The sequence below is a fragment of the Homo sapiens genome, chromosome 12, assembly GCF_000001405.40.
Source record: "Homo sapiens chromosome 12, GRCh38.p14 Primary Assembly".
NCBI lineage: Eukaryota > Metazoa > Chordata > Mammalia > Primates > Hominidae > Homo > Homo sapiens.
This window is the reverse complement of record NC_000012.12, coordinates 34650895-34719407: the sequence shown is the minus strand read 5'-3', so window position 1 is coordinate 34719407 and position 68513 is coordinate 34650895. Positions and strand designations below refer to the sequence as shown.

The 68513-nt window shown below is 36.3% G+C and overlaps 8 annotated features.

The window, feature by feature from the left end:
• Nucleotides 16014-16638: an enhancer, noted in NCBI's record as "OCT4-NANOG hESC enhancer chr12:34855705-34856329 (GRCh37/hg19 assembly coordinates)". NCBI's record gives its function as "activates a minimal SCP1, AML or CMV promoter by ChIP-STARR-seq in primed H9 embryonic stem cells {active_cell/tissue: H9 hESC(primed)}" and the evidence as "EXISTENCE:reporter gene assay evidence [ECO:0000049][PMID:30033119]".
• Nucleotides 16859-17400: an enhancer, noted in NCBI's record as "OCT4-NANOG hESC enhancer chr12:34854943-34855484 (GRCh37/hg19 assembly coordinates)". NCBI's record gives its function as "activates a minimal SCP1, AML or CMV promoter by ChIP-STARR-seq in primed H9 embryonic stem cells {active_cell/tissue: H9 hESC(primed)}" and the evidence as "EXISTENCE:reporter gene assay evidence [ECO:0000049][PMID:30033119]".
• Nucleotides 19301-19855: an enhancer, noted in NCBI's record as "OCT4-NANOG hESC enhancer chr12:34852488-34853042 (GRCh37/hg19 assembly coordinates)". NCBI's record gives its function as "activates a minimal SCP1, AML or CMV promoter by ChIP-STARR-seq in primed H9 embryonic stem cells {active_cell/tissue: H9 hESC(primed)}" and the evidence as "EXISTENCE:reporter gene assay evidence [ECO:0000049][PMID:30033119]".
• Nucleotides 19856-20411: an enhancer, noted in NCBI's record as "OCT4-NANOG hESC enhancer chr12:34851932-34852487 (GRCh37/hg19 assembly coordinates)". NCBI's record gives its function as "activates a minimal SCP1, AML or CMV promoter by ChIP-STARR-seq in primed H9 embryonic stem cells {active_cell/tissue: H9 hESC(primed)}" and the evidence as "EXISTENCE:reporter gene assay evidence [ECO:0000049][PMID:30033119]".
• Nucleotides 20428-21071: an enhancer, noted in NCBI's record as "OCT4-NANOG hESC enhancer chr12:34851272-34851915 (GRCh37/hg19 assembly coordinates)". NCBI's record gives its function as "activates a minimal SCP1, AML or CMV promoter by ChIP-STARR-seq in primed H9 embryonic stem cells {active_cell/tissue: H9 hESC(primed)}" and the evidence as "EXISTENCE:reporter gene assay evidence [ECO:0000049][PMID:30033119]".
• Nucleotides 22863-23582: an enhancer, noted in NCBI's record as "OCT4-NANOG hESC enhancer chr12:34848761-34849480 (GRCh37/hg19 assembly coordinates)". NCBI's record gives its function as "activates a minimal SCP1, AML or CMV promoter by ChIP-STARR-seq in primed H9 embryonic stem cells {active_cell/tissue: H9 hESC(primed)}" and the evidence as "EXISTENCE:reporter gene assay evidence [ECO:0000049][PMID:30033119]".
• Nucleotides 23583-24302: an enhancer, noted in NCBI's record as "OCT4-NANOG hESC enhancer chr12:34848041-34848760 (GRCh37/hg19 assembly coordinates)". NCBI's record gives its function as "activates a minimal SCP1, AML or CMV promoter by ChIP-STARR-seq in primed H9 embryonic stem cells {active_cell/tissue: H9 hESC(primed)}" and the evidence as "EXISTENCE:reporter gene assay evidence [ECO:0000049][PMID:30033119]".
• Nucleotides 30579-31277: an enhancer, noted in NCBI's record as "OCT4-NANOG-H3K27ac-H3K4me1 hESC enhancer chr12:34841066-34841764 (GRCh37/hg19 assembly coordinates)". NCBI's record gives its function as "activates a minimal SCP1, AML or CMV promoter by ChIP-STARR-seq in primed H9 embryonic stem cells {active_cell/tissue: H9 hESC(primed)}" and the evidence as "EXISTENCE:reporter gene assay evidence [ECO:0000049][PMID:30033119]".

Here is a 68513-nt window from a genome sequence, read left to right as displayed (position 1 = left end):
CTTCGTTGGAAACGGGATTTCTTCATATAATGCTAGACAGAAGAATTCTCAGTAACTTTTTGGTGTTGTGTGTATTCAGCTCACAGAGTTGAACCTTCCTTTAGACAGAGCAGATTTCACACACTCTTTTCGTGGAATGTGAAGGTGGAGATTTCAAGCGCTTTAAGGGCAATGGTAGAAAAGGAAATATCTTCGTCTAAACAGTAGAGAGAATCATTTTCAGAAACTACTTTGTGATGTGTGCGTTCAACTCACAGAGTGTAACCTTTCTTTTCATAGACCAGTTTGGAAACACTCTGTTTCTAAATGTGCAAGTGGATATTTGGACCTCTTGGAGGTCTTCTTTTAAATGGGATTTCTTCATATAACGCTATACAGAAGAATTCTCAGTAACTTCTTTGTGTTGTGTATATTCCACTCAGAGAGTTGAACCTTCGTTTATACAGAGGAGATTTGTTATACACTTTTTGTAGAATTTGCAGTTGGAGTTTTCAAGCGCTCTGAGGCCAAAGTAGAAAAGGAAATATCTTCGTATGAATACTAGACAGAATCATTCACAGAAACTACATTGTGATGTCAGCGTTCAACTCACAGAGTTTAAACTTTCTTTTCATACAGCAGTTTGGAAACACTCTGTTTGTAAACTCTGCAACTGGATACTTGGACTTCTTTGTGTCCTTCGTTGGAAACGGGATTTCTTCATATAATGCTAGACAGAGGAATTCTGATTAACTTCTTTGTGTTGCATTTATTCAACTCACAGAGGTGAACGTTCCTGTAGACAGAGCAGATTTGAAACACTCTTTTTTTTGGAATTTGAATGTGGAGATTTCAAGCGCTTTGAGGCCAATATTAGAAAAGGAAATATCTTCGTATAACAATTAGACAGAATCATTCTCAGAAACTAATTTGTGATGTGTGCATTCAACTCACAGAGTTTAACCTTTCTTTTCATAGAGCAGTTTGGAAACACTCTCTTTGTAAAGTCTGCAAGTGGATATTTGGTCCTCTTTGAGGCCTTCATTGGAATCGGGATTTCTTCATATAACGTTAGACAGAAGAATTCTCAGTAACTTCTTTGTGTTGTGTGTATTCAACTCAGAGAGTTGAATCTTCCTTTAGATAGAGCAGATTTGATACACTCTTTTTGTGGAATTTGCAGGTGGAGATTTCAAACGCTTTGGGGCCAATGGTAGAAGAGGAAATATCTTCATATTAAAACTAGACAGAATCACTCTCAGAAATTACTCTGTGATGTGTGCATTCAACTCAGAGAGTTTAACCTTTCTTTTGATTGAGAAGTTTGGAAACACTCTGTTTGTAAAGTCTGCAAGTGGATATTTGGACCTCTTGGAGGCCTTCTTTGGAAATGGGATTTCTTCATACAACACTATACTGAAGAATTCTCAGTAATTTCTTTGTGTTGTGTGTATTCCACTCACTGAGTTGAGCCTCCCTTAAGACAGAGGAGATTTGATACACTTTTTTGTGGAATTTGCAGGTGGAGATTTCAAGCGCTTTGAGGCCAAAGGTAGAAAAGTAAATATCTTCATATAAAAAGTAGACAGAATCATTCTCAGAAACTACTTTGAGATGTGTTCGTGCAACTCACAGAGTTTAACCTTTCTTTTCATAGAGCAATTTGGAAACAATCTGTAAAGTCTGCAAGTGGATATTTGGACTTCTTTGAGGTCTTCGTTGGAAACGGGATTTCTTCATATAATGCAAGACAGAAGAATTCTCAGTAACTTCTTTGTGTTGTGTGTATTCAACTCACAGAGTTGAACCTTCCTTTAGACAGAGCAGATTTTAAACACTCTTTTTGTTGAATTTGCTGGTGGAGATTTCAAGCGCTTTGAGGCCAAGGATAGAAAAGGAAATATCTTCGTATAAAAACTAAACAGAATCATTCTCAGATACTACTTTTTGATGTGTGCGTTCAACTCACAGAGTTTAACCTTCCTTTTCATAGAGCACTTTGGAAACACTCTGTTTGTAAAGTCTACAAGTGGATATTAGGACCACTTGGAGGCCTTCGTTGGAAACGGGATTTCTTAATATAATGTTAGACAGAAGATACCTCAGTAACTTCTTTGTGTTGTGTGTATTCCTCTCACAGAGTGCAACCTTCTTTTAGACATAGCAGATTTGATACACTCTTTTTGTGGAATTTGCAGTTGGAGATTTGAAGGGCTTTGAGGCCAAGGAAAAGGAAATATCTTCGTATAAAAACTAGACAGAATCGTTCTCAGAAACTACTTTGAGGTGTGTTCGTTCAACTCACAGATTTTAACCTTTCTTTTCATAGAGCAATTTGGAAACACTCTGTACAGTCTGCAAGTGGATATTTGGAACTCTTTGAGGCCTTCATTGGAAATGGTATTTCTTCATATAATGCTAGACAGCAGAATTCTCAGTAACTTCTTTGTGTTGTGTGTATTCAACTCACAGAGTTGAAACTTCCTTTAGACAGAGCAGATTTGAAACACTCTTTTTGTTGAATTTGCTGGTGGAGATTTCAAGCGCTTTGAGGCCAAGGATAGAAAAGGAAATATCTTCATATAAAAACTAGACAGAATCATTCTCAGATACTGCTTTGTGATGTGTGCTTTCAACTCACAGTGTTTAACCTTTCTTTTCATAGAGCAGTTTGGAAACACTCTGTTTGTAAAGTCTGCAAGTGGATATTAGGACCACTTTGAGGCCTTCGTTGGTAACGGGATTTCTTCATATAATGCTAGACGGAGAATTTCTCAGTAACTTCTTTGTGTTGTGTGTATTCAAGTCACAGAGTTGAACCTTCCTTTAGACATAGCAGATTTGATACACTCTTTTTGTGGAATGTGAAGGTGGAGATTTCAAGCGCTTTGAAGCCGATGGTAGAATAGGAAATATCTTCTTTTAAAAGCTAGACAGAATCATTTTACAGAAACTACTTTGTGATGTGTGCATTCAACTCACAGAGTTTAGCCTTTCTTTTCATACAGCAATTTGGAAACACTCTGTTTGTATAGTCTACAAGTGGATATTTGGACCACTTTCAGGCCTTCGTTGGAAACGGGTTTTCTTCATATAATGCCAGACAGAAGTATTCTCAGTAACTTTTTTGTGTTGCATGTATTCAACTCACAGATTTGAACCTTCCTTTCGACAAAGCAGATTTGTTACACTCCTTTTGTGGCATTTGCAGGTGGAGATTTCAAGTGATTTGAGGCCAAGGATTGAAAAGGAAATATCTTTGTATAAAAACTAGACAGAATCATTCTCAGAAACTACTTTGTGAAGTGGGCGTTCAACTCACAGAGTTTAACCTTTCTTTTCATAGAGCACTTTGGAAACACTCTGTTTGTAAGGTCTGCAAGTGAATATTTTGAGCTCTTTGAAGCCTTCGTTGGAAACGGGATTTCTTCATATAATGCTAGACAGAAGAATTCTCAGTAACTTCTTTGTGTTGTGTGTATTCAACTCACAGAGTTGAACCTTCCTTTAGACAGAGCAGATTTGAAACTCTCTTTGTGGAATTTGCAGGTGGAGATTTCAAGCGCTTTGAGGCCAATGGTAGAAAAAGAAATATCTTCGTATAAAAAGTAGACAGAATCATTCTCAGAAACTACTTTGTGATGTGTGCGTTCAACTCACAGAGTTTAACCTTTCCTTTCATACAGCAGTTTGGAAACACTCTGTAAAGTCTGCAAGTGGATATTTGGACCTCTTTGAGGCCTTCGTTGGAAACCGGATTACTTCATATAATCTAGACAGAGGAATTCTCTGTAACTTCTTTGTGTTGTGTGTATTCCACTCACAGAGTTGAACCTTCCGTTAGACAGAGCAGATTTGATACAGTCTTTTTGTGGAATTTGCAGGTTGAGATTTCAAGCGCTTTGAGGCCATTGGTAGAAAAGGAAATATCTTCGTATAACAACTAGACAGAATCATTGTCAGAAACTGCTTTGTGATGAGTGAGTTCAACTCATAGAATTCAAGCTTTGTTTTCATAGAGCAGTTTGGAAACACTCTGTTTGTAAAGTCTGCAAGTGGATATTTGGACCTCTCTGAGGCCTTCTTTGGAAACTGTATTTCTTCATAGAAAACTGGACAGAAGAATTCTCAGTAACTTCTTTGTGATTTGTGTCTTCAACTCTCAGAGTTGAATATTCCTTTCAATAGAGTAGTTTTGAAAACCTCTTTTTTCAGAATTTCCAAGTGTATATTGGAAGTGCTTTGAGGCCTGAGGTAGAAAAAGAAAATATCTTCACATAAAACTTAGACAGATTCATTCTCAGAAACTAGTTTGTGATGTGTGCGTTCAACTCACGGAATTTAACCTTTCTTTAGATAGATAGAGTAGACTTGAAACACTCCTTTTGTAAAGTCTGCAAGGGGATATTTGGACCTCTTTGAGGCATTCATTGGAAACGGGATTTCTCATAAGAAACGAGACAGAAGAATTCTGAGAAACTTCTTTGTGATGTGTGCATTCAACTCACAGTGTTAAAACCTCCTTTTGATAGAGCTGTTTTGAAACACTCTTTTTGTTGAATTTCCAAGTGCATACTCGGAGTGCTTTGAAGCCAACGGTAGAAAAGCAAATATGTTCATATAAGAACTAGACAGACTCATTCTCAGAAACAACTTTGTGATGTGTGCCTTCAACTCAAAGAGTTTAACGTTTCTTTTGATAGAGCAGATTTGAAACACTCTGTTGTTAAATTCTGCAAGTGGATATTTGGACCTATTTGAGGAATTCGTTGGAAATGGGATTTTTCATAATAAATTAGACAGAGGAATTCTGAGAAACTTCTTTGGGATGTGTGCATTCAACTCACAGAGTTAAACCTTCCTTTTTATAGAGCAGTTTTGAAACACTCTTTTTTTTGAATTTCCAAGTGCATATTTGGAGTGCTTTGAAGCCGACGGTAGAAAACCAAATATCTTCATATAAGAACTAGACAGACTCATTCTCATAAACAAGTTTGTGATGTGTGCCTTGAACTCACAGATTTTAATCATTCTTTTCATAGAGCAGATTTGAATCACTCTGTTTTTAAAGTCTGCAAGTGGATATTTGGACCTCTTTGAGGAATTCTTTGGAAATGGGTTTTTTAATAAAAAACTGGACTGAGGAATTCTGAGAAACTTCTTTGGGATGTGTGCATTCAACTCAGAGAGTTAAACCTTCCTTTTGATAGAGCAGTTTTGAAGCACTCTTTTTGTACAATTTCCAAGTGCATATTTGGAGTGCTTTGAAGCTGACGGTAGAAAACCCAATATCTTCATATAAGAACTAGACAGACTCATTCTCAGAAACCGCTTTGTGGTGTGTGCCTTCAACTCACAGAGTTTAACCTTTCTTTTGATAGAGCAGATTTGAAACACTCTGTAAAGTCTGCAAGTGGATATTTTGAAGTATTTGGGGAATTCGTTGGAAAAGGGATTTTTCATAAAAAACTAGACTGAGGAATTCTGAGAAACTTCTTTGGGATATGTGCATTCAACTCACAGCGTTAAACCCTCCTTTTGATAGAGCAGTCTTGAAACACTCTTTTTGTAGAATTTCCAAGTTCATATTTGGAGTGCTTTGAAGCCGATGGTAGAAAATGAAATATCTTCATGTAAGTACTAGGCAGACTCATTCTCAGAAGCCACTTTGTGATGTGTGCGTTCAGCTCACGGAGTTTAACCTTTCTTTTGATAGAGCAGATTTGAAACTCTCTGTTTGGTAAGTCTGCAAGCAGATATTTGGAACTCTTAGGGGCATTCTTTGGAAACGGGATTTTTCATAAAGAACTTGATGGAAGAATTCGACAGAAGAATTCTGAGTAGCTTCTTTGGGATCTGTGCATTTCACTCAGAGAGTTAAAACCTCCTTTTGATAGAGCAGTTTTGAAACACTCTTTTTGTTGAATTTCTAAGTGCATATTAGGAGTGTTTTGAAACTGACTGTAGAAAACAAAATATCTTCATATAAGAACTAGACAGACTCATTCTGAGAAACAACTTTGTGATGTGTGCCTTCAACTCACAGAGTTTAACCTTTCTTTTGATAGAGCAGATTTGTAACACTCTGTTTGTAAAGTCTGCAAGGCGATATTTGGACCTCTAGGAGGAAATCGTTGTAAACGGGATATTTCATAAAAACTAGACAGAGGAATTCTGAGAAACTTCTTTGGGATGTGTGCATTCAACTCACGGAGTTAAACCCTCTTTTTGATAGAGCAGTTTTGAAACACTCTTTTTGTTCAATTTCCAAGTGCATATTTGGATGCTTTGGAACCGACTGTAGAAAACCAAATATCTTCATATAAGAGCTAGACAGACTCATTCTCAGAAACCACTTTGTGATGTGTGCGTTCAACTCACAGAGTTTAACCTTTCTTTTGAGAGAGCAGGTTTGAAACAGTCTTTTTGTGAAATTTGCAAGTGGATATTTAAAGGGTTTTGGTGCCTATGGCAGAAAAGGAAATATCTTCATATAACAACTAGACAGAAGCACTCTCAGAAACTAGTTTGTGATGGGCGCGTTCAACTCACACAGTTGAACCTTTCTTTTGATGGAGCAGTTTTGAAACACTCTGTTTGTAAAGTCTGCAGGTGTATATTTGGACGTCTTTGAGGCATTCTTTGGAAATGGGATTTCTACATATACAACTAGAGAGAAGAATTTTGAGAAACTTCTTTGTGATGTGTGTATTCAACTCACAGAGTTGAACCTTCCTTTCGATAGAGCAGTTTTGAAACACTCTTTTTGTAGAAATTCCCAGTGCATATTTAGAGTGCTTTGAAGCCTACGGTAGAAAATGAAATATCTTCATATAAAAACTAGACAGAATCCTTCTCAGAAACAACTTTGTGTTGTGTGCATTCAACTCACAGAGTTTAACGTTTCTTTTGATAGAGCAGTTTTGTAACACCCTTTTTGTAGAATTTGCAAGCGGGTATTTAGAGGGCTTTGGAACCTATTGTAGAAAAGGAAATACCTTCACACAAAATCTAGACAGTAGCATTCTCAGAAACTACATTGTGATGTTTGCATTCAACTCAGAGAGTTCAACATTCTTTTGATAGAGCAGTTTGGAAACAATATTTTTGTAGAATCTTCAAGTGGATAATTTGACCTCCTTGAGGCCTTCATTGGAAATGGGATTTCTTCATAGAAAACTAGACAGAAGAATTCTCAGAAGCTTCTTTGTGATGTGTGTCTTCAACTCACAGAGTTGAATATTCCTTTCAATAGAGTAGTTTTGAAAACCTCTTTTTTTAGAATTTCCAAGTGGATATTGGAAGCGCTTTGGGGCGTGAGGTAGAAAAAGGAAATATCTTCACATAAAACCTAGACAGATTCATTCTCAGAAACTACATTGTGATGTGTGCATTCAACTCACAGAGTTTAACGTTTCTTTTGATAGAGCAGATTTGAAACACTCTGTAAAGTCTGCAAGGGGATAATTGGACCTCTTTGAGGCATTCGTTGGAAACGGGATTTTTCTTAAAAAACTAGACGGAGGAATTCTGAGAAACTTCTTTGTGATGTGTGCATTCAGCTGACAGAGTTAAACCCTCCTTTTGATAGAGCAGTTTTGAAACACTCTTTTTGTTGAATTTCCAAGTGCATATTTGGAGTGATTTGAAGCCGATGGTGGAAAACCAAATATCTTCATATAAGAACTAGACAGACTCATTCTCAGAAACCGCTTTGTGATGTGTGCCTACAACTCACAGAGTTTAACCTTTCTTTTGATAGAGCAGATTTGAAACACTCTGTTTGTAAAGTCTGCAAGTGGATATTTGGACGTCTTTGAGGAAATCGTTCGAAACGGTATTTTTCATAAAAAACTAGACTGAGGAATTCTGAGAAACTTCTTTGGGATGTGTGCATTCAACTGACAGAGTTAAACCCTCCTTTTGATAGAACAGTTTTGAAACACTCTTTTTGTTGAATTTCCAAGTGCATATTTGCAGTGCTTTGAAGCCGATGGTAGAAAACCAAATATCTTCATATAAAAACGAGACAGAGTTATTCTCAGAAACCACTTTATGATGTGTGCATTCAACTCACAGAGTTTAACCTTTCTTTTGAGAGAGCAGGTTTGAAAGAATCTTTTTGTGAAATTTCCAAGTGGATATTTAAAGGGCTTTTGTGCCTATGGCAGAAAAGGAAATATCTTCATATAACAACTAGACAGAAGCACTCCCAGAAACTAGTTTGTGATGGGCGCGTTCAACTCACACAGTTGAACCTTTCTTTTGATGGAGCAGTTTTGAAACTCTCTGTTTGTAATGTCTGCAGGTGGATATTTGGACGTCTTTGAGGAATTCGTTGGAAACGGGATTTCCACATATACAACAAGAGAGAAGAATTTTGAGAAACTTCTTTGTGATGTGTGTATTCAACTCACAGAGTTGAACCTTCCTTTCAATAGAGGAGTTTTGAAACACTCTTTTTGTAGAAATTCCCAGTGCATATTTAGAGTGCTTCGAAGCCTATGGTAGAAAACGAAATATCTTCATATAAAAAGTAGACAGAATCCTTCTCAGAAAAAACTTTGTGATGTGTGCGCTCAACTCACAGAGTTTAACGTTTCTTTTGATAGAGCAGTTTTGTCACCCCCTTTTTGTAGAATTTGCAAGCGGGTATTTAGAGGGCTTTGGAGCCTATTGTAGAAAAGGAAATACCTTCACACAAAAACTAGACAGTAGCATTCTCAGAAACTACATTGTGATGTTTGCATTCAACTCACAGAGTTCAACATTGCTTTTGATAGAACACTTTGGAAACAATATTTTTGTAGAATCCTCAAGTGGATAATTGGACCTCCTTGAGGCCTTTGTTGGAAACGGGATTTCTTCATAGAAAACTAGACAGAAGAATTCTCAGAAGCTTCTTTGTGATGTGTGTCTTCAACTCACAGAATTGAATATTCCTTTCGATAGAGTAGTTTTGGAAACCTCTTTTCTTAGAATTTCCAAGTGGATATTGGAAGCGCTTTGGGGCCTGAGGTGGAAAAAGAGAAATATCTTCACATAAAACCTAGACAGATTCATTCTCAGAAACTACTTTGTGATGTCTGCGTTCAACTCACAGAGTTTAACCTTTCTTTAGATAGAGCAGATTTGAAACACTCCGTTTGTAAAGTCTGCAAGGGGATATTTTGACCTCTTTGTGGAAATCGTTGGAAACGGGATTTCTCATATAAAAGGAGACAGAAGAGTTATGTGAAACTTCTTTGTGATGAGTTCATTCAACTCACTGAGTTAAACCCTCCTTTTGATAGAGCAGTTTCGAAACACTCTTTTTGTTGAGTTTCCAGGTGCATATTTGGAGTGCTTTTAAGCCGACGGTAGAAAACCGAATATCTTCATGTAAGAACTAGACAGACTCATTCTCAGAAACCACTTTGTGATGTGTGCGTTCAACTCACGGAGTTTAACCTTTCTTTTGATAGAGCTGATTTGAAACACTCTGTTTGTAAAGTCTGCAAGGGTATATTTGGACCTCTTTGAGGCGTTCATTGGAAACGGGATTTTTCATAAAAACTAGACAGAGGAATTCTGAGAAACTTCTTTGTGATGTGTGCATTCAACTCACAGAGTTAAACCCTCCTTTTGATAGAGCAGTTTTGAAACACTCTTTTTGTAGAATTTCCAAGTGCATATTTGGAGTGCTTTGAAGCCGACGGTAGAAAACCAAATATCTTCATAGAAGAACTAGACAGACTCATTCTCAGAAACCGCTTTGTGATGTGTGCCATCAACTCACAGAATTTAACCTTTTTTTTGATAGAGTAGATTTGAAACAGTCTGTTTGTAAAGTCTGCAAGTGGATATTTGGACGTCTTTGAGGAATTCGTTGGAAACAGGATTTTTCATAAAAAACTATAAAGAGGAATTCTGAGAAACTTCTTTGGGATGTGTGCATTCAAATCACAGAGTTACACCCTCCTTTTGATAGAACAGTTTTGAAACACTCTTTTTGTAGAATTTCCAAGTGCATATTTGGAGTGCTTTGAAGCTGACGGTAGAAAACTTCTCTATCAAAAGGAGGGTATAACTCTGTGGGTTGAATGGACACATCCTAAAGAAGTTTCTGAGAATTCTTCTCTCTAGTTTTATATGAAAATCCCGTTTCCAACGAATGCCTCAAAGAGGTCCAAATATCCACTTGCAGACTTTTCAAACAGAGTGTTTCAAATCTGCTCTCACAAAAGAAAGGTTAAACTGTGAGTTGAATGCTCACATCAGAAAGTGGTTTCTGAGAATGAGTCTGTGTAGTTCCTATATGAAGATATTTGGTTTTCTCCCGTCGGCTTCCAAGCAATCCAAATATGCACTTGCAAATACTCCAAAAAGAATATTTCAAAACTGCTGTGTCAAAAGGAGGGTTTAACTCTGTGAGTTGAATGCACACCTCACAAAGAAGTTTCTCAGAATCTTCTGTCTAGTTTTATATGAAAAATCCCTTTCCATACGAATACCTCAAAGAGGTCCAAATATCCACTTGCAGACTTTATAGCCAGATGGCTTCAAATCTGCTCTATCAAAAGAAAAGTTAAAGTCTATGAGTTGAACGCACACATCACAGAGTAGTTTCTGAGAATGAATCTGTCTAGTTTTTATGTGAAGGTATTTCCTTTTCCACCATAGGCCTCCAATTGCTTTAAATATACACTTGGAAATTCTACAAATAGTATGTTTCAAAACTGGTCTATCAAAAGATAATTTGAGCTCTGTGATTTGAAGCACACATCAGAAAGTAGTTTCTGAGAATCATTCTGTCGGTTTTTTATACGAAGATATTTTCTTTTCTACCCCAGGTCTCAAAGCGCTTCAATTATCCACTTGGAAATTCTAAAAAAGAGGATTTCAAAACTCCTCTATCGAAAGGAATGTTCATCTCTGTGAGTTGAATACACACATCACAAAGAAGCTTCTGAGAATTCTTCTGTCTAGTTTTCTATGAAGAAATCCCGTTTCCAACGTAGGCCTCAAGGAGGTCCAAATATCCACTTGAAGGTTCTACAAAAATCTTGTTTCAAAACTGCCCTATCAAAAGGAATTTTGAACTCTGTGAGTTGAATGCAAACATCACAATGTACTTTCTGAGAATGCTACTGTCTAGTTTTGGGTGAAGATATTTCCTTTTTTAAAAAATATGCCCTAAAGCCCTCTAAATAGACGCTTGCAAATTTTACAACAATAGTGCTTCAAAACTGCTCTATTAAAAGAAACTTTAAAGTCTGTGAGTTGAACGCATACATCACAAAGTTGTTTTTGAGAATGATTCTGTCTAGTTTTTACATGAAGATATTTCGTTTTCTACCTTAGGCTTCAAAGCACTCTATATATGCACTTGGCAATTGTGCAAAAGTGTGTTTCAAAACTGCTCTATCGAAAGGAAGGTTCAACTCAGAGTTGAATACACACATCACAAAGAAGTTTCTCAGAATTCTTCTGTGTAGTGTTATATGAACAAATCCCGTTTCCAACGAATGCCTCAAAGAGGTCCAAATATCCACTTGCAGACTTTACAAACAGAGTGTTTCAAAACTGCTCTATCAAAAGAAAAGTTAAACTCTGTGAGTTGAACGCACCCATCACAAAGTAGTTTCTCAGAATGATTCTGTCCTGTGTTTATATGAAAATATTTCGTTTTCTACCATATGCTTCAAAGCACTCTAAATATGCACTTGGAAATTCTAAAAAAAGAGTATTTCAAAACTGTTCTAAAATAAGGAAAGTTCAACTCTGTGAGTTGAATGCACACATCACAAAGAAGTTACTCAGAATTCTTCTGTCTAGTTTTATATGAAGAAATCCCCTTTCCATTGAATGACTCAAAGAGGTCCAAATATCCACTTGCAGACCTTGGAAAGAAAGTGTTTCAAAACTGCTCTATCAAAAGAAAGGTTAAAGTCTGTGAGTTGAACGCCCCCATCACAAAGAAGTTTCAGAGAATGCTTCTGTCTAGTTGTTATATGAAGATATTTCCTTTTCTACCATGGGTCCCAAAGACTTTTAAATATCCACTTGCAAATATTACAAAAACAGTGTTTCAAATCTGCTCTATCAAAAGAAACGTTAAACTCTGTGAATTGATTGCAAACATTACAAAGTTGTGTCTGGGAATGATTCTCTCTAGTTTTTATATGAAGATACTTCGTTTTCTACCATCGGCTTCAAAGCACTCCTAATATGCACTTGGAAATTCTACAAAAAGGGTGTTTCAAAACTGCTCTAGCAAAAGAAGGGTTTAACTCTGTGAGTTGAATGCACACATCACAAAGAAGTTTCTCAGAATTATTCTGTCTAGTTTTATATGAGAAATCCCCTTTCCAAAGAATGCCTCAAAGAGGTCCAAATATCCACTTGCAGACTTTACAAACAGAGTGTTTCAAATCTGCTCTATCAAAAGAAAGGTTAAACTCTGTGAGTTGAACACACACATCACAAAGTAGTTTCTGAGAATGAATCTGTCTAGTTTTTATGTGAAGATATTTCCTTTTCTACCTCAGGCCTCAAAGCACTTCGAATATCCACTTGGAAATTCTAAAAAAAGAGGTTCTCAAAACTTCTCTCTCTAAAGGAATATTCAACCCTGTGAGTTGAAGACACACATCACAAAGAAGCTTCTGAGAATTATTCTGTCTAATTTTCTATGAAGAAATCCATTTCCAAAGAAGGTCTCAAGGAGGGCCAAATATCCACTTGAGGATTCTACAAAAATATTGTTTCCAAACTGCTCTATCAAAAGGAATGTTGAACTCTGTGAGTTGGATGCAAACATCACAATGTAGTTTCTGAAAATGTTACTGTCTAGTTTTTATGTGAAGGTATTTCCTTTTCTACAATAGGCCCCACAGCTATCTAAATACTCGCTTGGAAATTCTACAAAAAGGGTGTTACAAAACTGCTCTATCAAAGGAAATTTAAACTCTGTGAGTTGAATGCACACATCACAAAGTTGTTTCTGAGAAGGATTTTGTCTAGTTTTTATATGAAGATATTTCGTTTTCTACAACAGGCTTCCAAGCACTCTAAATATGCACTTGGAAATTCTACAAAAAGAGTGTTTTGAAACTGCTCTATCAAAAGGAAGGTTCAACTCTGTGAGTTGAATACACACATCACAAAGAAGTTTCTCAAAATTCTTTTCTCTAGTTGTATACGTAGAAATCCCTTTTCCAACGAATGCCTCAAAGACGTCCAAATATCCACCTGCAGACTTTACAAACAGAGTGTTTCAAAACTGCCCTATCAAAAGAAAGGTTCAACTGTGTGAGTTGAACTCACCCACCACAAAGTAGTTTCTGAGAGTGCTTCTGTGTAGTTGTTATATGAAGATATTTCGTTTTCTGCCTTAGGCACCAAAGCCCTTTAAATATCCACTTGCAAATTTCACAAAAAGACTATTTCAAACCTGCTCTCTCAAAAGAAATGTTACACACTGTGAGTTGAATGCACACATCAGAAAGTGGTTCCTAAGAATGAGTCTGTCTAGTTCTTATATGAATATGTTTGGTTTTCTACCGTCGGCTTCAAAGCACTCCAAATATGCACCTGGAAATTCTACAAAAAGAGTGTTTCAAAACTGCTCTATCAAAAGGAGGGTTTAACTCAGTGAGTTGATTGCACTCATCCCAAAGAAGTTTCTCAGAATTCTTCTGTATAGTTTTATATGAGAAATCACTTTTCCAACGAATGTCTCAAACAGGTCCAAATATCCACTTGCAGACTTTACAAACAGAGTGTTTCAAATCTGCTCTATCAAAAGAAAGGTTATACTCTGAGTTGAACGCACACATCGCAAAGTGGTTTCTGAGAATGAGTCTGTCTAGTTTTTATATGAAGATATTTCGTTTTCTACCATTGGCTTCAAATCATTCTAAATATGCAATTGGAAATTCTTCAAAAAGACTGTTTCAAAACTGCTCTATCAAAAGTAAGGTTCAACTCTGAGAGTTGAGTGCACACATCACAAAGAATTCTCTCATAATTCTTCTGTCTAGTTCAATATGAAAAAAAATTCCTTTTCCAACAAATGCCTAAAAGAAGTGAAATATCCACTTGCAGACTTACATACAGAGTGTTTCAAAACTGCTCTATCAAAAGAAATATTAAACTGTGTGAACTGAACGCACACTTCACAACGTTGTTTCTGAGGAAGATTCTGTCTTGTTTTTATATGAAGATATTTCGCTTTCTACCATAGGCTTCAAAGCACTCTACATATGCACTTGGAAATTTTTAAAAAAGAGTGTTTCAAAACTGCTCTATCGAAAGGAAGTTTGAAATCTGTGTGTTGAACACACACGTCACAAAGAAGTTTCTGAGAATTCTTCTGTCTAGTTTTATAGGAAGAAATCCTGTTTCCAATGAATGTCTCAAAGTGGTCCAAATATCCACTTACAGACTTTGCAAACAGAGTGTTTCAAAACTGCTCTATCAAAAGAAAGGTTAAACTCTGTGAGTTGAACGCACACATCACAAACTGGTTTCTGAGAATGAATGTTTCCAGTTATAATATGATATTATTATCATATTATATCTATGATATTATTATCATAGAAGAGGATATAATAAGATATTTCCTCTTCTACCATTGGCTTCAAAGTGCTTTAAATATCCACTTGCCAATCCTACCAAAAGAGTGTTTGAAATCTACTGGATAAAAAGAAAGTTTAAAGTCTGTGAGTTGAACGCACACATTACAATGTAGTTGCTGAGAATCATTCAATCTGTTTTTTATACGAAGATATTTCCTTTTCTACGATAGGCCTCAAAGTGCTTTAATTATCCAATTGGAAATTCTAAAAATTAGTGTTTCAAAACTTCTCTATCGAAAGGAAGGTTCAAATCTGTAAGTTGAATACACACATCAAAAAGTAGTTTCTGAGAATTTTTCTGTCAAGTTTTATATGTAAAATTCCCGTTTCCAACGAATGTCTCAAAGAGGTCCAAATATCCACTTGCAGACTTTACAAACAGAGGGTTTCAAAACTTCTCTATCAAAAGAAAGGGTTAACTCCTTGAGTTGAACGCACACAACACAAACTGGTTTATGAGAATGAATCTGTCTAGTTTTTATATGAAGATTTTCTTTTCCATAATAGACCTCAAAGCGCTTTAATTACCCACTTGGAAATTCAAAAAAAAAGAGGGTTTCAAAACTGCTCTATCGAAAGGAAGTTTCAACACTGTGAGTTGAATGCAAACATCATAAAGAAGTTTCTTAGAATACTTCTGTCAAGTTTTATATGAAGAAATCCCGCTTTGAACGAATGCCTCAAAGAGGTCCAAATATCCACTTGCAGACTTTACAAACAGAGTGTTTCAAAACTGCTCTATCAAAAGAAAGGTTAAACTCTGTGGGTTGAACGCACACATCACAAACTGGTTTCTGAGAATGAATATGTCTGGTTTTTATATGAAGATTTTCCTTTTCTACATTTGGCCTCAAAGCGCTTTAAATAACCACTTGCAAACCCTTCAGAAAGAGTCTTTCAAAACTGCCCTATGAAAAACAAGGTTAAACTCTGTTAGTTGAATGCACACATCACAAACTGGTTTCTGAGAATGAATCTGTCTAGTTTTGATATGAAGATATATCCTCTTCTACCATAGGCCTCAATGTGCTTTAAATATCCACTTCTGAATTCTACATAAAGAGTGTTTCAAATCAGCTGGATAAAAAGAAATGTTAAACACTGTGATTTGAACGCACACATCACAAAGTAATTTCTGAGAAGGATTCTATCTGTTTTTTATACGAAGATATTTTCTTTTCTACTATAGGTCTAAAAGTGCTTTAATTATCCACTTGGAAATTCTAAAAAAATGATTGTTTCAAAACTGCTCTATTGAAAGGAAGTTTCAACTCTGTGAGTTGAATGCCCACATCATAAAGAAGTTTCTTTGAATTCTTCTGTTTAGTTTTATATGAAGAAATCCCGTTTCCAACGAATGTCTCAAAGAGGTCCAAATATCCACTTGCAGACTTTAGAAGCGGAGGTTTTCAAATCTGCTCTATCAAAGGAAAGGTTAAACTCTGTGAGTTGAATTCACCCATCACAAACTGGTTTCTGAGAATGAATCTGTCTAGTTTTTATAAGAAGATTTTCCTTTTCCACAATAGGACTCAAAGCGCTTTAAATATCCACTTGCAAATTATACAAAAAGAGTGTTTCAAAACTGCTCTATCAAAAAAAAAAGGTTAAACTCTGTGAGTTGAACCCACACATCACAAACTGGTTTCTGAGAATGATTTTGTCTAGTTTTTATATGAAGATATTTCCTCTTCTACCATAGGCCTCAAAGTGCTTTAAATATCCACTTGCAAATTCTAGAAAACGAGTGTTTCAAATCTGCTGGATGTAAAGAAAGTTAAACTCTGTGAGTTGAATGCACACATCACAAAGCTGTTTCTGAGAATGATTCTGTCAGGTTTTTATGTGAAGATATTTCATTTTCTACCGTAAGCCTCAAAGCACTTTAAATATCCATTTGGAAATTCTAAAAAAAGAGTGTTTCAAAACTGTTCTATAGAAAGAAAGGTTCAACCCTTTGAGTTGAATACACACATCACAAAGAAGTTTCTGAGAATTCTTCTGTCTAGTTTTATATGAAGAAATCCCATTTCCAACAAAGGCCTCAAGGAGATCAAAATATCCACTTGCAGATTCTACAAGAAGAGTGTTTCAAAACTGCTCTATCAAACGGAATGTTGAGATCTGTGAGTTGAATACAAACATCACAAAGTGGTTTCTGAGAATGCGTCTGTCTAGTTTATATGTGAAGATATTTCCTTTCCTACCATAGGCCCCAAAGCCCTCTAAATACACAGTTGCAAATTCTACAAAAAGAGTGTTTGAAAAGTGCTCTATCAAAAGAAACGTTAAACTCTGTGAGTTGAACGTACACATCACAAAGTAGTTTCTGAGAATGTTTCTCTCTGGTTTTTATAAGAAGATATTTCCTTTTCTACCATAGGCCTCAAAGTGCTTTAAATATCCACTTGGAAATTCTAAAAAAAGAGTGTTTCAAAACTGCTCTATTGAAAGGAAGATCCAAATCTGTGAGTTGAATACACACATCACAAATAAGTTTCTGAGAATTTTTCTGTCTAGTTTTATATGAAGAAATCCCGTTTCCAATGAATGTCTCAAAGAGGTCCATATATCCACTTGCAGACTTTGCAAACAGAGTGTTTCAAAACTGCTTTATCAAAAGAAAGGGTAAACTCTGTAAGTTGAATGCACACATCAGAAACTGGTTTCTGAGAATGAATCTGTCTAGTTTTTATATGAAGATTTTCCTTTTCCATAATAGGCCTCAAAGCGCTTTAAATATCCACTTGTAAATTATACAAAAAGAGTCTTTCAAAACTGCTCTATGAAAAAAAAGCTTAAACTCTGTGAGTTGAATGCCTACATCACAAACTGGTTTCTGAGAATGAATCTGTCTAGTTTTTATATGAAGATATTTCCTCTTCTACCTTAAGCCTCAATGCGCTTTAAATATCCACTTACAAATTCTACAAAAAGAGTGTTTCAAATCTGCTGGATAAAAATAAAGGTTAAACTCTGTGAGTTGAACACACATGTCACAAAGTAGTTTCTGAGAATGATTCTGTCCGGTTTTTATGTGAAGATATTTCCTTTTCTACCATAATCCTCAAAGCACTTTAAAGTTCCACTTGGAAATTCTAAAAAAAGAGTGTTTCAAAACTGCTCTAATGAAAAGGAATTTCAACTCTGTGAGTTGAGTACACACATCACAAAGAAGTTTCTCAGAATTCTTCTGTCTAGTTTTATGTGAAGAAATTCTGTTTCCAACGAAGGCTTCAAGGAGGTCCTAATATCCACTTGCAGATTCTACAAAAACAGTGGTTGAAAACTGCTCTATCAAAAGGAATGTTGAACTCTGAGTTGAATGCAAACATCACAAAGTAGTTTCTGAGAATGCTTCTGTCTAGTTTACATGTGATGATATTTCCTTTTTAACCGAGGCCCCAAAGCCCTCTAAATACATGCTTCCAAATTCTACGAAAAGAGTGTTGCAAAACTGCTCTGTCAAAAGAAATATTAAACTCTGTGAGTTGAACGCAGATATCACAACGTGGTTTCTGAGAATGATTCTCTCTAGTTTTTATATGAAGATATTTCATTTACTACCATAGGCTTCAAAGCACTCTAAATATGCAATTGAAAATTCTAGAAAAAGAGTGTTTCAAAACTGCTCCATCAAAACGAAGGCTCATCTCTGTGAGTTGAATGCACACATCACAAGGAAGTTTCTCAGAATTTTTCTGTCTTGTTTTATAAGAAGAAATCCCATTTCCAACGAATGACTCAAAGAGGTACAATTATCCACTTGCAGACTTTACAAACCGAGTGTTTCAAAACTGTCCTATCAAAAGAAAGGTTAAACTCTGTGAGTTGAACGCACACATCACAAAGTAGTTTCTGAGAATGATTCTGTCTGATTTTTATGTGAAGATATTTCATTTTCTACCATAAGCCTCAAAGCGCTTTAAATATCCACTTGGAAATTCTAAAAAAAGAGTGTTTCAAAACTGTTCTATTGAAAGAAAAGTTCAACTACGTGAGTTGAATACACATATCACAAAGAAGTTTCTGAGAATTCTTCTGTCTAGTTTTATATGAAGAATTCCCATTTCCAACGAAGGCCTCAAGGAGGTCCAAATATCCACTTGCAGAGTCTACAAAAAGAGTGTTTCAAAACTGCTCTATCAAACGGAATGTTGCACTCTGCGAGTTGAATGCAAACATCACAAAGTAGTTTCTGAGAATGCTTCTGTTTAGTTTTTATGTGAAGATATTTCCTTTTCTACCATAGGTCCCAAAGCCCTCTAAATACACGGTTGCAAATTCTACAAAAAGAGTGTTTCAAAACTGCTCTATCAAAAGAAATTTAAACTCTGTGTGTTGAATGCAGACATCACAAAGTAGTTTCTGAGACTGATTCTCTCCAGTTTTTATACGAAGATATTTTCTTTTATACCATAAACCTCACAGCACTTTAATTATCCACTTGGAAATTCTAAAAAAAGATTGTTTCAAAACTGCTCTATTGAAAGGAAGGCTCAACTCTGTGAGATGAATGCACACAACACAAAAAAGTTTCTCAGAATTCTGTCCAGTTTTATATGAAGAAAACCCTTTTCCAACAAATGCCTCAAAGAGGCCAAATATCCACTTGCAGACTTTACAAACAGAGAGTTTCAAAACTGCTCTATCAAAAGAAAAGTTAAGCTTCGTGAGTTGAACGCACACATCACAAACTGGTTTCTGAGAATGAATCTGTCTAGTTTTTATATTAAGATATATCCTCTTCTACCATAGGCCTCAAAGCGCTTTAAATATCCACTTGCAAATTCAACAAAAACAGTGTTTCAAATATGCTGGATCAAAAGAAATGTTAAAATCGGTGAGTTGAACGCACACATCACAAAAAAGTTTCTGAGAATGATTCTGTCTGGTTTTTATATGAAGATATTTCCTTTTCTACCATAAGCCTCAAATCGCTTTAAAGATCCACTTGGAAATTCTAAAAAAAGAGTGTTCCAAAACTACTCTATCGAAAGGAAGCTTCAACTCTGTGAGTTGAAAACACACATCACAAAGAAGTTTCTAAGAATTCTTCTGTCTAGTATTATATGAAGAAACACCGTTTCCAACGAATGCCTCAAGGAGGTCCAAATATCCACTTGCAGATTCTACAAAAAGAGAGTTTTAAAACTGCTCTATCAAAAGGAATGTTGAACTCTGTGAGTTGAATGCAAACATCAAAAAGTAGTTTCTGAGAATGTTTCTGTCAGTTTCTATGTGATGATATTTCCTTTTCTAACATAGGCCCGAAAGCCCTCTAAATACACGCTTCCAAATTCCATAAAAAGCATGTTTCTAAACTGCTCTATCAAAAGAAAGGTTAAACTCTGTGAGTTGAATGCACACATCACAACGTGGTTTCTGAGAATGATTCTGTCTTGTTTTCATATGAAGGCATTTCGTTTTCCACCTTAGGCTTCAAAGCACTCTAAATATACACATTGACATTCTACAAAAAGAGTGTTTCAAAACTGCTCTATCAAAAGGAGGGTTTAACTCTGTGAGTTGAATGCACATATCACAAAGAAGTTTCTGAGAATTCTTCTGTCTAGTTTTATATGAAGAAATCCCGTTTCCAACGAATGCCTCACAGTGGTCCAAATATCCACTTGCAGACTTTACAAACAGAGTGTTCCAAAACTGCTCTATCAAAAGAAGGGTTAAAACTGTGAGCTGAACGCACACTTCACAAACTGATTTCTGAGAATGAATCTGTCTAGTTTTTATATGAAGATACTTCCTCTTCTACCATTGGCCTCAAAGCGCTTTAAATATACAATTGCAAACTCTACAAAAAGAGTGTTTCAAATCTGCTGGATAAAAAGAAAGGTTAAACTCTGTGAGTTGAGCACACACATTACAAAGTAGTTTCTGAGAACGATTCTATCTGTTTTTTATACGAAGATATTTCCTTTTCTACCATAGGCCTCAAAGCGCTTTAGTTATCCACTTGGAAATTCTACAAAAAGAGTGTTTCAAAACTGCCCTTTCAAAATGATGGTTTAACTCTGTGAGTTCAATGCACACATCACAAAGAAGTTTCTTAGAATTCTTCTGTCTAGTTTTATATGAAGAAATCCCGTTTCCAACGAATGTCTCAAAGAGATCCATATATCCACTTGCAGACTTTACAAACAGAGTGCTTCAAAACTGCTCTACCAAAAGAAAGATTAAACTCTGTGAGTTGAACGCACACATTGCAAACTGTTTTCTGAGAATGAATCTGTCTGGTTTTTATATGAAGATTTTCGTTTTCTATAACTGGCCTCAAAGTGCTTTAAATATCCACTTGCCAATTCTTCAAAAAGAGTCTTTCAAAGCTGCTCTATGAAAAAAAGGTTAAACTCTGTGAGTTGAATGCACAGATCACAAAGTGGTTTCTGAGAATGAATCTGTCTAGTTTTTATATGAAGATATTTCCTCCTCTACTGTAGGGCTCAAAGCGCTTTAAATATCCTCTAGCAAATTTTACAAAAAGAGTGTTTCAAATCTGCTGGATTAAAAGAAAGGTTAAACACTGTGAGTTGAATGCACACATCACAAAGTAGTTTCTGAGAATGATTCTATCTGTTTTTCATATGAAGATATTTCCTTTGCTACCGTTGGCCTCAAAGTGCTTTTATTATCCACTTGGAAATTCTAAAAAAAGAGTGTTTCAAAACAGGTCTATCGAAAGGAAGGTTCATCTCTGTGAGTTGAATGCACACATCACAAAGAAGTTTCTCAGAACTCTTCTGTCTAGTTTTATATGTAGAAATCCCGTTTCCAACGAATTCCTCAAAGAGGTCCAAATATCCAGTTGCAGATTTTACAAACAGAGTGTTTCAAAACTGCTGTATCAAAAGGAAAGCTCAACTCTGTGAGTTGAATACACACATCACAAAGAAGTTTCTGGGAATTCTGTCTAGTTTTATATGAAGAAATCCCGTTTCCATCGAAGACCTCAAAGAGGTCCAAATATCCACTTGCATATTCTAAAGAAGAGTGTTTCAAAACTGCTCTATCAAGAGGAATGTTTAATTCTGTGAGTTGAAAACAACCATCACATATTAGTTTCTGAGAATGCTTCTGTCTAGCTTTCATATGAAGATAGTTTTTTTCCTACCATAGGCCTCAAAGCCCTCCAAATACACACTTGGAAATTCTACAAAAAGATAGTTTCAAAATTGCTCTATCAAAAGAAAGGTTAAACTCGGTGAGTTGAATGAACACATCACAAAGAAGTTTCTGAGAATGATTCTGTCTAGTTTTTATATGAAGATATTTCCTTTTCTACCATAGGCCACAAAGCACTTTAGATATCCACTTGCGAATTCTACAAACAGAGTGTTTCAAAACTGCTCTATCAAAAGCAAGTTTCAACTCTGTGAGTGGAGTGCAGATATCACAAAGAAGTTTCTGAGAATACTTCTCTCTACTTTTTAGTGAGGATATTCCCATTTACAAAGAAGGCCTCAAAGTGCTCCAAATATCCACTTGTAGACTTTACAAACAGAGTGCTTCAAAACTGCTCTACCAAAAGAAAGGTTAAACTCTGTGAGTTGAACGCACACATCATGAATTAGTTTCTGAGAATGATTCTGTCTACTTTTTATATTAAGATATTTCCTTTTCTAATATAGGCCTCCAAGCGCTCTCAATAATAACTTGGAAATTCTACAAAAAGAGGGTTTCAAAACTGCTCTATCAAAAGGAAGTTTCAACTCTGTGAGTTTAATACACTCAACACAAAAAGTTTCTGAGAATTCTTCTGTCTAGTTTTATATGAAGAAATCCCGTTTCCAAAGAAGGTCTCAAAGAGGTCCAAATATCCACATGCATATCCTACAAAAAGAGTGTTTAAAAACTGCTCTATCAAAAGGAATGTTCAACTCTGTGAGTTGAATGCAAACATCACAGATCACTTTCTGAGAATGCTTCTGTCTAGCTTTTATGTGAAGATATTTCCTTTTATACCATAGGCCTCAAAGCCCTCCAAATACTCACTTGCAAATTCTACAAAACTAGTGTTTGAAAACTGCTCTATCAAAAGAAAGGTTAAACCCCATGTGTTGAACACACACGTCACAAAGTATTTTCTGAGAATGATTCTGTATGCTTTTTATATGAAGATATTTCCTTTTCTACCTGAGGCCTCAAAGTGCTTCAAATATCCACCTGGAAAATCTAAAAAAAGAGTGTTTCAAAACTTCTCTGTCGACAGGAAGGTTCAACTCAGTGAGTTGAATGCACACATCACAAAGAAGTTTCTGAGAATTCTTCTGTCTAGTTTTATATGAAGAAATCCCGTTTCCAACGAAGGCCTGAAGGAGGTCAAAATATCCACTTGCAGATATAACAAATAGAGTGTTTCAAATCTGTTCTATCACAAGAATGTTGATCTCTGTGAGTTGAATGCAAACATCACAAAGCAGTTTCTGAGAATGCTTCTGTCTAGTTTCTATGTGAAGATATTTCCTTTTCTACCATAAGCTAAAAAGCCCTCAAAATACACACTTGTAAATTCTACAAAATAGTGTTTCAAATCTGCACTATCAAAAGAAAGGTTAAACTCTGTGAGTTGAATGCACACATCACAAAGTGGTTTCTGAGAATAATTCTGTCCAGTTTTATATGAAGATATTTCATTTTCTACCATAGGCTTTAAAGCACTCTAAATATGCACTTGGAAATTCTACAAAAATTGTTTCAAAACTGCTCTATCGAAAGGAATGTTCAACTCTGTGAGTTGAATGTACACATCACAAAGCAGTTTCCAGAATTCTTCTGTCTAGTTTTATATGAAGAAATCCCTTTTCCAAAGAATGGCCCAAAGAGGTCCAAATATCCACTTGCAGAATTTACAAACAGAGTGTTTCAAAACCGCTCTATCAAAAGAAAGGTTAAACTGTGTGAGTTGAACACACACATCACAAAGTAGTTTCTGAGAATGAATCTGTCTAGTTTTTATATGAAGATATTTCCCTTTCTACCATAGGCCTCAAAGCGCTTTAAATATACGCTTGCAAATTCTACAAAAAGAGAGTTTCAAAACAGCTCTATCAAAAGAAATGTTAAAATCTGTGAGTTGAACTCACACATCACAAAGTAGTTTCTGAGAATGATTCTGTCTGGTTTTATTTGAAGATATTTCCTTTTCTACCATAGGCCCCAAAGCGCTTTAAATTTCCACTTGGAAAGTCTAAAAACAGTGTTTCAAAACTTCTCTATCAAAAGGAAGGTTCAACACTGTGAGATGAATACACACATCACAAAGAAGTTTCTGAGAATTCTTCTGTCTAGTTGTATATGAAGAAATCCAGTTTCCAACGAGGGCTTCAAAAAGGTCCAAATATCCACTTACAGGTTCAACAAAGAGTGCTTCAAAACTGCTCTATCAAGAGAAATGTTCAACTCTGTGAGTTGAAGGCAAACATCACAAGGTAGTTTCTGAGAACGCTTCTGTCTAGCTTTTATGTGAAGATACTTCCTTTTCTACCATAGGCCTCAAAGCCCGCCAAATACACACTTGCAAATTCTACAAAAAGACTGTTTCAAAACTGCTCTATCAAAAGAAAGGTAAAACTCTGTGAGTTGAATGCACACATCAAAAAGAAGTTTCTGAGAATGATTCTGTCTAGTTTCTATATGAAGATATTTCCTTTTCTACTATAGGCTTCAAAATGCTCTAAATATGCACTTGGAAATTCTACAGAGAGAGTGTTTCAAAACTGCTCTATCAAAAGAAAGGTTAAACTCTGTGAGTTTAATACACACATCACAAAGTGGTTTCTGAGAATGATTCTGTCTAGTTTTTATACGAAATTATTTCGTTTTCTACTGTAGGCTTCAAAGCACTCTAAATATGCACTTTGAAATTCTACAAAAGGAGTGTTTCAAAACAGCTCTATCAAAAGGAAAGTTCAACTCTGTGAGTTGAGTGCAGACATCACAAAGAACTTTCTGAGAATACTTCTGTCTTCTTTTTATGTGAAGATATTCCCATTTACAAAGAAGGCCTCTAAGCGCTCGAAATATCCACTTGCAGACTTTACAAACAGAGTGTTTCAAAAGTGCTCTATGAAAAGAAAGGTTAAACTCCGTGAGTTGAACCCACACATCACAAAGTAGTTTCTGAGATTGATTTTTGCCTTGTTTTTATATTAAGATATTTCTTTTGTACCATAGGCTTCAAAGTGCTCTAAATATCCACTTGGAAATTCTTCAGAAAGAGTGTTTCAAAACTGCTCTGTCAAAAGGATGGTTCAACTCGGTGAGTTGAATGCACACATCACAAAAAGAATCTGAGAATTCTTCTGTCTAGTTTTTACGTGAAGAAATTCCCGTTTCCAATGAAGGCCTCAAAGAGGTCAAATTATCCACTTGCAGATTCTACAAAAAGACTGTTTCAAAATGCTCTATCAAAAGTAATGTTGAATTCTGCGAGTGGAATGCAAACATCACAAAGGAGTTTCTGAGAATGCTTCTGTCTAGTTTTTATGAAGATATTTCCTTTTCTACATTTGACCTCAAAGCCCTCTAAATACACACTTGCAAATTCTACAGAAAGTGTGTTTCAAAACGGCTCTACCAAAAGGAAAGTTCCGCTCTGTGAGTTGAGTGCAGACATCACAAAGAAGTTTCTGAGAATACTTCTGTCTACTTCTTATGTGAAGATATTAACGTTTCCAAAGAAGGCCTCAAAGCACTCCAAATATCCACTTGCAGGCTTTACAAACAGAGTGTTTCAAAACTGCTCTATCAAAAGAAAGGTTAAACTCTGTGAGTTGAACGCAAACATCACAAAGTAGTTTCTGAGAATGATTCTGTCTAGTTTTTATGTGAAGGTATTTGCTTTTCTAATATAGGCCTCCAAGCGATCTCAATATTAACTTGGAAGTTCTACAGAAAGTGGGTTTCAAAACTGCTCTATTGAAAGGAATGTTCAAATTTGTGGGTTGAATACACACATCACAGAGAAGTTTCTGAGAATTCTTCTGTCTAATTTTATATGAAGATATCCCGTTTCCAACGAAGGCCTCAAAGAGGTCGAAATATCCACCTGCAGATTCTACAAAAAGAGTGTTTCAAAACTGCTCTATCAAACGAAAGGTTAAACTCTGTGAGTTGAACGCACACATCACAAGGTGGTTTCTGAGAATGATTCTGTCTAGTTTTTATATGAAAGAAATTTCGTTTTCTTCCATAGGCTTCAAAGCACTCTAAATATGAACTTGGAAATTCTAGCAAAAGTGTGTTTCAAAACTGCTCTATTGAAAGGAAGCTTCACCTCTGTGAGTTGAATGCACACATCACAAAGAAGTTTCTCAGAATTCTGTCTAGTTTTAAATGAAGAAATCCCGTTTCCAACGAGGGCCACAAAGAGGTCCAAATATCCACGTGCAGACTTTACAAACAGAGTGTTTCAAAACCGCTCTATGAATAGAAAGGTTAAATTGTGTGAGTTGAATGCACACATCACAAAATAGTTTCTGAGAATGATTCTGTCTAGTTTTTATATGAAGTTATTTCCTTTTCTACCATATGCCTTAATGTGCTTTAAAAATCCACTTGCATATTCTACAAAAAGAGTGTTTCAAAACTGCTCTATCAAAAGCAAGTTTCAAGTCTGTGAGTGGAGTGGAGACTTCACAAAGAAGTTTCTGAGAATACTTCTGTCTGCTTTTTATGTGAAGATATTCCCATTTCCAAAGAAGGCCTCAAAGTGCTCCAAATATCCACTTGAAGACTTTACAAACAGAGTGTTTCAAAAGTGTTCTATCAAAAGAAAGGTTAAACTCTGTGAGTTGAACTCACACATAACAATCAAAAGAAAAGTTAAACTCTGTGAGTTGAATGCACACATCACAAATTATTTTCTGAGAATGATTCTGTCTAGTTTTCATATGAAGATATTTCCTTTTCTAATATAGGCCTCCAAGCGCTCTCAATATTAACTTGGAAATTCTACAAAAAGAGTGTTTCAAAGCTGCTCTATCGAAAGGAACTCACAGAGTTGAATACACACATCACAAAGAAGATTCTGAGAATTCTGTCTAGTTTTATATGAAGAAAACCAGTTTCCAACGAAGGCCTCAAAGAGTTCCAAATATCCACTTGCAGATTCTACAAAAAGAGTGTTTTGAAACTGCTCTATGAAGAGGAATGTTCAACTCTGTGAGTTGAATGCTAACATTACAAAGTAGTTTCTAAGCACGCTTCTGTCTAGCTTTTATGTGAAGATACGTCCTTTTCTACCATAGGCCTCAAAGCCCAGAAATACACACTTGCAAATTCTACAAAAAGAGAGTTTCAAAACTGCTCTATCAAAAGAAAGGTTAAATTCGGTGAGTTTAATGAACACATCACAAAGTAGTTTCTGAGAATGATTCTGTCTAGTTTTTATATGAAGATATTTCCTTTTCTACCATAGGCCTCAAAGCGCTTTAAATATCCACTTGCAAATTCTACCAAAAGAGGGTTTCAAAACTGCTCTATGAAAAGGAAGTTTCAACTCTGTGAGTGGAGTGCAGACATCACAAAGAAGTTTCTGAGAATACTTCTGTCTAGCTTTTATGTGAAGATGTTCCCGTTTACAAAAAAGGCCTCAAAGCACTCCAAACTTCCACCTTCAGACTTTACAAACAGACTGTTTCAAAACTGCTCTATCAAAGGAAGGTTAAACTCTGTGAGTTGAATGCACACATCACAAAGCAGTTTCTCTGAAGGATTCTGTCTGTTTTTTGTATTAAGATATTTCCTTTTCTACTATAGGCCTCCAATCGCTCTCAATATTAACTTGGAAATTTTACAAAAAGAGTGTTTCAAAACTGCTCTGTCAAAAGGGAGGTTCAACTCAGTGAGTTGAATGCAGACATCACAAAAAGAATCTGAGAATTCCTCTGTCTAGTTTTTATGTAAAGAAATTCCCGTTTCCAAGGAAGGCCTCAAAGAGGTCCAAACATCCACTTGCAGATTCTACAAAAAGAGTGTTTCAAAAGTGCTCTATCAAAAGGAATGTTGAACTCTCTGAGTTGAATGCAAACATCACAAAGAAGTTTCTGAGAATGGTTCTGTCTAGTTTTTATGTGAAGATATTTCCTTTTCTACTGTTGCCCTCAAAGCCCTCTAAATACACACCTGTAAATCCTACAAAAGGATTGTTTCAAAACTGGTCTATCAAAAGGAAAGTTAAACTCTGTAAGTTGAGTGAAGACATCACAAAGAAGTTTCTGAGAATACTTCTGTCCAATTTTTATGTGAAGATATTAACGTTTCCAAAGAAGCCCTCAAAGCACTCCAAATATCCACTTGCAGGCTTTACAAACAGAGTGTTTCAAAACCGCTCTATCAAAAGAAAGGTTAAACTCAATGAGTTGAATGCACACATCACAAAGTAGTTTCTGAGAATGATTCTGTGTAGTTTTTATGTGAAGATATTTCCTTTTCTACCATAGGTCTCAAAGCTCTTTAAATATCCATTTGCCAATTCTACAAAAAGAGTGCTTCAAAACTGCTCTATCAAAAGGAAGTTTCAAATATGTGAGTGGGTTGCAGACATCACAAAGGAGTTTCTGAGAATACTTCTGTCTACTTTTCATGTGAAGCTATTCCCTCTTCCAAAGAAGTCCTCAAAGCGCTCCAAATATCCACTTGCAGACTTTACAAACAGAGCGTTTCAAAAGTGCTCTATCAAGAGAAAGGTTAAATTCTGTGAGTCTAATGCCCACATCACAAAGTAGTTTCTGAGAATGATTCTGTCCAGCTTTTATATTAAGATATTCGCTTTTGTACCGTAGGCTTCAAAGCGCTCTAAATATCAACTTGGAAATTCTACAAAAAGAGTGTTTCAAAACTGCTCTATCAAAATAAAGGGTAAACTCCGTGAATTGAACACATACTTCACAAAGTAGTTTCTGAGAATGATTTTGTCAATTTTTATATGAAGATATTTCCTTTTCTACCATAGGCCTCAAAGCGCTTTAAATATCCACTTGCAAATACTACAAAAAGAGTGTTTCAAAACCGCTCTATCAAGAGGAAGGTTCAATTCTGTGAGTGGAGTGCAGACATGACAAAGAAGTTTTTGAGAATACTTCTGTCTACTTTTTATGTGAAGATTTTTCCCCTTAAAATAAGGCCTCAAACGCTCCAAATATACACTTGCAGACATTACAAACGGAGTGTTTCAAAACTGCTGTATCAAAAGAAAGGTTAAAGTCTGTGAGTTGAATGCACACATCTCAAAGTAGTTTCTGAGAATGATTCTGTCTAGTTTTTTATTAAGATATTTCCTTTTCTAATATAGACCTCCAAGTGCTCTCAAAATTAACTTGGAAATTCAACAAAAAGAGGGTTTCAAAACTGCTCTATCAAAAGGAAGGTTCACCTCTGTGAGTTGAATACACACATCACAAAGAAGTTTCTGAGAATTCTTGTGTCTAGTTTTATATTAAGAAATCCCATTTCCAACGAAGGCCTCAAAGAGGTCCAAATATCCACATGCAGATTCTACAGAAAGAGTGTTTCAAAACTGCTCTATCAAGGGGAATGTTCAACTCTGTGAGTTGAATGGAAACATCACAAAGTAGTTTCTGAGAATACTTCTGTCTAGCTTTTGTGAAGATATTTCCTTTTCTACCATAGGCCTCAAAGCGGTATAAATATCTACTTGCAAATTTTACAAAAAGAGTGTGTCAAAACTGCTTGATCAAAAGGAAGTTTCAACTCTGTGAGTTGAGTGCAGACATCACAAAGAAGTTTCTGAGAATCCTTCTGTCTACTTTTCATGTGAAGGTATTCCCGTTTCCAAAGAAGGCCTCAAAGCGCTCCAAATATCAACTTGCAGACTTAAAAATAGAGTGCTTCAAAAGTGCTCTATCAAAAGAAAGGTTAAACTCTGTGAGTTGAATGCACACATCACAAAGGAGTTTCTGAGATGGACTCTGTCTTGTTTTTGTATTAAGATATTTCCTTTTGTACCAAAGGCTTCAAAGCGCTCTAAATATCCACTTGGAACTTCTTCAAAAAGAGTGTTTCAAAACTGCTCTGTGAAAAGGAAGGTTCAACTCGGTGACTTGAATGCGCACATCACAAAGAATTTTCTGAGAATTCTTCTGTCTAGTTTTATATGAAGAAACCCTGTTTCCCAAGAAGGCCTCGAAAAGGTGCAAATATCCACTTACAGATTCAACAAAAAGAGTGTTTCAAAACTGCTCTATCAAGAGAAATGTTCAACTCTGTGAGTTGAATGCAAACATCACAAGGTAGTTTCTGAAAATGCTTCTGTCCAGCTTTTATGGAAGATACTTCCTTTTCTACCATAGGCCTCAAAGCCCGCCAAATACACACTTGCAAATTCTACAAAAAGTGTGTTTCAAAACTGCTCTATCAAAAGGAAAGTTCCGCTCTGTGAGTTGAGTGCAGACATCACAAAGAAGTTTCTGAGAATACTTCTGTCTACTTCTTATGTGAAGATATTATCGTTTCCAAAGAAGGCCTCAAAGCACTCCAAATATCCACTTGCAGGCTTTACAAACAGAGTGTTTCAAAACTGCTTTATCAAAAGAAAGGTTAAACTCTGTGAGTTGAACGCACACATCACAAAGTAGTTCCTGAGAATGATTCTGTCTAGTTTTTATGTGAAGATATTTGCTTTTCTAATATAGGCCTCCAAGCGATCTCAATATTAACTTGGAAATTCTACAAAAAGAGTGTTTCAAAAGTGCTCTGTCGAAGGGAAGGTTCAAATCTGTGAGATGAATACACACATCACAAAGAAGTTTCTGAGAATTCTTCTGTCTAGTTTTATATGAAGAAAGCCCGTTTCCAACGAAGGCCTCAAAGCACTCCAAATATCCACTTGCAGGCTTTACAAACAGAGTGTTTCAAAACTGCTCTATCAAAAGAAAGGTTAAACTCTGTGAGTTGAATGCACACATCACAAAGTAGTTTCTGAGAATGATTCTGTCTAGTTTTTATATGAAGGATATTTTGTTTTCTTCTATAGGCTTCAAAGCACTCTAAATATGCACTTGGAAATACAAGCAAAAGAGTGATTCAAAACTGCTCTATTTAAGGGAAGCTTCACCTCTGTGAGTTGAATGCACACATCACAAAGAAGTTTCTCAGAATTCTTCTGTCTAGTTTTAAATGAAGAAATCCCGTTTCCAACGAAGGCCTCAAAGACGTCCAAATATCCACTTGCAGACTTTAAAAACAGAGTGTTTCAAAACTGCTCTATGAATAGAAAGGTTAAACTGTGTGAGTTGAACGCACACATCACAAAGTAGTTTCTGAGAATGATTCTGTCTTTTTATATGAAGATATTTCCTTTTCTACCATATGCCTCAAAGTGCTTTACAAATCCACTTCAAATTCTACAAAAAGAGTGTTTCAAAACTGCTCTATCAAAATCAAGTTTCAAGTCTGTGAGTGGAGTGCAGACTTCACAAAGAAGTTTCGGAGAATACTTCTGTCTACTTTTTACGTGAAGATATTCCCATTTCCAAAGAAGGCCTCAAAGTGCTCCAAATATCCACTTGAAGACTTTACAAACAGAGTGTTTCAAAAGTGCTCTATCAAAAGAAAGTTTAAGCTCTGTGAGTTGAACTCACACATCACAATCAAGAGAAAGGTTAAACTCTGTGAGTTGAATGCACACATCACAAATTATTTTCTGAGAATGATTCTGTCTAGTTTTTATATGAAGATATCTCCTTTTCTAATATAGGCCTCCAAGCGCTCTCAATATTAACTTGGAAATTCTACAAAAAGAGTGTTTCAAAGCTGCTCTATCAAAAGGAACTCACAGAGTTGAATACACACATCACAAAGAAGTTTCTGAGAATGGTTCTGTCTAGTTTTTATGTGAAGATATTTCCTTTTCTACCATTGCCCACAAAGCCCTCTAAATACACACCTGTAAATCCTACAAAAAGATTGTTTCAAAACTGGTCTATCAAAAGGAAAGTTAAACTCTGTGAGTTGAGTGAAGACATCACAAAGAAGTTTCTGAGAATACTTCTGTCCAATTTTTATGTGAATATATTAACGTTTCCAAAGAAGGCCTCAAAGCACTTCAAATATCCACCTGCAGGCTTTTCAAACAGAGTGTTTCAAAACTGCTCTATCAAAAGAAAGTTTAAACTCAATGAGTTGAATGCACACATCATGAAGTAGTTTCTGAGAATGATTCTGTGTAATTTTTATATGAAGATATTTCCTTTTCTACCATAGGCCTCAAAGCTCTTTAAATATCCATTTGCCAATTCTACAAAAAGAGTGTTTCAAAACTGCTCCATCAAAAGGAAGTTTCAACTCTGTGAGTGGAGTGCAGACATCACAAAGGAGTTTCTGAGAATACTTCTGTCTAGCTTTTATGTGAATCTATTCCCTCTTCCAAAGAAGTCCTCAAAGCGCTCCAAATATCCACTTGCAGACTTTACAAACAGAGCGTTTCAAAAGTGTTCTATCAAAAGAAAGGTTAAACTCTGAATTGAACGCCCACATCACAAAGTAGTTTCTGAGAATGATTCTTTCCAGCTTTTATATTAAGATATTTCCTTTTGTGCCATAGGCTTCAAAGCCCTTTAAATATCAACTTGGAAATTCTACAGAAAGAGTGTTTCAAAAGTGCTCAGTAAAAAGGAAGATTCAACTCTCTGAGTTGAATAGACACATCACAAAGAAGTTTGTGAGAATTCTTCTGTCTAGTTTTATATGAAGAAATCCCGTTTCCAATGAAGGCCTCAAAGACGTCCAAATATCCACTTGCTGATTGTACAAAAGGAGTGTTTCAACACTACTCTATCAAAAGGAATGTTGAACTCTGTGAGTTGAATGCAAACATCACAAAGTAGTTTCTGAGAATGCTTCTGTCTAGCTTTTATGTGAAGATACTTCCTTTTCTACCATAGGCCTCAAAGCCTGCCAAATACACACTTGCAAATTCTACAAAAAGAGAGTTTCAAAACTGCTCTATCAAAAGAAAGGGTAAACTCTGTGAGTTGAATCCACACATCACAAAGTAGTTTCTGAGAATGATTCTGTCTAGTTTTTGTATGAAGATATTTCCTTTTCTACCATAGGCCTCAAAGCGCTTTAAATATCCACTTGCAAATACTACAAAAAGATTGTTTCAAAACTGCTCTATCAAAAGGAAGTTTCAACTCTGTGAGTGAAGTGCAGACATGACAAAGAAGTTTTTGAGAATACATCTTTCTATTTTTTATGCGAAGATGTTTGCCCTTACAAAGAAGGCCTCAAAGTGCTCCAAATATCCACTTGCAGACATTACAAACGGAGTGTTTCAAAACTGCTCTATCAAAAGAAAGGTTAAAGTCTGTGAGTTGAACGCACACATCTCAAAGTAGGTTCTGAGATTGAGTCTGTCTTGTTTTTATATTAAGATATTTCCTTTTGTACCATAGGCTTCAAAGCACTCTAAATATCCACATGGAAATCCTACAAAAAGGGTGTTTAAAAAGTGCTCTGACAAAAGGAAGGTTCAACTCAGTGAGTTGAATGCAGATATCACAAAAAGAATCTGAGAATTCTTCTGTCTAGTTTTTATGTGAAGAAATTCCCGTTTCCCAGGAAGGCCTCAAAGAGGTCCAAATATCCACTTGCAGATTCTACAAAAAGAGTGTTTCAAAAGTGCTCTATCGTAAGGAATGTTGAACTCTGTGAGTTGAATGCAAACATCATAAAGAAGTTTCTGAGAATCCTTCTGTCTAGTTTTTATGTGAAGATATTTCCTTTTCTACCGTAGGCCTCAAAGCCCTCTAAATAGACACTTGCAAAATTCCCAAAAGGGGTGTTTCAAAACTGCTCTATCAAAAGCAAGGTTCAACCCTGTGATTTGAATGCACCCAATCCAACAATTTTCTGAGAATTCTTCTAACCAGTTTTTGTGTGAATAAATTCGGGTTTCCAACGAAGGCCTCAAAGAGGTCCAACTATCCACTTGCAGATTCTACAAAAAGAATGTTTCAAAACTGCTCTATCAAAAGAAGTGTTGAGTTCTGTGAGTTTAATGCCCACATCACAAAGTAGTTCCTGAGAATGATTCTGTCTAGTTTTTATATGAAGATATTTCCTTTTCTACCAGTGGCTTCAAAGCGCTCTAAATATCCACTTGGAAATTCTACAAAAACAGTGTTTCAAAACTGCTGTATCTAAAGGAAGGTTCAACTCTGTGAGTTGAAAGCACACATCACAAAAATTTTCTGAGACTTCCTCTGTCTAGTTTTTATGTGAACAAATTCCCGTTTACAACGAAGGCCTCGAAGAGGTCCAAATAACCACTTGCCGATTCTACAAAAAGAGTGTTTCAAAACTGCTCTATCAAAAGGAATGTTGAACTCTGTGAGTTGAATGCAAACATCACAAAGTATTTTCTGAGAATGCTTCTGTCTAGTTTTTATGTGAAGATATTTCCTTTTCTACCATAGGACTCAAACCCAGTAAATAACCACTTGCAGATTATACAAAAAGAGTGTTTCAAAACTGCTCTATCAAAAGTTAAACTCTGTGAGTTGAACGCACAAATCACAAAGTAGTTTCTGAGAATGATTCTGTCTAGCTTTTATATGAAGATATATCCTTTTCTAATAGAGGCCTCCAGGCACTCTAAATATTTACTTGGAAATTCTACAAAAAGAGTGTTTCAAAACTGCTCTATCGAAAGGTAGTTTCAACTCTGTGAGTTGAATGCACACATCACAAAGAAGTTTCTGAGAATTCTTCTGTCTAGTTTTATATGAATATATTCCATTTCCAACGAAGGCCTCAAAGAGGTCCAAATAACTACTTGCAGATTCTACAAAAAGAGAGTTTCAAAACTCCTCTATCAAGAGGAATGTTCAACTCTGTTAGTTGAATGCAAAGATCACAAAGTAGTTACTGAGAATCCTTCTGTCTAGTTTTTATTTGAAGATATTTCCCTTTCTACCGTAGGCCTCAAAGCCCTCTAAATACACACTTGCCAATTCTACAAAAAGAGTGTTTCAAAACTGCTCTATCAAAAGAAAGTTTAAACTCTTTGACTTGAACGCACACATCACAAAGCAGTTTCTGAGAATGATTCTGTCTAGTTTTTATATGAAAATATTTCCTTTTCTACCATAGGCCTCCAAGCACTCTAAATATCCACTTTGAAATTCTACAGAAAGAGTGTTTCAAAACTGCTGTATCGAAAAGAAAGTTCAACTCTGTGAGTTGAATGCACACATCACAAAGAAGTTTCTGAGAATTCTTCTGTCTAGTTTTTATATGAAGAGATTCCCGTTTCCAACGAAGGCCTCAAAGAGGTGTAAATATCCACTTGCAGATCCTACAAAAAGAGTTTTACAAAACTGCTGAATCAAAAGGCATGTTCAACTCTGTGAGCTGAATGCAAACATCACAAAGTAGTTTCTGAGAATAATTCCACGTCGTTTTTCTATGAAGATATTTCCTTTTCAACCATAGGCCACAAGGCGCTCTAAATATAAACCTGCGAATTCCACAAAAAGAGAGTTTCCAAACTGCTCTATCAAGAGGAATGTTCAGCTCTCTGAGTTGAATGCAAACATCACAACGTAGTTTCTGAAAATGCTTCTGTGTAGTTTTTATGTGAAGATATTTACTTTTCTACCATAGGCCGTAAGTCTCTCTAAATATACTTTTGCAAATTCTACAAAAAGTGTGTTTCAAAACTGCTCTATCAAAAAGGAAGATTCAATTCTGTGAGTTGAGTGCAGACGTCACATAGAAGTTTCTGAGAATACTTCTGTCTACTATTTATGTGAAGATACTCCCGTTTCCAAAGAAGGCCTCAAAGCGCTCCAAATATCCACTTGCAGACGTTACAAACAGAGTGTTTCAAAACTGCTCTATCAAGAGAAAGGTGAAATTCTGTGAGTTGAATGCACACATCACAAAGTAGTTTCTGAGAATGCTTCTGTCTAGTTTTTATGTGAAGATATTTCCTTTTCTACCATAGTCCACAAAGCCCTCTAAATACACACTTGCAAATTCTACAAAAAGAGTGCTTCAAAACTGCTCTATCAAAAGAAAGCTTAAACTATGTGAATTGAATGCACACGTCACAAAGTAGTTTCTGAGAATGATTCTGCCTAGTTTTTATATGAAGATATTTGCTTTTCTAGCATAGGACTCAAAGCGCTCTAAATATCCACTTGTAAATTCTACAAAAAGGGTGTTTCAAAACTGCTCTATCAAAAGGAACGTTCAACTCTGTGAGTTGAATAAACACATCACAAAGAAGTTTCAGAGAATTCTTCTGTCTAGTTTTTATATGAAGAAATTCCCGTTTCCAACGGAGGCCTCATAGAGGTCCAAATATCCACTTGCAGATTCTCCAAAATGAGTGTTACAAAACTGCTCTATCAAGGCGAATATTCACCTCTGTGAGTTGAATGCAAACGTCACAAGGAGTTTCTAAGAATGCTTCTGTGTAGTTTTTCTATGAAGATTTCTCCATTTCTACCATAGGCCCCAAAGCGCGCTAAATATCCACTTGCAAATTCTACAAAAAGAGTGTTTCAAAACTGCTGTATGAAAAGGAAGGTTCAGCTCTGTGAGTTGAGTGCAGACATCACAAAGTAGTCGCTGAGAATACGTCTGTCTATTTTTATGTGAAGACATGCCCGTTTCCAAAGAAGGCCTCAAAGCACTCCAAATATCCACTTGCAGATTATACAAGCAGTGTTTCAAAACTGTTCTATCAAAAGAAAAGTTAAACTCTGTGAGTTGAATGCACACATCACAAAGTAGTTTCTGAGAATGATTCTGTCTAGTTTTTATGTGAAGGTATTTACTTTTCTACCATAGGCCCCAAAGCGCTATAAATATCCACTTGCAAATTCTGCAAAAAGAGTTTTTCAAAACTGCTCAACTGAAAGGAATGTTCAACTATGTGAGTTGAATGCATACATCACAAAGATGTTTCTGAGAATTCTTCTGTCTAGTTATTATATGAAGAAATTCCCGTTTCCAACGAAGGCCTCAAAGAGGTCCAAATATCCACTTGCATATTCTACAAAAAGAGGTTTTCAAAACTGCTCTATCAAAAGGAATGCTGAACTCTGTGAGTTGAATGCAAACATCACAAAGTAGTTTCTGAGAATGCTTCTGTCTCGTTTTTATGTGAAGATATTTCCTTTACTACCATAGGCCTCAAAGCCCTCTAAATATACACTTGCAAATTCTACAAAAAGAGTGTTTCAAAACTTCTCTCTCAAAAGAAAGGTTAAACTCTGTAAGTTGAAAGCACACATCACAAAGTAGTTTCTGAGAATTATTCTGTCTAGTTTTTATATGACAATATTTTGTTTTCCACCACAGGCCTCAATGCGCTTTAAATACCCACTTGCATATTCTACAAAAAGACTGTTTCAAAACTTCTCTATCAAAAGGAAGGTTCAACTCCGTGAGTTGAGTGCAGACATCACAAAGAAGTTTCTGAGAATACTTCTGTCTACTCTTTATATGAAGATGTTCATGTTTCCAAATAAGGCCTCAAAGCTCTCCAAATATCCACTTGCTGACTTACAAACAGAGTGTTTCAAAACTGTTCTATCAAAAAAAAGGTTACATGTGTGAGTTGAACGCATGCAACACAAAGTAGTTTCTGAGAATGATTCTGTCTAGTTTTTATATGAAGATACTTAATTTTCTACCATAGGCCTCCAAGCGCTCTAAATATTCACTTTTAAATTCTACAAAGAGTGTTTCAAAACTGCTCTATTGAAAGGAAGGTTCAACTCTGTGAGTTGAATGCACTCATCACAAAGAAGTTCCTGAGAATTCTTCTGTCAAGTTTTGTATGAAGGAATCCCGTTTCCAACAAAACCCTCAATGAGGTCCAAATATCCACTTTAAGATGCTACAAAAAGAGTGTTTCAAAACTGGTCTATCAAGAAGAATGTTCAACTCTGTGAGTTGAATGCAAACATCACAAAGTAGTTTCTGAGAATGCTTCTGTTTAGTTTTTATGTAAAGATATTTCCTTTTCTACCATGGGCCTCAAAGAGCTCTATATATACACTTGCAAATTCTACAAAAAGAGTTTTTCAAAACTCCTCTATCAAAAGAAAGGTTAAATTCTGTGAGTTGAATGCACACATCACAAAGTAGTTTCTGAGAATGATTCTGTCTAGTTTTTCTATGAAGATATTTCCTTATCTACCATAGTCCTCAAAGTGCTCCTAATATCCACTTGGAAATCACACAAAAAGAGTGTTTCAAAACTGCTCTGCAGAAAGGAACATTCAAGTTTGTGAGCTGAATGCACACATCACAAAGATGTTTCTGAGAATTTTTCTGTCTAGTTTTTAGATGAAGAACTTCCCGTTTCCAATGAAGGCCTCAATGAAGTCCAAATATCCACTTGCAGATTCTACAAAAAGAGTGTTTCAAAACTGCTCTATCAAAAGGAATGTTGAACTCTGTGAGTTGAATGGAAACATCAGAAAGTAGTTTCTGAGAATGTTTCTGTCTAGTTTTTATATGAAGATATTTCCTTTTCTACCATAGCCCTTAAAGCCCTCTAAATACACACTTGCAAATTGTACAAAAAGAGTGTTTCAAAACTGCTCTATCAAAAGAAAGCTTAAACTCTGTGAGTTGAATGCACAGATCACAAAGTAGTTTCTGAGAATGATTCTGTCTAGTTTTTCTATGAAGATATTTCCTTTTCTGCCACAGGCCTCCAAGCACTCTAAATATTCACTTGGAAATTATACAAAAAGTGTGTTTCAAAACTGCTCTATTGAAAGGAAGTTTCAACTCTGTGAGTTGAATGCACACATCACAAAGAAGTTTCTAAGAATTCTTCTGTCTAGTTTTTATATGAAGAAATTACCATTTCCAATGAAGGCCTCAAAGAGGTGCAAATATCCACTTGCAGATTCTACAAAAAGAGTGTTACAAAACTGCTCTATCAAAAGGAATGTTGAACTCTGTGAGTTGAATGCAAACATCACAAACTAGTTTCTGAGAATGCTTCTGTGCAGTTTTTCTATGAAGATATTTCCTTTTCTACCATAGGCCCCAAAGCGCTCTAAATATCCACTTGCAAATTCTACAAAAAGAGTGTTTCAAAACTACTCTACCAAAAGGAAGGTTCAACTCTGTCAGTTGAGTGCAGACATCACAACGAAGTTTCTGAGAATACTTCTGTCTACTTCTTATGTGAAGATACTCCCGTTTCCAAAGATGGCCTCAAAGCCCTCCAAATATCCACTTGCAGACTTTACAGAGTGTTTCCAAACTGCTCTGTCAAAAGAAAGTTTAAACTCTGTGAGTTGAACGCAACCATCACAAAGTAGTTTCTGAGAATGATTCTGTCTAGTTTTTATATAAAGATATTTCATTTTCTACCATAGGCCTCAAAGCGCTCTAAATATCCACTTGCAAATTCAACAAAAAGAGTGTTTGAAAACTGCTCTATGAAAAGCAATGTTCAACTGTTTGAGTTTAATGCACACATCACAAAAATTTTCTGAGAATTATTCTGTCTAGTTTTTATGTGAAGAAATTCCCGTTTCCAGTGAAGGCCTCAAAGTATTCCAAATATCCACATGCAGATTCTACAAAAAGAGTGATTCAAAACTGCTCTATCAAAAAGAGTGTTGAACTCTGTGAGTTGAATGCAAACATCACAAAGTAGTTTCTGAGAAAGTTTCTGTCCAGTTTTTATGTGAAGATATTTCCTTTTCTACCATAGGCCTCAAAGCCCTCTAAATACACACTTTCAAATACTACAAAAAGAGGGTTTCAAAACTGCTCTATCAACAGAACGTTTAAACTCTGTGTGTTGAACACAAACCTCACAAAGTAGTTTTTGAGAATGATTCTGTCTGGTTTTTATATGAAGGTATTTCCTTTCCTAACATAGGCCTCCAAGCGCTCTCAATATTCACTTGCAAATTCTACAAAAAGAGTGTTTCAAAACTGCTATATTGAAAGGAATGTTAAACTCTGTGAGTTGAATGCACACATTACCAAGAAGTTTCTGAGAATTCTTCTGTCTAGTTTTTATATGAAGAAATTCCCGTTTCCAAAAAGGCCTCTAAGAGGTACAAATATCCACTTGCAGATTCTTCAAAAAGACTGTTAGAAAACTGCTCTATCAAAAGGAATGTTCAACTATGTGTGTTGAATGCAAACATCACAAAGTAGTTTCTGAGAATGCTTCTGAGTAATTTTTCTATGAAGATATTTGCTTTTCTAACATAGGCCCCAAAACCCTCCAAATATCCACTTGCAAATCCTACAAAAAGAGTGTTTCAAAACTGCTCCATCAAAAGGAAGATTCAACTCTGTGAGTAGAGTGCAGACATCACAAAGTAGTTTCTGAGAATGCTTCTGTCTACTTTTTATGTGAAGATATTTCTTTTTCCACCATAGGTCTCAAATATCTGCTTGCAGATTCTACAAAAAGACTGTTTAAAAACAGCTCACTCAAAAGGAAGTCTCAACTCTGAGAGTTGAATGCACATATCACAAGGAAGTTTCTGAGAATGATTCTGTCTAGTTTTTATGTGAAGATATTTCCTTTTCCACCGAAGGCCTCCAAGCCCTCCAAATGAAAACTTGTAGATTCTAAAAAAGAGTGTTTCAAAACTGCTCTTTCAAAACAAAGGTTCAAGTCTGTGAGTTGAATGCACACATCACTAACCAGTTTCTGAGAATGCTTCTGTCTAGTTTTTATTTGAAGATATCCCATTTCCAACGAAAGCCTCAAAGAGCTCCAAATCTACACAAGCAGATTCTACAAAAGGAGAATTTCAATACTGCTCTATGAAAACAAAAGTTCAACTCTGTGAGTTGAGTGCACACATCACCAAGCAGTTTCTGAGAATGCTTCTGTGTAGTTTTTATGTGAAGATATTTTTTTTCCACCATAGGCCTCATATTGCTCCAAATATCCACTTGCAGATTCTACAAAAAGACTGTTTCAAAACTGCTCTGTCAAAAGGAAAGTTCAACTCTGTGAGTTGAATGCACACATCACAAGGAAGTTTCTGAGAATGCTTCTGTCTAGTTTTTATGTGAAGATATTTCATTTTCCACCGTAGGCCTCAAAGCTCTCCAAATGACCAGTTGTATGTCCTATGAATAGTGTGTTTCAGAACTGCTGTATCAAAAGAAAGGTTCAAATCTGTGAGTTGAATGCACACCTCACAATGCTGTTTCTGAGAATGCTTCTGTCTAGTTTTTATTTGAAGATATCCCATTTCCAACGAATTCCTCAAAGAGCTCCAAATATCCACAAGCAGATTCTACAAAAGGAGAGTTTCAATAGTCCTCTATCAAAAGAAAGGTTCACCTCTGTGAGTTGAATGCACACATCACAAAGAAGTTTCTGAGAATGCTTCTGTCTAGTTTTTATGTAAAGATATTTCCTTTTCCACCACAGGCCTCAAAGCGCTCCAAATGAACACTTGCAGATTCTACAAAAAGAGTGTTTCAAAACTGCTGTATCAATAGAAAGTTTCAACTCTATGAGTTGAATGCACACATCACAAAGAAGTTTCTGAGAATGCTTCTGTCTTGTTTTTATGTGAAGATTTTTTTTCCAACATAGGCCTCAAATCGCTCCAAATATCTGCTTGCAGATTCCAAAAAAGACTGTTTCAAAGCTGCTCTGTCAAAAGGAAAATTCAACTCTGTAAGTTGAAGGCACACATCAGAAAGAAGTTTATGAGAATGCTTCTGTCTAGTTTTTATGTGAAGATATTTCCTTTTCCACCACAGACCTCAAGGTGCACTAAATGAATACTTGCAGTTTCTACAAAAAAGGGTGTTTCAAAACTCCTCTATCAAAAGAAAAGTTCAACTCTGCGAATTTAATGCACACATCACAAAGTAGTTTCTGAGAATTCTTCTAACTAGTTTTTATGTGAAGATATTCCCGTTTACAATGAAGACCTCCAAAATCTCCAAATATCCACTAGCAGATTCTACAAAAGGAGTCTTTGAAAACTCCTCTATCAAAAGGAAGGTTCAACTCTATAAGTTGAGTGCCCACCAACAAAGAAGTTTCTGAGAATGCTTCAGTCTACTTTTCCTGTGAAGTTATTCCCTTTTCCACCATAGGCCTCAAAGCACTCCAAATGAACACTTGCAGATTCTACAAAAAGAGGGTTTCAAAACTGTTCCCTCAAAAAAAGGACTTAACTATGTAAGATGAATGCACACTTCTGAATGAAGTTTCTCAAAACGCTTCTTTCCAGTTTTTATCCGAAGAAATTTCCTTCTTCACCATGGGCTTTTTTTGTGCTACCTAATATTGCTTCACACATTCTGAAAGAACAGTGTTTCCAAACTCCTCAGTCAAAAGGAAGGTTCAACTCTGTGAGATGAATGCACACATCACTAAGAAGTTTCTCAGAAAGCCTCTGTCTAGTTTTTATGTGAAGGTATTTCCTTTTTCACCACAGGCCTCAAAGCGTTCACAAATATCCCTTTGCAGATTCTACAAAAAGACTGTTTCCAAACTGCTCAATTGACAAAAGAAATGTTCAGCTCTGTGGAATGAATACACACATCACAAAGCAGTTTCTCAAAAATCTTCTTTCTAGTTTTTATCTGAAGATATTTCCTTTTTCACCATAGGCCTCAGTGCACTCCCAAATATCACTTTGCAGATTCTACAAAAACAGTGTTTCCAAACTGCTCAATCAAAAGAAAGTTTTAACTGTGTGAGGTGAATGCACACATCAGAAAGCAGTTTGTCAGAAATCTTCTGTCTAGTTCTTCTCTGAAGTTGTTTCCTTTTTCACCATAGTCCTCAATGGCCTCTGAAATATCCCTTGGAAGATACTACAAAAACAGTGTTTCCAAACTTCCATCCAAAGAAGGACTTAACACTATGAGATGAACACACAGATCAGAAAGCAGTTTCTCACAACCCTGCTTTCCTGTTTTCCTGAAGTTGTTTCCTTTTTCACCATAAGCACTTTTTCACTGAATAATATCACTTCTCAGATTGTACAAAAACAGAGTTCCCAAACTGCTCGGGCAAAAGAAAGGTTTAACTCCATGAGATGAATGCACACATCAAAAAGCAGTTTCTCAAAATATTCTTTCTAGTTTTTATCCAAAGATATTTCCTTTTTCAACATTGGACTAATTGTGCATTCAAGTATCCCATTGCAGATTCTATAAAAAGTTTCCAAAAAGCTCAGTCAAAAGAAAAGTTTAACTCTGTGAGATGAAAGCATTCATAACAAAGCAGTTTCTCAAAAATCTGCTTTGTACTTTTTATCCCAAAGATATTTCCTTTTTCACCATAGGCCTCAGTGTGCTCCCAAATATTCCTTTGCAGATTCTACACAAACAGTGTTTCCACACTGCTCAGAAAGAAACTTTTAACTCTGTGAGAAGAATGCACACATAGCAAAGCAGTACTTCAGAGAGCTTCTTTCTAGGTTTTATCTGAAGATATTTCCCTTTTCACCATAGACTTCAATGCTCTCCCAACTATGCCTTCGCAGATTCTGTCAAAACAGTGTTTTCTAACTGCTGAATCAAAGAAAGGTTTAACTCTTGAGATGAAAGCACACATCCCGTAGCAGTTTCTCAGAAAGTTTCTGTCTAGTTGTTCAATGAAGATATTTCCTTTTCCTCCTTAGGCCTTAATGCACTCCAAAATATCCTTTTGCAGATTGTAAAAGAACAGTGTTTCCAAACTGTTCCTTCAAAAGAAGGACTTAATTCTGTGAGATGAATGCACACATCATAAAGAAGTTTCTCATAATGCTTGTTTGCAGTTTTTATCAGAAGATATTTCCTTGTTCACCATAAGCCTTTTTGCACTACATAACATCGCTTTGCAGATTATACAAAAACACTGTTTCCAAACTGCTGAGTCAAAAGAAAAGCTTAACTCTGTGAGATGAATGCATTCATCACATAGCAGTTTCTCAGAAAGCATCTTTTTACTTTTTATCCAAAGATATTTCCTTTTTAATCATAGGCTTCAATGCACTCCCAAATATCCCTTCACAGATTTACAAAAACTGTTTCCAAACTGTTCCATCAAAAGAAGGACTTAACTCTGAGAGATGAAAGCACACATCAGAAAGCAGTTTCTTACAACACTTCTTACCAGTTTGTATCTGAAAATATTTCCTTTTACAGCATAGACATTTTTGCGCTACCTAATATCACTTCACAGATTTTGCAAAAACAGTGTTTCCAAACTCCTCAGTCAAAAGAAAATTTTAACTCTGGGAGTTGAATACCCACATCACAAAGCAGTTTCTCAAAGTACTAGATTGTAGTTTTTATTGGAAGATATTTCCTTTACCCCCATAGGCTTCAATGTGCTCCCAAATATCCCATCACAGATCCTACAAACACACGGTTTCCAAAATGCTTAATCAAAAACATGTTTAACACTGTGAGTTGAATGCACACTTCACAAAGCAGTTACTCAGAAATCATCTTTCTAATTTTTATTCGAAGACATTTCCTTTTTCAGAAAGGTATCAGTGTGCTCAAAAATATTTCCTCGCAGATTCTATAAAAACACTGTTTATGAACTGTTCCATTAAAAGAAGCATTTAACTCTGAGATGAATGCACACACCAGAAAGTAGTTTCTCATAATGCTTCTTCCAGTTTTTATCTGAAGATATTTCCTTGTTCACCATAGGCCTTTTTGTGCTACCAAACATCACTTTGCAGATTATACAAAAACAGTTTTTCCAAACTGATCGGTCAAGAGAAAAGTTTAACTCTGTGAGAAGAATGCAGACATCACAAAGCAGTTTCTCAAAGATCTTCTTTCTAGTTTTTATCTGAAGATATTTCCTTTTTCCTCATAGGCTTCAATGCACTCCCAAATATCCCTTTACAGATTCTACAAAACAGTGTTTCCAAAATGCTCAATCAAAAGAAAGGTTTAACTCCATAAGATCAATGAAAGCAGTCAGAAAGCAGTTTCTCAAAATACTTTTTCTAATTCTTCTCTGAAGATATTTCCTTTGCCACCATAGGCATCTCTGTACTCCTAAATATTCCTTTGTAGATCGTATAAAAACAGAGTTTCCAAACTGTTCCATAAAAGAAGGACTTAACACTGTGAGATGAACAGACACATCAGAAAGCAGTTACTCATAACGCATCTTTCCAGTTATTATCTGAAGATATTTTCTTTTATACCAAAGGCTTTTTTGTGCTGCCTACTATCACTTCACAGATTTTGATAAAAAGTCATTTCCAAAATGCTCAGTCAAAAGAAAGCTTTAACTCTTTGAGATGAATGCACACATCACAAAGCAGTTTCTCAAAAATATTCTTTGAGTTTTTATCTAAAGATATTTCTTTTTTCACCATATGCTTCAAGGTGTTCCCAAATATTCCTTCACAGATTCTACAAAAACAGTGTTTCCAAACTGCTTTATTAAAAGAAAATTTGAACTCTGTGAGATGAATGCACACATCACAAAGCAGTTTCTCTGATAGTTTCCGACTAGTTCTTCTCTGAAGATATTTCCTTTTCCACCATAGGCCTGAATGTACTCCCAAAAATCCCTTCATAGATTCTGTAAAAACAGTGTTTCCAAACTGTTCCATCAAAAGAAGCATTTAAGTCTGAGATGAACGCAGACATCAGAAAGCAGTTTCTAACAATGCTTCTTTCCAGTTTTTTACCTGAAGTTATTTCCTTGTTCACCATAGACCTTTTCGTGCTACAAAACATCACTTCATAGACTATACAAAAAGGGTGTGTCTAAACTGCTCAGTCAAAATAAAGTTTTAACTCTGTGAGATGAATGTATACATCACAAAGAAGTTTCTCAGAAAGCTTCTGACTACTTCTTCTCTGAAGATATTTCCCTTTCCATGATAGGCCTTAATGCACTCCGAAATATAACTTTTCAGATACTACAAACACAGTGTTTCCAAACTGCTGGATCAAAAGAAAGGTTTACCTCTGTGAAATGAACGCAAACATCACAAAGGACTTTCTGAAAATGCTTCTCTCCCATTCTTCTCTGAAGATATTTCCTTTTCCACCACAGGCATCTACTTCTATGTGCTCACAAATATTCCTTCGCAGATTGTACAAAAACAGTGTTTCCAAACTCTTCCATCAAAAGAAGGACTTAACTCAGTGAGATGAACACACACATCAGTAACAGTTTCTCATAAGTCTTCTTTCCAGTTTTTATTGGAAGATAATTCCTTTCTCACCATAGGCTTTTTTTGTGTGTGTGCTACCTAGTATCGCTTCACAGATTACACAGAAATAGTGTTGCCAAACTACTCAGTCAAAAGACAGGTTTAACTCTTTGAGATCAATGCACACATCACAAAGCAGTTTCTCTAAAAGCTTCTTTCTAGTTTTTATCCGAATATATTTCCATTATCACCATAGGCATAAGTGCGTTTTCAAATATCCCATTACAGATTCAACAAAAACAGTTTTTCCAAACTTCTCAATGAAAAGAATCTTTTAAACTTGTGTGAAGAATGCACACGTCTTGAAGCAGTTTCTCAGAAAGCTTCTTTGTAGTTTTTATCCAAAGTTGTTTCCTTTTTCACCATAGGATCAGTGCACTCCCAAATATCACTTTGCAGATTCTACCAAAACTGTGTTTCCAAACTGCTCAATCAGAAGAAAGGTTTAACTCTGTCAGATGAATGCACACATTAGAAAGCAGTTTCTCAAAAACAGTGTGGGCCAAGATGGCTGAATAGGAACAGCTCCAGTCTACAGCTCCCAGCCTGAGTGACGCAGAAGACAGGTGATTTCTGCATTTCCATCTGAGGTACCCGGTTCATCTCACTAGGGAGTGACAGACAGTGGGTGCAGGTCAGTGGGTGTGCGCACCGTGTGCGAGCCAAAGCAGGGTGAGGCATTGCCTCACTTGGGAAGCGCAAGGGGTCAGGGAGTTCCATTTCCTAATCAAAGAAAGGGATGATGGACAGCACCTGGAAAATCGGGATAATCGGGTCACTCCCACCCAAATACTGCGCTTTCCCGACAGGCTTAAAAAATGGCGCACCACGAGATTATATCCCCCACCAGGCTCGGAGGGTTCTACCCCACGGAGTCTCGCTGATTGCTAGCACAGCAGTCTGAGATCAAACAGCAAGGCGGCAGCCAGGCTGGGGGAGGGGTGCCCACCATTGCCCAGGCTTGCTTAGGTAAACAAAGCAGCTGGGAAACTCGAACTGGGTGGAGCCCACCACAGCTCAAGGAGGCCTGCCAGCCTCTGTAGGCTCCACGTCTGGGGACAGGGCACAGACAAACAAAAAGACAGCAGTAACTTCTGCAGACTTTAATGTCCCTGTCTGTCAGCTTTGAAGAGAGCAGTGGTTCTCCCAGCACGCAGCTGGAGATCTGAGAATGGGCAGACTGCCTTCTCAAGTGGGTCTCTGACCCCTGACCCCTGAGCAGCCTAACTGGGAGGCACCCTCCAGCAGGGGCACACTGACACCTCACACTGCAGGGTACTCCAACAGACCTGCAGCTGAGGGTCCTGTCTGTTAGAAGGAAAACTAACAAACAGAAAGGACATCCACACCAAAAACCCATCTGTACATCACCATCATCAAAGACCAAAAGTAGATAAAACTACAAAGATGGGGAAAAAACAGAACAGAAAAACTGGAAACTCTAAAAATCAGAGTGCCTCTCCTCCTCCAAAGGAACGCAGCCCCTCACCAGCAACGGAACAAAGCTGGATGGAGAATGACTTTGACGAGCTGAGAGAAGAAGGCTTCAGACAATCAAATTACTCCGAGCTATGGGAGGACATTCAAACCAAAGGCAAAGAAGTTGAAAACTTTGAAAAAAATTTAGAAGAATGTATAACTAGAATAACCAATACAGAGAAGTGCTTAAAGGAGCTGATGGAGCTGAAAACCAAGGCTAGAGAACTACGTGAAGAATGCAGAAGCCTCAGGAGCTGATGTGATCAACTGGAAGAAAGGATATCAGCAGTGGAAGATGAAATGAATGAAATGAAGTGAGAAGGAAAGTTTAGAGAAAAAAGAATAAAAAGAAACGAGCAAAGCCTCCAAGAAATATGGGATTATATGAAAATACCAAATCTACGTCTGATTGGTGTACCTGAAAGTGATGGGGAGAATGGAAGCAAGTTGGAAAACACTCTGCAGGATATTATCCAGGAGAATTTCCCCAATCTAGCAAGACAGGCCAACATTCAGATTCAGGAAATACAGAGAACGCCACAAAGACACTCCTCGAGAAGAGCAACTCCAAGACACATAATTGTCAGATTCACCAAAGTTGAAATGAAGGAAAAAATGTTAAGGGCAGCCAGAGAGAAAGGTCGGGTTACCCACAAAGGGAAGCCCATCAGACTAAGGGCGGATCTCTCGGCAGAAACTCTACAAGCCAGAAGAGAGTGGGGACCAACATTCAATATTCTTAAAGAAAAGAATTTTCAACCCGGAATTTCATATCCAGCCAAACTAAGCTTCATAAGTGAAGGAGAAATAAAATCCTTTACAGACAAGCAAATGCTGAGAGATTGTGTCACCACCAGGCCTGCCCTAAAAGAGCTCCTGAAGGAAGCGCTAAGCATGGAAAGGAACAACTGGTACCAGCTGCTGCAAAAACATGCCAAAATGTAAAGACCATCGAGACTAGGAAGAAACTGCATCAACTAATGAGCAAAATAACCAGCTAACATCATAATGACAGGATCAAATTCACACATAACAATATTAACTTTAAATGTAAATGGACTAAATGCTCCAATTAAAAGACACAGACTGGCAAATTGGATAAAGAGTCAAGACCCATCAGTGTGCTGTATTCAGGAAACCCATCTCATGTGCAGAGACACACATAAGCTCAAAATAAAAGAATGGAGGAAGATCTACCAAGCAAATGGAAAACAAAAAAAGGCAGGGGTTGCCATCCTAGTCTCTGATAAAACAGACTTTAAACCAACAAAGATCAAAAGAGACAAAGAAGGCTATTACATAATGGTAAAGGGATCAATTCAAAAAGAAGAGCTAACTATCCTAAATATATATGCACCCAATACAGGAGCACCCAGATTCATAAAGCAAGTCCTGAGTGACCTACAAAGAGACTTAGACTCCCACACATTAATAATGGGAGACTTTAACACTCCACTGTCAACATTAGACAGATCAACGAGACAGAAAGTCAACAAGCATACACAGGAATTGAACTCAGCTCTGCACCAAGCGGACCTCATAGACATCTACAGAACTCTCCACCCCAAATCAACAGAATATACATTTTTTCAGCACCACACCACACCTATTCCAAAATTGACCACATAGTTGGAAGTAAAGCTCTCCTCAGCAAATATAAAAGAACAGAAATTATAACAAACTATCTCTCAGACCACAGTGTGATCAAACTAGAACTCAGGATTAAGAATCTCACTCAAAACTGCTCAACTACATGGAAACTGAACAACCTGCTCCTGAATGACTACTGGGTACATAACGAAAAGAAGGCAGACATAAAGATGTTCTTTGAAACCAACGAGAACAAAGACACAACATACCAGAATCTCTGGGACGCATTCAAAGCAGTGTGTAGAGGGAAATTTATAGCACTAAATGCCCACAAGAGGAAGCAGGAAAGATCCAAAATTGACACCCTAACATCACAATTAAAAGAACTAGAAAAGCAAGAGCAAACACATTCAAAAGCTAGCAGAAGGCAAGAAATAACTAAAATCAGAGCAGAACTGAAGGAAATAGAGACACAAAAAACCCTTCAAAAAATTAATGAATCCAGGAGCTGGTTTTTTGAAAGGATCAACAAAATTGATAGACCGCTAGCAAGACTAATAAAGAAAAAAAGAGAGAAGAATCAAATAGATGCAATAAAAAATGATAAAGGGGATATCACCACCGATCCCACAGAAATACAAACTACCATCAGAGAATACTACAAACACCTCTACGCAAATAAACTAGAAAATCTAGAAGAAATGGATAAATTCCTCGACACATACACTCTCCCAAGACTAAACCAGGAAGAAGTTGAATCTCTGAATAGACCAATAACAGGATCTGAAATTGTGGCAATAATCAATAGCTTACCAACCAAAAAGAGTCCAGGACCAGATGGATTCACAGCCAAATTCTACCAGAGGTACAAGGAGGAACAGGTACCATTCCTTCTGAAACTATTCCAATCAATAGAAAAAGAGGGAACCCTCTTTAACTCATTTTATGAGGCCAGCATCATCCTGATACCAAAGTCTGGCAGAGACACAACCAAAAAAGAGAATTTTAGACCAATATCCTTGATGAACATTGATGCAAAAATCCTCAATAAAATACTGGCAAAGAGAATCCAGCAGCACATCATAAAGCTTATCCACCATGATCAAGTGGGCTTCATCCCTGGGATGCAAGTCTAGTTCAATATACGCAAATCAAATGTAATCCAGCATATAAACACAGCCACAGACAAAAACCACATGATTATCTGAATAGATGCAGAAAACGCCTTTGACAAAATTCAACAACGTTTCATGCTAAAAACTCTCAATAAATTAGGTATTGATGGGACGTGTTTCAAAATAAAAAGAGCTATCTATGACAAACCCACAGCCAATATCATATTGAATGGGCAAAAACTGGAAGCATTCCCTTTGAAAACTGGCACAAGACAGGGATGCCCTCTCTCACCACTCCTATTCAACATAGTGTTGGAAGTTCTGGCCAGGGCAATTAAGCAGGGGAAGGAAATAAAGAGTATTCAATTAGGAAAAGAGGAAGTCAAATTGTCCCTGTTTGCAGACGACATGATTGTATATCTAGAAAACCCCATCATCTCAGCCCAAAATCTCCTTAAGCTGATAAGCAACTTCAGCAAAGTCTCAGGATACAAAATCAATGTACAAAAATCACAAGCATTCTTATACACCAACAACAGACAAACAGAGAGCCAAATCGTGAGTGAACTCCCATTCACAATTGCTTCAAAGAGAATAAAATACCTAGGAATCCAACTTACAAGGGACATGAAGGACCTCTTCAAGGAGAACTACAAACCACTGCTCAAGGAAATAAAAGAGGATACAAACAAATGGAAGAACATTCCATGCTCATGGGTAGGAAGAATCAATCTCGTGAAAATGGCCATTCTGCCCAAGGTAATTTACAGATTCAATACCATCCCCATCAAGCTATCAATGACTTTCTTCACAGAATTGGAAAAAACTACTTTAAAGTTCAGATGGAACCAAAAAAGAGCCCGCATTGCCAAGGCAATCCTAAGCGAAAAGAACAAAGCTGGAGGCATCACGCTACCTGACTTCAAACTGTACTACCAGGCTACAGTAACCAAAACAGCATGGTACTGGTACCAAAACAGAGATATAGATCAATGGAACAGAACAGAGCCCTCAGAAATAATGCCACATATCTACAACTATCTGATCTTTGACAAACCTGAGAAAAACAAGCAATGGGGAAAGGATTCCCTATTTAATAAATGTTGCTGGGAAAACTGGCTAGCCATATGTAGAGAGCTGAAACTGGATCCCTTCCTTATACCTTATACAAAAATCAATTCGAGATGGATTAAAGACTTAAACTTTCGACCTAAAACCATAAAAACCCTAGAAGAAAACCTAGGCATTACCATTCAGGACATAGGCATGGGCAAGTACTTCATGTCTAAAACACCAGAAGCAATGGCAACCAAAGTGAAAATTGACAAATGGGATCTAATTAAACTAAAGAGCTTCTTCACAGCAAAAGAAACTACCATCAGAGTGAACAGGCAACCTACAGAATGGGAGAAAATTTTCACAACCTACTCATCTGACAAAGGGCTAATATCCAGAATCTACAATGAACTCAAACAAATTTGCAAGAAAAAAAAAAACCCATCAAAAAGTGGGCAAAGGACATGAACAGACACTTCTCAAAGAATACATTTATGCAGCCAAGAAACACATGAAAAAATGCTCACCATCACTTGCCGTCAGAGAAATGCAAATCAAAACCACAATGAGACACCATCTCACACCAGTTAGAATGGCAATCATTAAAATGTCAGGAAACAACAGGTGCTGGAGGTGTCGTGGAGAAATAGAGCACTTTTACACTGTTGGTGGGACTGTAAACTAGTTCAACCATTGTGGAAGTCAGTGTGGCGATTCCTCAGGGATCTAGAACTAGAAATACCATTTGACCCAGCCATCCCATTACTGGGTATATACCCAAAGGACTATAAATCATGCTGCTATAAAGACACATGCACACGTATGTTTATTGCTGCATTATTCACAATAGCAAAGACTTGGAACCAACCCAAATGTCCAACAATGATAGACTGGATTAAGAGAATGTGGCACATATACACCATGGACTACTACACAGCCATAAAAAATGATGAGTTCATGTCCTTTGTAGGGACATGGATGAAATTGGAAATCATCATTCTCAGTAAACTATCGCAAGAACAAAAAACCAAACACCGCATATTCTCACTCATATGTGGGAACTGAACAATGAGATCACATGGACACAGGAAGGGGAATATCACACTCTGGGTACTGTTGTGGGGTGGGGGGAGGGGGGAGGGATAGCATTGGCAGATATACCTAATGCTAGATGACGAGTTAGTGGGTGCAGCGCACCAGCATGGCACATGTATACATACGTAACTAACCTGAACATTGTGCACATGTACCCTAAAACTTAAAGTATAATAATAATAAATGAAAAAAAGAAAAAATATCCCTTCACAGATTATAAAAAAACCGTGTATCCAAACTGTCCCACAAAAAGAAAGACTTAACTCCATGAGGTGAGTGCACACATCAGAAAGTAATTCCTCATAACGCTTCTTTTCAGTTTTTATCTTTATATTTTATCAGATATTTCCTTTGTCTCCATAGGCTTTGTTGCGGTACCTAATATTGCTTCACAGATTTTGCAAAAGCAAGATTTCCAAAGTGCTTAGTCAAAAGAATGGGTTAACTCTGTGAGATGAATGCATACATCAGAAAGCAGTTTCGCAAAAACCTCCTTTCTAGTTTTTATCTGATGTTATTTTATCACCATAGGCTTCAATGTGTTCCCAAAAATCCCGTTGCAGACTTTACAAAAACACTGTTTCTAAACTGCTCAATCAAAAAACACCTTTTACTCTGTGAGTTCAATGCACACATCACAAAGCAGTTTCTCAAAAAGCTTCCTACTTGTTTTTATCCTAAAATATTTCCTTTATCACCATAGGTGCCAGTGTGCTCTGAAATATACCTCTGCAGATTCTACAAAAACAGTGTTTCCAATCTGCTCAATCAAAAGAAAGATTGAATTCTGTCAAATGAATGCACACATCACAAAGCAGTTTTTCAGACAACTTCTGTCTAGTTTTGTCTAAAGATATTTCCTTTTCCACCAGAGGCCTCTTTGTGCTCCCAAATATCCCTTCGCAGATTTTATAAAAACAGTGTATCTGAACTGTTCCATCAACAGAAGGATTTAACTGTTTGAGATGAATGCACACATCAGAAAGTAGCTTCTCATAATGCTTCTTTCCAGTTTTTATCTGAAGATATTTACTCGTTCACAATAGGTCTTTTTGCGTTACTTATCATCACTTCACAGATTATACAAAAACAGTGTTTCCAAACTGCTGAGTAAAAAGAAAAGTAGAAATCTGTGAGATGAATACATCCATCACAAAACAGTTTCTCGAACAGCTTCTTTGTTTTTTATCTGAAGATATTTCCTTTTTCACCATATGTATCAGTGTTCTCCCAAATATCCCTTTGCAGATTCTACAAATACAGTGTTTCCAAACTCCTCAATCAAAAGAAACGTTTAACTCTTTGAGCAGAATGCACACATCACAAAACGGTTTCTCAGAAAGCTTTTTTCTAGTCTTAATCTGAAGTTATTTCCTTTTCACCATAGGCCTTGTGTGCTCCCAAACATCCCTTTGCAGATTGTAGAAAAACAGTGTTTCCAATCTGATTGATCAAAAGAAAGATTTAACTCTGTGAGATGAATGCACACATCACAAAGCAGTTTCTCAAAAAGCTTCTTTCTAGTTTTTATCTGAAGATGTTTCCTTTTTCACCATAGGCATCAGAATGCTCCCAAGTACCCTTTGCAGATTCTACAAAAACAGTGTTTCCAAACTGCTCATTCAAAAGAAATGCTTAATCAGTGAGAAGAATACACACATTACAAAGAGTTTTCTCAGAAAGCTTCTTTCTAGTTTTTATCTGAAGTTACATCCTTTTTCACTGTAAGCCTTGTGCACTCCCAAGTATCCCTTTGCAGGTCTACAAAAACAGTGTTTTCATACTGATCAATCAAAAGAAAGTTTTAACTCTGTGAGTTGAATGCATAAGCAGTTTCTCAAAAAGCTTCTTTCTAGTTTTTATCTGAAGATATTTCCTTTTTCAACATTATCTTCAATATGTTCCCAAATATCCTTTCACAGATTCTACAAATCCAGTTTTTCCAAACTGCTCAATCAAAAGAAAATTTGAACTCTGTGAGATGAATGCACACATTACACATCAGTTTCTCACAAAACTTCTGTCTAGGTCTTCTCTAAAGTTATTTCCTTTTCCACCATAGTTCTCATTGTGCTCCCAAATATCCCTTCGAAGATTCTACAAAAACAATGTTTCCAAACTGTTTAATACAAAGGAAGACTTAACACTGTGAGCTAAATGCACATATCAGAAAGCAATTTCTCATAACACTTCTTTCACAGTTTTTATCTGAAGATATTTCCTTTTTCACCATAGGCATTTTTGAGCTACCTAATATGGCTTTTTTATTTTTTTGCTAAAATAGTGTTTCCACACTGCTCACTTAAATGAAATGTTTAACTCTGTGAGATGAAGGTACACATCACAAAGCAGTTTCTCAGATAGCTTCTGTCTAGTTCTTCTCTGAAGACATTTCCTTTTCCACCACAGGCCTCAATGTGTTTCAAAATATCACTTCGCACATTCTATAAAAACAGTGTTTCTGAACTGTTCCATCACAAGAAGGATTTAACTTTCTGAGAAGAATGCACACATCAGTAAGCAGTTTCTCCTAACACTTCTTTTCAGTTTTTATAAGAAGATATTTCCTTATTCACCACAGGCCTTTTTGTGCTACCTAACACCGCTTTGAAGATTATACAAAAACAGTTTGGACAAACTGCTCAGTCAAAAAAAAGAGTAACTCTGTGAGATGAATGCATACATCACAAAGCGGTTTCTCAGAAAAGTTCCTTCTAGTTTTTATCTGAATATATTTCCTTTTTCCCCATAGGCTTCAATGCACTCCCAAATAAACTTTCACAGACTCTACAAAAAAATTGCTTCCAAACTGTTCAAAGAAAAGAAAGGTTTAACTCTGTGAGATGAATGCACACTTCACAAAGCAGTTTCCCAGAAAGCTTCTGTCTAGTTCTTTGAAGATATTTCCTTTTCCACCATAAGCCTCAATACACTCCCAAATGTCCCTTCACAGATTTGACAAAAACAGTGTTTCCAAACTGTTCCATCAAAAGAAGGATTTAACTCTGTAAGATGAATGCACACATCAGAAAGTAGTTTCTCATAACTCTACTTTCCAGGTTTTATCTGAAGATATTTCCTTGTTCACCATAGGCTTTTCTGTGCTACAAAATATCATTTTGTAGATTTTGCAAAAAGTTTTTCCAAACTGCTCAGTCAAAAGAAAGGTTTAACTCTGTGAGAAGAATGCATACATCATAAAGCAGTTTCTCAGAAAAATCTTTCTAGTTTTTATCAGAAGTTATTTCCTTTTCCAGCATAGGTCTCTTGCACTCCCAAATATCTCAGTACAGATTCTCCAAAAAATTATTTCCTAACTGATCACTTCACAAAGAAGTTTCTCAGGAAACTTCTTTCTAGTTTTTAACTGAAGATATCATTTTTTCACCATAAGCATAAAAGGGCTCAGTGATATCCGTTTGCAGATTCTACAAAAATTTGTTTCCAAACTGCTCAATCAAAAAACAGTTTTGCTCTCTGAGGTGTAGGCACACATCACAAAGCAGTTTCTCATAAAGCTCCTCTCTAGTTTGTATCAGAAGATATTTCCTTTTTCACAATAGGCCTCAAAGCCCTCCCATATGTCCCTTTGTACATACTAAAAACACAGTTTCCAAACTGCTCAACCAAGAGCATGGTTTAACTCTGTGAAATAAATGCACACATCACAAAGCAGCCTCTCAGAAAGCTTCCTGTTAGTTTTTATGTGGAGATTTTTTGTTTACTGGAAAAATCAATGGGCTCCCGAATACCCACTTCTGTAATCTACAAAAACAGTGTTTAAAAACTGTTCAATCCAAAGAAAAGTTTACCTTTGTGACATGAAAGCACAGATCACAAAGCAGTTTCACAGATATTTTTCTAATTCTCATGTGAAGCTATTTCCTTTTTCATTTTAAGACTCAAATGGCTCCCCAATATCCCTTTGCACATTCTGCAAAACAGTGTTTCCAAACTGCTCAATCAGAAAAATGGTTTAGCTCTGTGAGGTGCAGGCACACATCACAAAGCAGTTTCCCATATAGCTCCTGTCTAGTTTGTAACAGTAGATATTTCCCTTCCCACAAAGGCCTCAATGTACTCCCAAATATCCCCTCGAATATTCTACAAAAACTGTGTTTCCTAACTGCTCAATGAAAAGAATGGTTTCACTCTGTGAGATGAATGCACAAATCACATAGAAGTTTCTCAGAAATTTTCTTTCTAGTTTGTATCAGAAGATATTTCCTTTTCACCATAGTACTCAATATACTCCCAAATATCCATTCACAGATTCTACAAAAACTGTGTTTCCAAACTGCTGAATCAAAAGAAAGATTTAACTTTGTGAGATGAAGGCACATATCACAAAGCAGTTTCTGAGGAAGCTTCTTTCTAGTTTTTATGTGAAAATATTTCCTTTTTCACCTTTATACACAAAGGGCACCCAAATATTTCTTTGCAGATTCTACAAAAACAGTGTTTCCAAACTGCTTAATTCAAAGAAAGTTTTATCTCTGTGAGATGAATACACATATCACAAGGCAGTCTCTCAGAAATGTTCTTTCTATTTTTTATGGGATGATATTTCCTTTTTACCTTATGATTCAAAGGGCTCCCTGATATCCCTCTTCAGATTCTACAAAAAGAGTGTTTCCAAACCCCTCAATCAAAAGAATGGCTTAGCTCTGGCAGATGAATGCAGACATCACAAAACAGTTTCTCAGAAACTTTCTTTCTAGTTTGCATTGATAGATATTTCCTTTTTCATGATAGGCCTCAATGTACTCCCAAATATCCCTTCAAAGATCCCACAAACACTGTGTTTCCAAACTACTCCTACAAAAGAGAGGTTTAACTCTGTGACATGAATATATGTATTGCAAAGCAGTTTCTCATAAAGATTCTTTCTAGTTTTTATGTGAGGATATTTCTTTTTTCACCTTAAGACCCAAAAGTCTCCAAAATATTACTTTTCAGATTCTACAAAAACAGTTTTTTCCAAACTGCTCAATCAAAAGAAAGATATAACTCTGTGAGATGAATGCACATCACAAGGAGTTTCTCAGAAACTTTCTTTGTAGTTTGAATAGGAAGATATTTCTTTTTTCACCGTAAGACTCAATGGGCTCCAAAATATTCCTTTGCAGATTCTACAAAAACAGTGATTGCAACCTGCTCAATGAAAAGAAAGGTTTATCTCTGTGAGATGAATGTACACATCCAAAGCCGTTTCTCAGATACTTTCTTTTTAGTTTCTATGTGAAGATATTTCCTTTTTCACCATAGGCCTCAATTCGCTCCCAAATATCCCTTTGCAGATTGTAGAAAAACAGTTTTTCCAAACTGCACAATCAAAAGAAATGTTTAACTCTCTGAGATGAATGGAGAAAACACAAAACAGTTTCTCAGAAAACTTCTTTCTAGTTTTTGTGTGAAGATATTTCCTTTTTCACCAGAGGCCTCAATGCACTCCCAAATATCCTTTTGCAGCTTCAACAAAAACAGTGTTTCCAAACTGCTTTATCTAAAGAAACTTTTACCTCTGTGTGATGAATGAACATATCACAAAGCAGTTTCTCAGAAAGCTTCTTTCTAGTTTTCATGTGAAGATATTTCCTTTTTCACCAGAAGACACAAAGCCCTCCAAAATATCCCTTTGCAGATAATACAAAAACAGTGGTTCCTAACTGTTCATTCAAAAAAATGGTTCAACTATGTGAGATGAATGTGCACATCACAAAGCAGTTTCTGAGGAAACTTATGTCTAGTTTGTATTGGAAGATATATCCTTTTTCATCATAGGCCTCAATGTGTTCCCAAATATCTCCTCACAGATTCTACAGACATTGTGTGTCCGAACTGCTCAATCCAAAGAATGGTTTAACTCTTGAGATGAATGCATATATCACAAAGCAGTTCATCAGAAAGCTTGTTTCTAATTTTTATGTGAGGATATTCCCTTTTTCACCATAGGACTCAAAGTGCTGCCAATTATCCCTTCAAAGATTCTACAAAAACAGTGTTTCCAAGCTTCTCAATCACAAGAAAGGTTTAACTTTATGAAATGAATGCGCATATCACAAAACAGATTCTCAGAAATATTCTTTCTAGTTTTTATGTGAAGATATTTCCTTTTTCACCTTAACTCCCAAAGGCCCCTAAATGTCACATTGCAGATTCTACAAAAGCAGTGTTTCCAAAATGCTCAATCAAAAGAAAGATTTAACTTTGAGATGAATGCACACATCACAAGCAGATTCTCAGTAATTTGTATGAGAAGTTACATCCTTTTTCACCATAAGACACAAAGGCCTCCAAAATATTCCTTTGCAGATTCTACATAAACAGTGGTTCCAAACTGCTCAATCAAAAGTTAGGTTTAACTCTGTGAGATGAATGCACACATCAAAAAGCCATTTCTCAGTAACTTTCTTTCTAGTATACATCAAAAGATATTTCCTTTTACACCATAGGCCTCAATGCACTCCCAAATATCCCTTTGTAGATTGTAGAAAAACGGTTTTTCAAAACTGCTCAATCTAAAGAAATGTTTAACTCTGTCAGAAGAATGGGCGCAACACAAATTAGTTTCTATGAAATCTTCTTTCCAGTTTTTATGTTAAGATTCTTCCTTTTTCACCAGTCGTCTCAATGTGCTTCTAAATACACCTTTGCAGATTCTACAAAAATGGTATTTCCAAACTGCTCAATCAAAAGTAATTTTAAATCTGTGAGATGAATGCACATATCTCAAAGTAGTTTCTTCAAAAGCTCCTTTCTAGTTTTTATGTGAGAATATTTCCTTTTTCACCATAAGACTCAAAGGGCTCCAAAATAACCCTTTGCAGATTCTACAAAAACAGTGGTTGAAAACTGCTTAATCAAAAAGATGGTTCAACTCTGTGAGATGAATGCACACATCACAAAGCAGTTTCTCAGAAAGCTTCTGTCTACTGTGTATTGGAAGATATTTCCTTTTTCAACGTAGGACTCAATGTGCTCTGAAATATCCCTTTGCAGATCCAACAAACACTTTGTTTCCAAACTGCTCAATCCAAAGAATTTTTTAACGTTGTGAGATGAATGCACACATCCCAAAGCAGTTTCTCAGAAAGCTTCTGTCTACTTTGTATTGGAAGATATTTCCTTTTTCAACATAGGCCTCAATGTGCTCTGAAATATCCCTTTGCAGATCCAACAAACACTGTGTTTCCAAACTGCTCAATCCAAAGAATTTTTTAACGTTGTGAGATGAATGCACACATCCCAAAGCAGTTTCTCAGAAACTTCCTTTCACGTTTTTTCCTTTTTCAATGTAGGCCTCAATGCAGTCCCAAATATCCCTTTGCAGATTCTAGAAAAACTGTATTTCCAAACTGCTCAATGAAAAAGAAAACTTAACTCTGTGGGTTGAATGCACACATCACAAAACAGTATCTCAAAATTTTCTGATTAGTTTCTTTCTGAAGATATTTCCTTTTTCACCATAGGCCTCAAAGCTCTCCCAAATATGCCTGTGTAGATTTTATGAATACACTGTTGCCCAACTGCTCCTTCAAAAGGAAGGTTTAACTCTGTGAGATGAATGCAGACATCACAAAGCAGTTTCTCAGCAACTTTCTTTCTAGTTTGTATTGGAAGATATTTCCTTTTACACCATAGGCCTCGATGTTCTCCCAAATATCCCTTCGCAGATTCTACAAAAACAGTGATTCCAAACTGTTCAATCAAAAGAAAGTTTTAACTCTGTGAGATGAATGCACACATCCCAAAGCAGTTTCTCACAAAGCTTCTTTCTTGTTTGTATCTGAAGATATTTCCTTTTTTGCCATAGGACTCAATGCCCTCCCAAATATCCCTTCACAGGTGCTGCAAAAGAGGGATTCCAAACTGTTCTATCAAAAGAAAGGTTTAACTCTGTGAGACAAATATACACATCACAAAGCAGTTTCTCAGAAAGCTTCTTTCTAGTTGTTTTCTGAAGAGATGTCCTTTTCCCAATAGGCCTCAATGCGCTCCAAAGTATCTCTTTGCATATTCTACAAGAATAGTGTTTCCAACGTGCTCCACTAGTTTTATCTGAAGATATTTCCCTTTTCACCATAGGCCTCAAAGCACTTCAAATATGCCCCCATAGATACTACAAATACAGTGTTTCCAAACTGCTCCTTCTAAAGAATTGTTTAACTCTGTGAGATGAATGTAAACCTCACCAAGCAGCTTCTCACAAAGCTTCTTTCTAGTTTTTCTTTGAAGATATTTCCTTTTTCACAATTAGCCTCAATGCGCCCCCAAATATCCCTTCACAGATTCTACAAAAACATTTTATCCAAACCACTCCTCCAAAAGAAAGTTTCAATTCTGTGAGATGAAAGCACACATCACAAAGCAATTTCTCAGAAACTTCTGTCTAGTTTGTATCGGAAGATATTTCCTATTTCTCCATAGGCGTCAATGAGCTCCCAAATATCCCTTCACCAATTTCCGAAAACAGTGTTTGAAACTGCTCAATCACAAGAATGGTTTAACTCTGTTAGATGAATGCACTCATCACAAAGCAGTTTCTCAGAAAGCTTCTTTTGACTTTTTAGGTGAGGACATTTCCTTTTTCACATTAAGAATCAATGGGCTCCCAAATATCCCTTCACAGATTCTACAAAAACAGTGGTCCCAAATTGCATAATCAAAAGAAAGGTTTAACTGTGTGAGATGAATGAACACATCACAAAGCATTTTCTCAGAAATTTTCTGTTTAGTTTGTATCAGAAGATATTTACTTTTTCAACGTAGGTCTCAAAGCACTCCCAAATATCCCTTTGCAGATTCTACAAAAACTGTGTTTCCAAAGGGCTCAATCAAAAGAATGGTTTAACTCTGTGAGATGAATGCACACATCACAAAGCAGTTTCTCAGAAACTCTTTCAAGTTTGTAAAGGAAGATATCTCCTTTTTCACCATAGGCCTCAAAGCGCTCCCAAATATTCCTTTGCAGATTCTAGAAAAACATTCTTTCCAAACTGCTTAATGAAAACAAAGGTTTAACTCAGTGAGATGAATGCACACCTCACAAAGGAGTGTATCAGAAATCTACTGTCTAGTTTGTATCTGCTGTTATTTCCTTTTTGACCATAGGCCTCAAAGCTCTCCCAAATATACCTTCGCAGTTACTGCAAAACTGTGTTTCCAAACAGTTTCCTTTTATCTGTCAGATGAATGCATAAATCACAAAGAATTTTCTCAGAAACTTTCTTTCTAGTTTGTATTGGAAGATATTTCCTTGTTCACCATCAGCCTCAAGGCGCTCCCAAATATCCCTTCACAGATTCTAGAAAAACCATCTTTCCAAACTGCTCAATCAAAAGAAAGGTTTACCTCTGTGAGATGAATAGACACAACACACAGCAGTTTCTCACAGGCTTCTTTCTAGATTTTAAGTGAAGAAATTTCCTTTTTAACTATAGGCCTAAATGTGCTCCCAAATATACTGTTGCAGATTTTACAAAAACAGTGTTTCAAAGCTGCTCAATAAGAGGAAATGTTTAACTCTGTTAGATGAATGCACATATCACAAAGCAGTTTCTCAAAAACTTTCTTTCTAGTTTGTACTGGAAGATAGTTTATATTACCATAGGCTTCTGAGCACTCCCAAATATCCCTTTGCAGATTCTAGAAAAACAGTCTTTCCAAACTGCTTTATCAAAAGAAAGTTTTAACTCTAAGAGATCAATGCACACATCACATTGCAGTTTCTCAGAAAGATTTTCTCTAGTTGTTAACAGAAGATATTTCCTTGTTCACCATAGGGCTCAGAATGCTCCAAAATATCCCCTCACAGATTCTAGAAAAACAATGTTAGAAACTGCTCAATCAAAACAAAGGTTTAACTCTGTGAGATGAATGCACACATCACAAAGCAGTTTCTCAGAAAGCTTTGGTCTAGTTTGTATATGAAGATACTTCTTTTTTCACCTTAAGACTCAAAGGGCTCCCCAATATCGCTTTGAAAATTCTACACAAAGAGGGTTTCAAAACTGCTCAATCAAAAGAATGGTTTAGCTCTGTGAGATGAATGTACACATCACAAAGCAGTTTCTCAGAAAGCTTCTATCTAGTTTGTATCTGAAGGTATTTCTTTTTTCACCATAGGCATCAATGCGCTCCAAAATATCCTCTCTCAGAATCTACCAAAACCGTGTTTGAAACTACTCAATCACAAGAAAGGTTTAACTCTGTGATATGAATGCAGACATCACAAAGCAGTATCTGAGAATGCTTCCTACTAGTTTGTATCAGAAGATATTTTCTGGTTCACCATAGGCCTCAAGGTGATCCCAAATATCCCTTTCCATATTCTAGAGAAACAGTATTAGAAAGTGCTCAATGAAAAGAAACATTTAACTCTGTGAGATGAATGCAGACATCACAAAGCAATATCTGAGAATGCTTCTTTTTAGTTTGTATCAGAAGATAACTTCTTGTTCACCATAGGCCTCAAAACGATCCCAAATATCCCTTTCTATATTCTAGAAAAACAGTATTAGAAAGTGCTCAATGAAAAGAAAGGTTTAACTCTGTGAGATGATTGCACACGTCACAAAGCAGTTTCTCAGAAAGCTTCTTTTAACTTTTTAGGTGAAGATATTTCCTTTTTCACCATAAGAATCAATGGGCTCTGAAATATCCCTTTGCTGATTCTACAAAAACAGTGGTTCCAAATTTCTCAATCAAAAGTAAAGTTTAACTCTGTAGATGAATGCACACATCACAGAGAAGTTTCTCAGAAAGCTTCTGTCTAGTTTGTATCAGAAGATAATTCCTTTTTCACCATAGGCCTCAATGTGCTCCCAAATATCCCATTGCAGGTTCTACCAAAACTGTGTTGGAAACTGCTAAATCACAAGAAAGGTTTAACTCTGCGAGATGAATGCACACATCACAAAGAAGTATCTGACAAAGCTTCTGTCTAGTTTGTATCAGAAAATATTTCCTTTTTCACTCTATGCCCCAATGCCCTCCAAAGTAACCCTTCACAGATTAAAGAAAAACAGTGTTAGAAAGTGCTCAATGAAAAGAAAGGTTTAATTCTGTGAGAAGAATTCACACATCACAAAGCAGTTTCTCAGAAAGCTTCTATCTACCTTTTATCTGTAGATATTACCTTTTCACCCTAGGGCTCAATGCGCTGCCAATATATCTTTGCAGATTCTACAAAAACAGTGTTTACAAGTGGCTCAATCAAAGGAATGGTTTAACTCTATTAGATGAATGCACACAACACAAAGCAGTTTCACAGAAAGCTTCTTTCTAGTTTTTATGTGAGCATATTTCCTTTTTCACCATAAGACTCAAAGGGTTTCAAAATATCCTTCTGAAGAATCTACAAAAAAAGTGGTTCCAAAATGGTCAAAAAAAGAATGTTTCAACTCTGTCAGATGAATGTACACATCACAAAGCAGTTTTTCAGAAGGGGGTTCTTTCTAGTTTGAATTGGAAGCTATTCTTTTTTCACCATAGGCTTCAAAATGTTCCTAAATTTTCCTTTGCATATTCTACAAAAAAAGTTTTTTGAAACTGCACAATCAATAGAACGTTTTAACTGTAGAGATCAATGCACACATCATATTGCACTTTCTCAGAAAGTTTTGTCTACTGTGTATCTGACAATATTTCCTTGTTCACCATTGGTCTCTAAGTGCTCCAAAATATCCATTTGCAGATTCTAGAAAAAACATTTTTAGAAACAGCTCAATCAAAAGAAAGTTGTAACTCTGTGAGATGAATGCACACATCACAGAGCAGTTTCTCAGAAAGCTTCTGTCTAGTTTGTATTAGAAGATAATTCCTTTTTCACCATAGGCCTCAATGTGCTCCCAAATATCCCTTTGCAGATTCTACCAAAACTGTGTTGGAAACTGCTAAATCACAAGAAAGGTTTAACTCTGTGAGATGAATGCACACATCACAAAGAAGTATCTGACAAAGCTTCTGTCTAGTTTGTATCAGAAAATATTTCCTTTTTCACCATATGCCCCAAAGCCCTCCAAAGTAACCCTTCACAGATTATAGAAAAACAGTGTTAGAAAGTGCTCAATGAAAAGAAATGTTTAATTCTGAGAGAAGAATTCACACATCACAAAGCAGTTTCTCAGAAAGCTTCTATCTAGCTTTTATCTGTAGATATTACCTTTTTCACCCTAGGGCTCAATGCGCTGCCAAATATACCTTTGCAGATTCTACAAAAACAGTGTTTACAAGTGGCTCAATCAAAGGAATGGTTTAACTCTATTAGATGAATGCACACAACACAAAGCAGTTTCTCAGAAAGCTTCTTTCTAGTTTTTATGTTGAGCATATTTCCTTTTTCACTGTAAGACTCAAAGGGTTTCAAAATATCCCTTTGAAGAGCCGAAAAAAGAGTGGTTCCAAACTGGTCAACAAAAAGAACGTTTCAACTCTGTCAGATGAATGCGCACTTCACAAAGCAGTTTTTCAGAAAGCGTTCTTTCTAGTTTGGATTGGAATATATTATTTTTTCACCATAGGCCTCAAAATGTTCCTAAATATTCCTTTGCAGATTCTACAAAAAAAGTGTTTTCAAACTGCACAATCAATAGAACGTTTTAACTCTAGAGACCAATGCACACATCATATTGCAGTTTCTCAGAAAGTTTTGTCTATTGTGTATCTGACAATATTTCCTTGCTCACCATTGGCCTCTAAGTGCTCCAAAATAGCCATTTGCAGATTCTAGAAAAAACAGTTTTAGAAACAGCTCATTCTAAAGAAAGTTGTAACTCTGTGAGATGAATGCAAGTGTCACAGAGCAGATTCTCAGAAAATTCTGTATTGTTTGTATCTGAGGATATTTCCTTTTTCACCATAGGCCTCTAGGCAGACCAAAATATCCCTTCACGGATTCTACAAAAAGAGTGTTCCCAAATTGCTCAATCAAAAGAAAGGTTTAACTTTGTGACGTGAATGCACACATCACAAAACGGTTTCTCAGAAAGCTTCTTTCTTGTTTTTACGTGAAGATATTTCCTTTCTCAACTTAAGAGTCAATGGGCTCCCAAATATCTCTTTCCACGTTCTACAAAAACAGTGGTTCCAAATTGTTCAATCAAAAGAAAAGTTAAATTCTGTGAGATGAATTCATACATCACAAAGTAGTGTCTCAGAAAGCTTCTGTCTAGTTTGTATCCGAAGATATTTCATTTTTCACCAGAGGCCTCAAAGCCTTTGCAAATATCCCTTTGCAGATTCTACAAAAACTGTTTCCTCAAAAGGCTCAATCAAAAATTATGGTTTAACTATGTGAGATGCATGCAAACATAACAAAGCAATTTCTCAGAAACTTTCTATCTAGTTTGTATCGGAAGATATTTCCTTTTTCACCATAGGCCTCAGAGGGCTTGCAAATATCCTTTTGCAGACTCTAGAAAAACAGTCGTTCCAAACTGCTCAATGAAAAGAAAGGTTTAACTCTGTGAGATGAATGCACACATCACAAGCAGTTTCTCAGATAGCTTCTGTCAAGTTTGTGCCTCAAGATATTTCCTTTTTCATCATAGGCCTCAATGCACTCCCATATATCTCTTCTCAGATACTGCAAAAACTGTGTTTCCAAGCTGCTCAATAGAAGGAATGGTTTAACTCAGTGAGATAAATGCACACATCACAAACAGTTTCTTGGAAAGCTTCTTTCCATTTTTTAAGTGAAGGTATTTCCTTTATGACTATAGGCCTCACTGCACTCCCAAATTTCCCTTTGCAGATCCTACAAAAACGGAGTTTCCAAACTGCTTAATCAAAAGAAAGCTTTAACTGTGTGAGATGAATGCAAACATCACAAAGCAGTTTTTCAGAACTTTCTGTCTATTCTGTATCAGAAGATAGTTTATTTTAGCATAGTCCTCAATGCACTCCCAAATACCCCTTCTAGAAGATTCTAGAAAAACAGTCTTTCCAAATGGCGTAATCAAAAGAAAGGATCAACACTGTGAGATGAATGCACGCATCACAAAGCAGTTTCTTAGAAAGCTTCGGTCTGCTTTGAATCTGAAGATATTCCTTTTTCACTGTAGGCTTCAATGCACTCCCAAATATCCCTTCACAGATTCTACAAAAAACAGTGTTTTCAAACTGCACAATCAAAAGAAAGTTTTAACACTATGAGATCAATACTCATATCACATTGCACTTTCTCATAAAGCTTCTTTCTGATTTTTCTCTGAAGATATTTCTCTTTTCACCCCAGGCATCAGTGCACTCCCAAATATCCCTTCATGGATTCTACAAAAACACTGTTTCCAAACTTCTCAATCAAACGAAAGGTTTAGCTCTGTGAGATGAATGCACACATCACAAAGCAGTTTCTATGAAAGTTTTTTCTACATTTTATGTGAAGATATTTCCTTTTTCACCTTAAGAATCAATGGGCTCCCAAATATCCCTTTGCAGATTCAACAAAAACAGTGGTTCCAAATTGCTCAATCAAAAGAAAGGTTTAACTCTGTGAGATTAATGCACACATCAGGAAGCAGTTTTTCAGAAAGCTTCTGTGAAGTTTGTATTGGAAGATATTTACTTTTTCACCATAGATCTCAAAGCACTCCCAATTTTCCCTTCACAGATTCTAGAAAATCAGTGTTTCCAAACTGCTCCATCAAAAGAAAGGTTTAACTGTGAGATAAATGCACACATCACAAAGGAGTTTCTTAGAAACTTTCTTTCTAGTTTGTATCTGAAGTTATTTCCTTTTTCACCATAGGACTCTATTCACTCCCAAATATCCCTTTGCAGATTCTAGAAAAACAGTCTTTCCAAACTGCTTAATCAATAGAAAGGATCAACTCCGTGAGATGAATGCACACATCACAAAGCAGTTTCTCAATATGATTCTGTCTGTTTTGAATCTGAAGATATTCCTTTTTCACCACAGGCCTCAAAGTGCCCTGAAATATCACTTCACAGATTCTACAAAAGCAATGTTTCCAAACCGCAAAATCAAAAGTAAGTTTTAACTCTATAAGATCAATGCACACATCACATTGCAGGTTCTCAGAAAGCTCTTGTCCAGTTTGTATCTGAAAAAATTTCCTTTTTCACCATAGACCCCAGTGCCCTCTAAGGTAACCCTTTGCAGATTATAGAAAAACAGTGTTAGAAAGTGCTCAATGAAAATAAACGTTTAATTCTGTGAGATGAATGTATACATCAAAAAGAAGTTTCTCAGAAAGCTTCTGCCTAGCTTTTTTCTGTAGATATTCCCTTTTTCACCCAAGGATTCAATGTGCTCCCAAATATACCTTCCCAGATGCTACAAAAACAGTGTTTCCAAATTGCTAAATCAAAAGAATGATTTAACTCTGTTATACGAATGCACGCATCACAAAGCAGTTTCTCAGAAAGCTTCTTTCTAGTTTTAATGTGAAGATATTTCCTTTTTCACCTTAAGAATCAATGAGCTCCCAAATAACACTTTGCAGATTCTACAAAAACAGTGGCTTCAAATTGCTCAATCAAAAGAAAAGTTTAACTATGTGAGATGAATGCTCACATCACCCAGAAGTTTCTCAGAAAGCTTCTCTCTAGTTTGTATCTGAATATGTATTCTTTTTCACATTAGGCCTCAAAGCCCTCCAAAATATCCCTTCACAGATTCTACAAAAACAGTGTTTCCAAACTACTCAATCAAAAAAAGTTTTAACTCTGTGAGATGAATGCACATATCACAAAGCAGTTTCTCAGAATGCTTCTTTCTTGTCTTTATGTGAAGATATTTCCTTTTTCAACATAAGACTCAATGGGATCCAAAATTTGCCTTTGGAGATTCTACAAAAACAGTGTTTCCAAACTAGTCAATGAAAAGAAAAGTTTATCTCTGTGAGATAAATGCACACATCACAAAGCAGTTGCTCAGAAACTTTCTTCCTAGATTTTATTTGAAGATTTTTCCTTTTTTGCCATAGGCCTCAATGCACTCCCGTTTTCCTTCACAGATTCTGTAAAAACAGTGTTTACAAACTGCTCAATCAAAAGAAAGTGTTAACTCTAAGATGAATGCACACATCACAAAGCAGTTTGTCAGAAAGCTTCTGTCTAGTTTGTATCAGAAGGTATTTCGTTTTTAACAGTAGGTCTCCATGTGCTCCCAAATTTGCATTCAAACAATCTTCAAAAACCGTGTTTTGAAACCGCTGAATCAGAAGAAATATTTAAGTCTATGAGATGAATGGACAAAACACACAGAAGTTTCTCAGAAAGCTTCTTTCTAGTTTTTATGTGAAGGTATTTCCTTTTTCACAATAGGCCTTGTGGTGCTCCCAAATATCCCTTTGCAGATTCTACAAAAACAGTATTTCCAAACTGCTCAATCAAAGAAAGGTTTA